We start from the raw sequence: 72,089 nt of genomic DNA, 5'->3' as shown, positions 1-72,089 counted from the left end.
TCTAGTAGAGTTAGTGTTCAACTTGAGTTTTATGGGTTCCATATTACTACTGAGGGAGATAGGTTTATTAGTGATAGTACACTAGTAAATTTGGATGAACCTAACAACTACAAGGAAGCCATGACAGGCCCGAAGTCTGCAAAATGGAAGGAGGCGATGGACAGCGAGATTCAGTCCATGTATGCCAATCAAGTTTGGAACTTGGTTGACAATGTACCAGGTCGTAAGACGGTCAGGTGCAAGTGGATCTTCAAGAAGAAGACCGACATGGATGGGAAAGTGCACACATATAAGGCGCGATTGGTCGCGAAGGGCTTTACTCAAACTCCTAGAGTTGACTATGATGAGACCTTCTCACCGGTTGCGAAGATAAAGTCTATTAGGGTAATGCTAGCCATAGCTGTGTTTCATGACTATGAAAGATGGCAGATTGATGTCAAAACCGCTTGACTTAATGGGAAGTTGGCTGAGGATGTTTACATGAGTCAGCCAGAGGGTTTTGTCAATGCGAAGCATCTTAATAGAGTGTGGAAGCTTGAGAAATCCATTTATGGATTGAAACAAGCATCTCGCAGATGGAATCTTTGTTTCGATGAGAAAGTCAAAGAGTTTGGCTTTACGAGGAGCGAGGATGAGTCCTGCGTATATGTCAAAGCTAGTGGGAGTATAGTTAGTTTTCTCGTTTTGTATGTCGATGACATACTGCTCATAGGAAACGACATCCCAACCTTGCAGGAGGTTAAGTCCTGGCTTGGGAAGTGCTTCGCTATGAAGGACCTCGGAGAAGCTGCCTATATTCTTGGTATAAGGATAATGAGAAACAGGAGTAAGAGACTAATAGGACTTAGTCAAAGTACTTACTTGGATAAAGTGCTGAAACGTTTCTGCATGGAGAATTCCAAGAAAGGGGAGTTGCCAATCCAAAGCAATACCAAACTGAGTAAGACTCAGAGCCCGAGTACAGAGACTGAGATAGCAGAAATGAGTCGAGTACCTTACGCTTCTGCAGTTGGCTCAATCATGTATGATATGACTTGTACTCGCCCTGATGTGGCCTTCTCTTTGAGCATGGTCAGCAGATATCAAGGGAACCCTGGTAGAGCCCATTGACCGCAGTCAAGAATATTCTTAAGTACCTACGAAGGACCAAGGAATGGTTTCTTATCCTCGGTGGGAGTGATGACTTGAGAGTACGAGGGTACAGTGACGTCAGTTTTCAAACAGACCGAGATAATTACCGATCTCAGTCAGGCTGGGTCTTTACTCTTAGTGGAGGGGCGGTGACTTGGAAAAGTTCCAAGCAGGAAACTGTGGTTGATTCAACGTGCGAATCAGAGTACATAGCGGCGAGTGAAGCGTCAAAGGGGGAAATATGGCTAAAGAACTTCATTGGAGACCTTGGAGTTGTACCTGCCATAAAGGAGGCTATGGAGATTTTATGTGATAACGAAGGTGTGGTTGCCTTGACCAAGGAACCAAGGGATCATGGCAGATCCAGGCATATCGACAGGAAATATCACTTTATTAGACATCGCGTAGAAGAGGGACTCCTCGTAGTGAAGAGGGTATCGTCAGAGGATAACCCAGCAGATCCCCTTACGAAGGGACTGAGTAGGGTTAAGCACTTGCAGCACGCTAGGAGCATTGGGCTGAAGGACGATATTAGTTTTAGCGATTAGATAGCTTTTAGAAACTTGTAATAGATAAATTGTAATTAACATTTGATGATTAAATAAAAGGTGTTTCATTTATAAGTAAAGTTACTGTCTTGTGTTAATTATTTACTATTGTTTCATTTTTGCATGTTTTGACTTCCTGAATAATAAGATTATTCGAACCATCCACAGTCGATCATACATTAGAAGTAGGTATGAAAGAAGACTGTCATGAATTGGCTTGTAGACTGTCTAAAGTGTTTGGACATAGCAAAAAGATTGCTACAACGTTCATGAGTGCTCCTGAAAAGAGAATTAAGTATTGGATTAGACCCGCGCTTACCTGAATCACTTCATGGAATTTAATCACGAGTGATTTTAAGACGATAATATCATATAGTCTTTGAACCTAGATATATGAGTTGTTGTTTGCGAGTTGGTTGTGCATTGATAATGCGTAAATGCATCAGTAACTTGATGTTATAAAACGTATTGTTGTGTACAATTTGATGAGAAAATAGTACAAGCATATAAGTCGAAGTTTATCTGTTCCTTTTGTCCCACAAGGATAAAAGCGATATCTTGGGCCCCTCGATGATTTGGTTTGACTTATGTGTCGGGCCCGGTTAGGACTAAGTTGATGTGTTCAATTAAGTTCTATGTCAGACATATCAGAGATCGAGAAACAAACTGTTGGACAATAAGTATGACTATGTTCCATGTGATTGTCCACACGATATCTTGAGAACGGAGGACTATACGATCCCTTATCTAAAGGACGTGTCAGAGTTCGATAGCGGCTTTTGAGAGCTATGATTGCTAATCGGATTTCGAAGTCGTAATTGCATCTATAGTTATTAGACTTATCCAAGTGGGAGACTGTTGGATTAGGTGTCTAAGCCCATAACTATATTTGGTATGTACTTGACCCGATAGTAGCATGGTCCTTTTGGGTTGCCTTCACCAAAGTAACTTGACTGGATGAATAATAGAGAAAGAGGTTATTATGGTTTTTAATATATTATATGAATAATATATTAAAGGAGAAATCATATTTGTTTAATTAATGTTGGTCAATAATTAATTAGGAATTAATTTTGTGATCAAAAGATATTAATTAAAGCTAAGAGACTATATTGTAATTATTGGATAGTTGCAAAGTAGGGTAAGGAAACCCTAGAGATAGGGGTGGACGAATTCTTGGGGATAAGGCCTTAGAATTCGTCCAAGGTAGGGATTCCAGAACTTTCTTATGGGCTGCTTAGAGCCTAAGCAACCGAATAAGTGTTTGACTGAAACCCTAACTCCTCACCTATATTAAGGGACCCTTGGCCACCTAAATTCGGCTACACCAACCCTAGAAGAGTTCTAAGAGCCGAATTTTAGCCTTCCCCTCTCTCTCCAATATTCTCCATTGCTTTGGTGTTTGTGATTCATCAGAGGCACAACATTTGGGGTGCTAAGATTCTCAAAAGCTCAAGTTCTTCAAGCATCAATCAAAAGTAATGTTCTAACTAGTTTATTATACATGATTTCAATTTTTATGATATGCTAGATTAAGGTTTTGCAAGTCTTGGACAATTATGCATGTACAATTAGAAAAACTAGATCCAAGCATTAGGGCTTGCATGTACACCATAGGATTGTTGTAATGCTCAAAACCCATCAGGGACATGGTTGCTTAAAGTGTTAAGAACTAATGGGTATTAACTTGACTTTATGCATGTAGATATAAGTCTTGAATTTTTGGTCTTGCACTTCTTAATGCAATTGCCGAAACCACCTCCTTATTTATTTCTTATTCTCTTTAGCAAAGTGTTGAAGAGTTAGAAGTTACGTGCATTCTGTCTTTAAGTCGTACCTTTGTTCCGACTTAAAGCTTAAGAATTGTAACTAGTATTGCATCAAGTTGATACATTATTGGTGATATTGTTGGTGTCTCTTTTGGTTCCACATTCTTCATCAAAACTCAAGCCTCCCAAGAGTACTCAAGGGACAACAAAGGTTGTTATCATCTTCCTTCTTCTATGGTTGTTTTTTTAATCTTTCCATTACTTGCAAGAAGATCCTTGGTGGGTTGTAAATTGTTGTTTTTTTCGAAATATAAAGACTTTCGTTTGCCATATTTATGAGTTTTATGAAACTAGTTTTGAACTTAAAACAACACAGATAGACCAATAAAACTTCCACTTCCGGAGAAAAGATCCAAAATTATGCAGAACATATGCTAAACCTTGATTGAATCAATCACAATACCAACCCAGTCGACACGACCTGACAAGACTGAACTTTGTGTAGCGACAATTATACCTGAATAACTGAGCAACGTTGCTACGATATCCGAACTTCCAATAACTAAGGTTGACTACCAACTCATACCCACTAGGAACAACAATTCAACAACCAAGAAATCGAGAGTACACAGAGACCAAGGTGTATATACTTTACAGTACGTGATGAAGGGTTGACGCTTCAGTTGTACCTTCAGCTGATATAGCATGGAGCCTTCAAATATCCTTGGTTGATGATGAATAACGAAATAAACAACGATCAGAAATGGATCGAAACCTAAACTCTTCGATCCCACACATACTGAACAAAGCCTACGCGAAGATACTCTTTCCGAACTCTAATGCCGATCAGCAATTTCCCCATCTTATCCAAACTTAATTAACTCATATCATGGGCTAACAATGATTCCTATATCTGATGCAAAATATGAGCGGCTCACCGCTTCTCAATCAAAATCCTTGGAGCTTCCAAAAGGAACTACTGACCACAACAGTTTCCTTACCCATCAACTTCCTATAGCGAGGACAACACATTCATCCTTGGAGACATAAACCTATCGGCAACTTGCTCTGCACCCAAATCAAACCTTAAATTCTCTGCAACCATGGAGAACTCCGACAGATCCTTGAGACACGCAACGAAAACTTCCTGAACCATGGATTCCTCTGATCCATTGAGTTGAAACCATAAAATCGGACCGACCAATGATCCTTCAAGCAGAATACCCATTTCTCCCGCACTTAGGGTTCGAACCATCATCGACTGACGTCTACAACATCAAAGCCTCAGATCGGCTTAACCAAATACATACTCAACTTGACTCTCAGAATGCATAACACAACACAAAATGATCATTCGAATAATCATAAGGAAATCTGAATCTCAGATGGAGACTTTCCCCAACATCACCTACTCAAAATTAGTGAAATTGATTAGAATATCATTGGATTGATGAGGCACCTTACGAACTGAACTTACGTGCATAAAACCTTACATTTGGAGAATTGATCCACAACCTCATCCTCCTCTTGAAACTTCAAGAACCCCTTGCAGATGCTCAAAACATAGCTCCGACAAACTCAACATATCTACAGAACTCTCCTACCCAAAACAGGAGCAACTTGATGTCTCCTCGGATACACCCGATCTCCTCAAATCTGGGTCGCGTATTCCACTTGCGACATGACCTTCACCCTGGCCATTGAACCACAAGAACAATTGAGTCTCGATCACTCCCTCAACACGCTTAAGGTGGATAAGTGTGTAAGAAGAAACATTTATTTATAATGAAAAACTTTTTCACCATTTTTCGTCTTGGAGTCGATGTAAGACTCTTTCATGCTATAAATATGATTTGTTTTCTATTTTCTATAGCTTATACTTTTTTTCATTCCATTTTTTTGTCAAAGATATTAACGTAGGTTCTTCAAAATATTTAAAGTATGTCCTAAATATTTTTTTATATAATTTATTTGTAAAAAAATTAAATTTAGGTAGATCAAGTGATCCACCTTCTTGTACCTTAGCCTTGCCCATAAATACAATTGTGAAATCATAATTTCTCAACTAATAAAATTAGAAATTGAATGTACTTTGAAAGTGACAACACTTTTTGTCAACAAATTTTCATGAAAAATATATTTCAAAATTTAAGGCTAGTTCACAACCGGGGTATTTAAGAATTGATAAAATCTGTCATCTAACACTTTTTTTTTAAATAAAATTCAAAATTCAAAGATTGCTACTTTCCAGTTTCAAAATAATTTTTTGTTAGAAAAGTTGTTGCGTAATTTGTATGATACGTTTGACAAAGATACCTGGTAGTTGATAGTTAAAAACTATAAAATTTATTTGTATATAAGTATCTGACAAAAATAACTAAAATGTATAAAATTATATAAACACAAAATCTATTTTTTTTTTTTTTTTCAAAAGCTACTTGATTTAATCTTTGTATTATTTTATTCAAAAATAAAATTTCTTTATCTTATACTTTTAAACAAAGTTTTTATTATTTACTTTGAGTTTTTTGAAATAAATAAAACAACAAGTTCGTAATATATTTAGATATTAGTACATTTCTAAGTTTCAAAATTGATAACCCGTTATTTTTCTAAAAGGTGATAAATCATTTAAATAAGATTTGAAGAAACGATATTTTTATGAATCTCACCTTCAAATTTGTATCACTTCCTTTCTACTCATTTCTTTCACTTGTCTTTGCGTAATTTCCACTTTGACTTCAAATTTGTCTCCTACTCACTTCCCTCATTGGTCATTCACTCATTCGGTCATTCCCCCATGCCCAGTTTCCGTATTTGACGCTTCCCTCTATACAATTCATCTCCCCAACTGTCCATTCCCAAATTCCCAGAAGAAAAATGGACAAAAATCAAGAACTCAAACTCACCCAGATGAAGAATTTCGTCCAAAAGCTTGGCTCTTCAACAGAGGCAAGCAACTGATCTTAATCTTAACTTCACCATGATCATGTATACTGTATACTGTATACAGATACTTTTAACTTTTTCTACCCAATGCTATTCAATTTCTTAATCTTTCATCGGTTTTCGGTGTTATGTAGAAATACGGCGACCCAACTCTCGAGCGATTCTTGATAGCAAGATCGATGGATCCCAATAAAGCAGCAAAGATGTTTGTTTCATGGCAGAAATGGAGGGCTTCGTTTGTCCCATCGGGGTTCATCCCTGATTCAGAAGTAATTGATCAATTAGAAGCTAAAAAGATTTATTTACAGGATTTATCGAAGGATGAGTTCCCTGTTATGATTATCAAAGCTAACAAACATTATCCTGCTAAAGATCAACCACAGTTTAAGAGTAATATATTTATTTACTTTCTTCTTTTTCACTATAGTTTGCCCTTTCATTGATTATCTGATTTCAGTACCATGTTCTAAAATTAGAAGCTGTGGCGTGTTTGGATGTGGGTATAGCGATTCTTCATAGTTATTTCAATAATCAATTTTGTTACAAGTCTTCAAATTTGACTGTGTTGATGTCAAATTAATCAGAAAATCAGAATTTTTTTTTCACCAAATACATCAAACATTGCAATACTTGGTTTCAGAGCACACAACCAAACACCTGAATTCTTTCGTTGAATAGGAAATTAACTAATATGTCAATTTACTTCTTTCATATATAATCAGAAAGCAAATCGAAAACCCACAAACATATGGAAACTAAATTAGATCGCTCCTGAAACTTTTGTCCAACTCATGCCATTTTTGGATATTGGAAATTACCTTTTTGCCCCCAAGGGTTTCTAGATTGGGAAAGGGTTTGAGTTATCTTACATCGTACTTTGTTCATTATTCATTAAGATTCTTGTCATTTCTAACAATGATGTATTGCCAACTCTTTGTCGTTTTAGGGGCAATTTTAAAAGTGTTAACTCATAATCACTTGATGTTATTAGTAATATTCGTTTTTTTGTTTGTTTGTTACATTTTTTTAATAAGTTATCACATTTGTTGCCGAATGGTAATGCTTTTTTAAGTTCAGAAGTCTTAGATAATATAAATTAAATGATTCTTGAAAAGATTCTAGTAACATGCCTTCTTCATTGCATATTCATCACCTAACATATAATTATAAATTAATATTTGTGGGCCTAATGGTGTGTCCCTTCTAACAGATTTGATTTAGGCTTAAAAACTTATAAGTTTATAATCCTGAGTTGACTTTAATTTGGTCAACTTCCACTTGTTTATCAGTTTAGAAACTTTTGAGCTACAAGTAAAGAATCTTTGATGTAAAAATTAATTTCTTTTTCTCTACTGAATGCAGAATTTGTAGTTCATCTGCTTGACAAAGTGATTGCAAGGTATGTTAGAGCATTCAAATGATTGTTTAAGTATTGCTAAATTGGTTAAAATTAGGAAGTTCATATGAGTATGTGCTTGATAAATCCTTTTTGTTCTGGTATATAATTCTAAAATTGGGATTTTTTTTCTAAAGATTCATCATTTCGTGTATCTGATTCAGATATGGGTCAACAAGTCAACCTTAATCTTGTGTTGCTTGTTTCAGTGGATATAAAGGAAAAGAAATAGGAAACGAGAAGCTAATTGGTGTTCTTGATTTACATCAAATTTGTTACAAAAACGTTGATGCTCGTGGATTAATCACCGGATTTCAGTTTTTACAGGTAATTTAATGCACCTCACTATGTAGAGATCGTGTTTTTTAGTGTTAAAAACAAGAAATAAAAATGTATTACATTGATTTCTTCCTATTACAACATTGTACATTTGAAAAATATACGAATTACAACAATAACATCCAAAAACAAAGCAATTTTTAGTTGATACATTTTTCAAAGTAGTCTTAAATCTTAATAAGAAAAAAACTAAAGTGCATTGCTTTAATTGGGTAGATTTCCAAAATTTGCTTTGATGAGTAAAAAAGAATTAAAGTACAATGTTGTAATAAAAAGAAATGAAAGTAAAATGCTAGAATACAAATCAATATTCACTACTATAGTGTCTTAATGAGAAAGAATTAGAAGTGCAATGCTATAATTTGGTAGATTTTTTTGAAGTTGCGTTACTGAGAAAAAAAAGTGAAAGTACAATGTTGTAATAAAAAGAAGTGAAAGTAAAATGCTAGAATGCACAAATAAACCAAAGAACATCTCTATTTCTTGCATTTAGCCATTTTATTTATTGGTTCTAAAGAAGCACTAAACTCAGGATCTTATTCATGTTATCTTGATTAAATTTCTTGTAGGCATACTACCCCGAGAGGTTAGCAAAATTGTACATATTAAATATGCCATGGTTTTTTGTGAGTATTTGGAAGATGGTTTCTCGATTCTTGGAGAAAGCAACTTTAGAGAAGGTATATTGTTTTTATTTTTATTTTCATTATTATTATTTTAAATTAAGTCTATCCATGTTGTAAAAATTGCAACAAATGAAGGTTATGCATTTGTACTTTGAAATTTTAATTTGGTTTTTGGTTGTTAAAATAGGTTGTAATAGTAAGCAATGAGGAAGAGAAAAAGCAATTTATAAGAGAAGTTGGAGAAGAGGTGTTGCCAGAAGAATTTGGGGGGAAAGCGAAGCTAATTGCAATTCAAGATGTTGTACTTCCTTCGTTGGAAGATTAATTGTAACTATAACCGTAACTGTAACTGCATTATTGTACTTCTACTGAGTTGACATCTATTGATATAATCTTACATCATGTAACAACTTCTCATAAGTCATTTATTTTATGAAATCAATAAGTTCTAGCATCCAAGTTTAATATTGAGTTTTTTATGAGGTAGCCGAATGTCAAAACCTCATTTGAAGAACAAAACTTTTACTTGGTGATTAAAGTTTGTATAAATGGTTAAAACTTGGCTTGATACATGTTTGAAAATGATGAGAAATTCGACAAATGTTAACATGGATACGGATTTTATATGATTAATAATGACAATAATAATCCAATCATAAAATGCGATAAGAAAGTCAATCATGTGAAAAATGTATAGCTAACAATTGTGATATCAGTTTTTAGTAACTGGAACTATATATTTCACAGAAAAATTATGATTTAGAATTGGGAGATGATGGAGTTCAAATGAATGAGAGAAGAGTAGAAGATGAAGTTTTAAGATCTAAAACCTCAAATTTTGAATTCCACTCCCTTACTTATGTATTCCTTTAAGAAACAAACAAGTAAGTTTTTAGAGCCAAGGGCATCTCTAACCCTACACTAAAAAAACCATTTTTACACTATAAGTTACACTATGATGCTCTAACCCTACACTATACCTAACACTATATATAGTGTTGGATTTTAGTGTAACACTAAATATAAATAGGTAAGTTTTCAGAGCCAAGGGCATCTCTAACCCTATATTAAAAAACCATTTTTACACTATAAGTTACACTATGATGCTCCAACCCTACACTATACCTAACATTATATATAGTGTTGGATTTTAGTGTAACACTAAATATAGTGTTGAAGTTTTATTTGTACAAATTGGTCCTTTAACTTTAAACTTAGTTATGTTTTGTTTATTTTATACAATTATAATGTTTATATAATAAGTTATTTGTGTTATCATATTTAATAATTTAAAATGCAATAGATATTGAAATAAAACATGCAATTATATATTACAATCTTATAAATTGTTTATAAGATTGTAATATATGTGAATATTTTCAATTTACGAAATGTTTTAATCGACCATTTGTGGGAAAACCATTTCAATACACAATTGTGTAGTATTTGTTTTAAAATGTATGTGTAATATTTTCAAAATGCATGTGTAATATTTATTTAGATTTATGTAAAATGAAACTTTGTTTTATTTAATAAAACCGTTTGCGGATGTTTAAATATTTGATAATATAATTTATCAAACATTTGTAATAAAAGTATATTAGTCAAGTTTATATAAACCTAATAAATATAATGGTTGTTTTTGTAAAATTATAAAAATTGGATAAAGAAAAATATACCTAAAATATTCTTTTTAGTGTTAAATATAGTGTGATGGGTTGGAGGACTTTAATGTTTACATTATCTTTTACACTATAAGTATATGTATAATGTAAAAAAAAAAAAAAAAAAAAAAAAAAAGTGTTAAGGGCCAATGGCCTAGCGGTAAGGAGTGACTCTCTCATATGAGAAATCATGGGTTCAAATCTCGGTGGAGACATAGGTGGTTATTTTAGAGTAGGCTAGTTACTTTGTCGTTTAAAAAAAAGTTGGAGATGGTCTAAGCGGAGATGAGTTCTTATTTCATAAGAAAAGGTAATTATATAATTTCAAAATGATATTTCTAGTGTCGCTAGAATTAGAAAAAATACTACAAAAATTATATAGCTTTTACAGTTTTATGTAAGGAAAATAACTTAAAAATGTAATAAAGTTTTAATAATGAATAAAAAAGACCATTGTTTTTTTAGTATATAAAATACCATTGAACCGGCTATTGTTAGTAACCATCAAATTACCCGATTTCTAAAATGTTTAAAAAATACCATTGTTGTTTTTTTCAGTACAAAAAAATACCATTAAAGTATACTATTTTGCGCATAATACCAACGAAATACACATGTGTTCAAAACAAACCTTGTGGTAACCAGGTACTTTAGGTAAATGGAAAAATGACTTAAAAACGTAATGAAGTTTCCAAAATGTTCAAAAAAATACCGCACTTTTTATTAACTTCATTGTTAACGGATTATATAGAACACAGTCACTGAAGATCATGCATTGTCATATCTATTCACAATAGTTGTGCAATCTCTTTTATTCCCCCACTCGATCGTTCTTGTGGTAACATGAGAAGTAAGTGGGTAATAACCTTAGTTAAACATTTTTGCTTCCCGATTGCATTATATGCTTCAAACCTAAGACATATATACGTCATATAGATAAACATATTATACATCAAGATTAGTCGTTCATTAGTGTTGCGGCACAAGAGACACACAAAAGAGAAATGAGTGTGACATTATGTCATGAGAATTCCTAAATATGGATGTAGAGAGTAAGAGTTGCGTTTAATTCTCCAAGATCAGTGAGAGACGAATGGTCATGAACACTCAGCGTCATGTGACTTATTTGATGACGATTTGTAGTCAAAGTAGAGAGAGAAGCATATGTGTTGGAACGCTTGAACGACTTGCATCCTAATTGATGGATTCTTAGTTATGTGTTTTTCTATGATTGTATTTAGATACAAACTGATCGATTGAGTGAATGAAAGAGAGTACACAATTGGTGTGAACTGGTACGACGTTAATAATCTTCGATGACCGTGTTCTACATAATCCGTAAACAACAAAGTTAACAAAATGTGCTATGAAAAAACAACAATTGTATTTTTTTTTAACATTTTGGAAACTTCAATGATATTTTTTATACTAAAATGTATACTTCGTTGGTATTCTGTGTACAAATGACATACCTTAATGATAATTTTTGTACTAAAAAACAATAGTATTTATTGAACATTTTAGAAAGTCATTTTTCCGTTTATCTGAGGTAACCGGTTATCACAAGGTTTTATTTGAACATATGTGTATTTCGTTGGTATTTTATATACAAAAAATATACTTTAATGGTAGTTTGTATATTAAAAAGAAGACAATAGTCTTTTTATACATTTTTAAAACTTTATTCTCTTTTTAAGTCATTTCTCTGCTTAATCCATGCATCTGACCTTCTTACGACAAACTTTATATTTTAAAATAGTGATATTCACTAAAATAATAATAAATAATAATAAGGGCTTTTAGTGACTATATCTTTTACAATTATCAAGAAATAATTATGTATTTATTCAGAAGAATCTTTTTTGCATTTTGAGTGTTTCATATGTAAAATGTCTCTAGCCTCTTGCTAGGACTTTTTTTTTAATATATATATTCTCGTTTCAATATATATATATATATATATATATATATATATATATATATATATATATATATATATATATATATTAAATGGCATGATGATTATGCAAATGAACTCCAATAAAATTTCATATTTTCTTTTTTAAGGAATTTCTTGAAATATCAATAAATGATTACGTATTTTATATAATGCTTTTTTAGATTTGATTTAATTTATTGCTGCATGTGATTCCTAATTCTATTTGGCTGATGTTTTATATAGCTTGATGATAATATGGGTTAATGTCACTATATATTCTATAACAATATTTTTCAAATTAGTTTAAAAGGTCATTGTAATTATTTTACGACTTTATAGAAACGTAAAGTGGATGTGGACTTGTTTCTTTGGTCACCCATACAATCATACTTGATATATCCGAATTTTTATGTCAGGTAAGTACTTGAAATATATGCTCAAATGTAGATGTGGAAATATGTGGCTTAAAAGTAAAACTCTAGGGCTAAAGTAGACATACACACATATGACTAGGTTATAAAGGTGTGACAACCCGGAAATTTTTGATCAAGCAAGGTCTAAACTGTAACAATGTGCAAGTAAATTCACAATGTAACATTGTTGCAATAAACTCTTGAAAGCCAAAATGGGACATTATTTGTATAAGTATATACATATATGTATTGCAAACCATGTACGAAATTAACATAGGCCAAGTTATAGCAAGCCAAAATAGATGGAAACCAATCATAGACCACATATTGCTTCATAGTTTTGGCCTAGAACCCCACTAAGGCCAAAATCTCAATCTGGAACACCCTAGGGCCGAAATCACCCCTTAATGAGTAAAGCCTAGACCGAAAACACCCTTAGTGGGTGATACCAAAACCGAAAACACCCCCATCGACCACAATAAGGCCGAAAACTACTTGTGTGAGGGAGTTAGGACCGAAATCTCAAAGGGAATGAGGAGATTTCGGTCATGCATGGCCGAAAACACCACCATATACCATCCTAAAGTGAATTCAGTGGGATTTAAGAGGATAAGGTTTGACTTTATGACATGATAGTGTAACCTTTTCCCATGCAAGTCCCAGTATCCCACACAATAAACCAACATACATCCATGTAATAACCAACAGTTATCAAAGTAAATATCACATCAAATTTTCTACTCCTTATATATTTGGATGAGTTATCTTCACAACCCCACCATTTCTCCATTTTTATTTCCTTTTAACTTTCACTTCCTCTCAAATAACCAAGTGCAAGCTTCCAAGTTCCAAAAATCTTCAAGCATTGTCCTTAGATTTTGGTAAGTATTTTCATAATACCCTAGTGCTTATGTATAATTTTATGTTGGTTTCATCCTCTTTGCACACATTAATATGTGTTAAACACTTAGGATAATACTCTTTCCAAGGAAGTTCAACAAACTCATTCAAGAGTTTAGGCTTGAAATCTTCATTCCATCCCTCCAAACAACCCACAAATCTATTCAAGGTGAGTTCACACCCCCACATTTTCAAGCTTTTTTTCATGTTTTTAGGGGGGGGGGGGGATACAAGCTAAAATTGATTTACTACATAAATACTTGTTGTTACTTCTTGATGTTGAAGTATAGACCATTATTTGCTCAAGTTAAAATTATCACTACTTTTATACAATATTTGTGATAAATTAGTTTTGATATGCAAAATTAACCAAAAACATAACTTATATTATGTTACAAATTTCATCAAGAAAATATGATTGTAAAACTACAAGGTTTTGGAGACTTTTTACTAAAAGATAGTTTTCTAGCAAAAATAGTTACATTTTAGTCATTTACTATTTTGGTGGGTTTCAACCCAAAGATATCAAGTTTTAATTTCATATTTTGACACTAGACAAAATAACAACTTTATATTTATATAAAAGATTATATAAATAGTCTCAACAAACATACAAGATAAACTATAATTGATATAGTTCGGGAGTCACAAAATCACATTTTCATTTTAGAAGAATCATATAATTTTTCAAAGGTATAATTATTTCATTTTACTAGAAAAAGGAGTCATAGTTCATGTAAATCTGTTGATGCTCTTGTGAGACGTTCCTTCACCGTACCTACCTAACGTACGCCTTAAGTCCTGCATTATAACCAGAGTCTCCTTAAGGGAGAGCGATATAGTTGTGTATAGATCTATACGGGATTGACAACCCCACACCTCAGTTGTTCGCTACAGTTAGACTGACAAGTCTAGGGTGACAAAAGTCTACCAATTCCGACGCCTGAAGAACGTCATTCAGGCATATCAGTCATATTAAGCATGGTTATAATAACTCACATAGGGATTAACAAAATGATTTGGTTTACGGAGTAACTTACACTTCATTAGTTTTATCAAAAGATATAACTACATGCTATTTTTCAGTACGACATTTCTTACATTTCTGGTCTTAGAGTTTAAGACTACAGTTCATATTTAGGAAAATATTGGATTTTTTGGAAAAGTACATTATCATTTTACAAGGAAAATATACAAATGAAATACATACATCTACAGTTCATATTTAAGAAAATATTGGATTTTCTGAAAACAAACATTATCATTTTACAAGGAAATATACAAAGGAAATACATATATCTACAGTTCATATTTAAGAAAATATTGGATTTTCTGAAAACATACATTATCATTTTACAAGGAAAAGATACAAAGGAAATATATACATTTGTAGTTCTTATTAAATAAAATATTGGATTTTCTAGAAGTATACAAAATCATTTTACACGAAAACGTTACAAATCCCTCTCACACAAAATGCTTATGAACTCACCAACTTAATTGTTGACACTTTTCAAAATTGCTTATATTCTCAGAAAATCAGTAAACAGGTATTCGAACCATTTTGAGGGCCGGCGTCACTGTTTCATGTTCTCCTACTTTTTAGTAATTTTTATTAACTTTTGAACAAGCAAAGTTTTGCAAACAATGCAAACTTAAATTCTCAATGTATGAATGTTTGTGATGCTATGTTTCATTCATATTCAATTGTTATGATACTGTGAAATAACATCATCCACGCTCGGACGTTTCCGCCGTTCCGGTTCGGGGGTGTGACAAAAGGGGTGCTTGACAAAAAAGCTTATTGATTATTAGCTTATTAGATTATTAGATTATAAGCTAATAAGTCAGAATGAAGTAACTTATGAAAAATGACTTATTAACGGTTAATTCCTAGTTCTAGTTCTCTTGTGTATCTTTATACATAACACATATACATTCTAGAGGGTGTATATTTAGGAATGGTGTTTCAATTTTATAACTTCATAATGGATAATTAATCGAGATTTCTACAGCAAGTGAAAAACAAGGTTGTTTTTGGATGCATATTTCACGAGATTTTCTATCTTGAATCAGGTAACAAATAAGGTCTAATTCATACCAATTTTATTGAGTTGTATTTCTTTTGGTGATTTGAATCGAAAATGGGGTCCTTTAACAACAAAAATTTTGTGTTGGGATGGAGTTTGTAACATCGCATGCCAAATGTTAGATAAAAGTTCTCAAAGAGGTCTAAGTCCAGTAGTGTTCTTGGGTTTCAAAAACAGGGGTTTGACTACCAACGAATACCACATGTAGTAAAGCAAGTAAAGAACTTCAATAACTATTAGCACCGATGAAAAACAATGATTAAGAAGAAGATGGAGGTGGCTTTGTTTTGTGGGTTGTTGATGTGGGAAAGAAGAAATTTGTCAAACATTGTGTTTCTTGTTCTCCTCAATTGCCCACAAAGAAGGTAAGGATAATGAATTTTTGGATAATCTAGCTTTTGATTCAAGTGGGTAGTGAGATATTAGCTGAATGAATTGCAGGCAAGGAGAATGATTTTTTAGGAAGGTGTAACACCCCGTTTATTTAATAAATAATTAGACAAATTAATAAATGAATAATAGCCCTAAAAGCAGAATAATGTGGCAAGGAGCTAGTTTTGGGGGTTAAAAGTTATAATTGAGAGTTTTAGGGGTTAAAATGTAATTTATGGATTAGTTTGTAAAGTATTTTGAAGGTTGAAGGATGTCTAGTAAATTATGGGCTTATTATGAAAGGATTTTCGAAGACATGGATTGTTTGGTGAATATTGGATAAAAGTTGAGAAGATTTTATGGGGTCAGGGGCTAAAGTGTAAGTTTTGGGCTTGATTTGAAAAGAATTTATGAGGGCAGGGTTGAAAAGGTAAATTATGGGCTATGATTGAAAGAAATATTATGGGGAGGGACTATAGTTGTCATTATGGCAAACTTTTAAATGGAAGCGGGTATTTAAGGGTTTCGTAACCCTAACCCTAGCGGCCTTTTATTCAGCCACCACCCTCTCTACCTCCAACCTCTAGCCGCCACCCTTATCCCTCCACCCTCCATTCCGATCAGCTTCCAGCCACCATGCGTGAAGACAGTCACCACCATCATTCGTTGTTCCGACCAGTCAGGGGCACGTTGTCGCCGCTCCTTCGCCGTCTAAACGACTCAACAGCCTCACTGTCGGAGACGTCGTGTGCATCGGAGGATCGTCGTGGCTACTGGAAACGATGTCAGGGAAGTGTTGCTGGCATTCTCGGACGTTCCTCTTCCTCCTTCTTCTTTTGGTTCGCGTTTGGGTGGCTGCACCAGCCCACGTCCGCCGCTGTAGCGCTGTGCAACCGCAGTGTTGCCGTCAAGCGCCACCACCTCCGCCTTTTCCCCGTGATGTTAGCTGTTGACGTTGCCGTTAATGAAGACCGAGCATGGGCCATCTTTGGTCGTTGCTGCTGCTGCCGTTCGCCAGTCGAGATCGCAAACCTATCCGCCACTCCCGCTGTCGGGGGCTATTGAAGACGATGAGCCGTTGCCGTCTCCATCCGCCGCCTTCCTGTCGCCACCAGCACCGTGGAAGGTGGTTGTGTGCGTGTTCTGCTATGTGTTTAGGTGTGTGTTGGCGTATTGTGTTTTGGTGGCTGCCACCACGTACCACCGCCGACCACCACTAGGGTGGCTATGTGTGTGTGTGTGTGTGTTTATGTTAGTTAGTGTGCGTGTTTAGTTTTGGATTAAAGCAATGTAATTGTAATTATCAAATAAATAATGAAAAGGACCATAACCACCACCGTAAGGTGGTGGCCGCCGTCGTAAGCCGCCATTGACCACCACTACCCGAGGTGGTAGTGGGTGGTGCCCGACTAGTGAAACCTTAATGGGCTTAAAGATTTAGTTTTGGGCTTATTGGGCTATGATTGGGTGGGAAACCCTAATTAGGGTTTAGAAAATCCTAATATTGGATTTATGGGCCTTGGACTTATTGGGACCCACATTTGGGCCATTGGAATTGGACTATGTATTAAGCCCGATTACACCATATGATTTATCTAGTAGAGTAGTGGACTTACTAAATTAAGTCCTTAATGGGTTAAGTGAGAAACACTTAACCCTAATTGTCATTTTCTGTGAAACCCTAATTTCACTTGGGCCTTGAGTTGGGCCTTTCTATTGGGTTTTAGTAATTAGGCCAATGTTGGGCCATCCAAAAATGATCATATGGACTAGAACATTTAGGTGGGCTTCAGGGTAAGACCCATATGAGGGGTTGGGCCCAATTTTTGGGCCATAGTTTGGGCCTTGATGGTTATATGATATTGGGCCATTAGAATGCCAAGTGTTGGACCAAGAATAAATGGTTGGGCCTTAAGGCAAGAACATGTAGAGGTTTGGGCCCAATTTGGAAAATTGGGCCATAGTTGGGCTTTAGTTGATTATCAGACTAGTGGGCCTTTGGATTGGGCCTTGGGCTTGAATCAAGCTACGTTAGGGGTAAAGTAGTCTTTTACCCAAGCAAGGACTTATGGATATGTAATTGGGATCCAATTATTAATTGGGTTTATTTGGATGTTGACAGCTTGATGATCTGTCAGCCATCAGCCAGAGATTTATTCGCGGGACTTCAGCAGTGTGAGATGAGTCCTCTTCCAGTAGGAACGGGTCTAAGGCACCAATGCCGACCCGTGTAGTTTATATGTTCTTGATAGGAACACGGAGTGTAGGCGGGGCCCGTATCTCATTATTACCAGAGTATAGATATCAGTCAGATTGTTAGATTGTTATACTTGTTGTCTGTGTGATACATATATGTAGTTGTTTATGTATGTGAGTGTGGGCGGGGCCCGTATCTCATTATTATTCGAGTGTGGGCGGGGCACAAATCTCATAGCAGTCGAGTGGGGGCGGGGCCCGAATCTTATAGTATTATTTGAGTATGGATATGTGACTACTTGATAGAATTAGATATACTTGTTGTAGGTGTGATACTTGTACGCATGTCAGTAGCGGAGTGTGGACGGGGCCCGAATCTCCTAGACAGCGGAGTGTGGGCGGGGCCCGAATCTCCGAGACAACAGAGTGTGGGTGGGGCCCGAATCTCCGAGAGAGCGGAGTGCGGGCGGTGCCCGAATCTCTTAGACAACGGAGTGTGGGCGGGGCCCGAATCTCCTAGACAGCGGAGTGTGGGCGGGGCCCGAACCTCCTAGACAACGGAGTGTGGGCGGGGCCCGAATCTCCATGAGAGTGGGCGAGGCCCGTATCTCCTAGTCGCATGTTATGTGTATGGTATGTGGTAGTTTGGGGAGACTCACTAAGCTTCGTGCTTACAGTTTTCAGTTTTGGTTTCAGGTACTTCGGTTTTCAAAAGAGGAGCTCAGGATGATTGCAGTGCACACACCATTTGTTCAGTCTGGGATGTTTATACTATGATATATTGACAGATGTTATGATATTCTTAAGATACACGATTTATGATTTTTTTTACATATTGAATGATAATTATGGTTTTATTAATGATCTTATAACGAAATTTTTAGACTGTATTTTTGGGATGTTTCAGAACGGATGAAGGAAAATGGAGTGAACATAGTAATGGATTTCATTAAAGTCAAAGCGATAACCGGTTTACCCCTTTAAAAACTTAAAACTGACATTTTAAACCCGTCAATCTCCACATTATTCCCCTAGAAAGTAAGAAAATAACTTCAACGACCTTTTAAACCAATTCAAAAAGCTTTGTTACCACCAGCCAGATTAACCCATGATCTATGTAGTTATCACGGTCCAAAATCTTATAATGGTCACCTGTCGTGATTTGAAACAACGGTTCTCACGGTGGGATAGCGGTGATATAACGGTTTTTAAAAATTATATATATATATATATATATATATATATATATATATATATATATATATATATATATATATATATATATATATATATACTAATTAGTACATAATGACGTAATTATAATTAATAATTTGTTTATATATTATTTCAGTAAATTTCGTAGGTGGCGTATTTTGATTGGTTCTTTTTGTTTTTACAAATCATTTATGTTTTCACAAGAACCCATCTCTCTATCTCTATCTCTATCTCTCTCTCTCTCTCTCTCTCTCTCTCTATATATATATATATATATATATATATATATATATATATATGCTAAATGGCATGATGATTATGCAAATTAACTCCAATAAAATTTCATATTTTTTTTTAGGGAATTTCTTGAAATATCAATAAATGATTATATATATATATATATATATATATATATATATATATAATCACAAAAAGTAACCTTTTGCACAAAAAGAGTTACAAATTAAATGCATAACTGAAGTTTGATTACAAATTAACTGAGTTTTTATATCATTTGTCCGTTCCAATTTGTTTCCGTACTGTTTCTTCTGAGTTCCCGTTATGTCACAATGTTAAAGAAAGGAGATTGAGCTTATAATATTACAAGTTGTGGGCTAATCCATATTAGCGAACTTATTTTTTTTTTAATAAATCTGTATAATAAGCCCAAATAATCAAATAGCGGGAAAAAACTGAGATATCGGTATTGAAATATCGATGAAATAGTTGTCGATATCGGCGATAATTTCGGCTCCGATATTTTGAACGCTATTTGAAACCGCGGTTTTGCAACCCCGATTTTGCAAACACCAACGAAACGCTATGTCACCGAGATCTCGACGCTATTAACTACTCATCCCATGATAATAAACACAATATGTTATTTTACGATTTACTTGATATTTTGTAAATGTTCATCAATCTTAATGATTAAGACATAAAAAAGGCTCAAAATTTCCAATGATCAAAGATGACTACATGCTACATTGATAATATCTATATATACCCAAGAAAATGTGCTAAAAGAGTATCACAACTTAGTAAACTAAGAAATGATTCAAGTGATAAAGTGAAAAAATCAATTATTACGAGATTAAAGTGAAGAATATTATCCCAATGTTCCAAAAATTTTGATCTCGTTCATTTGAGTGGAGATATTTTTAAAATTAAAAGTTCTAAAATGTTTTTTATAAAATAATTTGCAATGAATAAGAAAATTTACTGATTATGATATTATTGATATGATTATTGATGAAGAAATATATGTTTTAAAAATCTAATGAAGATTATCATTGATCAAATCAAATGAAAGTTAGAAATAAATTTGCAAACACAAAATGAAATTGTATTAATGTTAATTTTGAAGAAAAATCTAAGCTGTCATGACAACTAACTCTAGCTATTCATCCACAACAATCGTTTTGACGTCATGTAAATATATCAAAGTAGCTATTCACCCACAACAAACTTTTTGACCTCGTGTAAATAGATTCTTGATATGTATTTTGTCAATAAGAATAAGACATGACAATATTTATTCTTTGTCCAAAAACAATCTAATGTTTCCTTTAAAATTTAAGCCAAAACGAAAACAATTTGTCAAATATTAGGTTTTGTTTTTTAATTATCTTTTTTTCAAAACTAAATTACTAGTTATAGAAAGATTATCGATAAACTTACAGAGAAAATATATAAAGAATTTTGTTGAAGATAAAAAAAAATTAAGTTTAATGACCAGTTTTATTCGTACACCGTACACATTAGTATTAGTGTACTCATATTTAACTTTATATTTATATTTTTTATTTTTATTTTTATTTGAGTGAGGGATCATGTTAATTAAAAAAAATAGGAAAGCACCCTGTTTTTACCTGTGGCAACGCGTGTATAAAAACCTTGCGATTAGTCGGAACCCAGCCCTTTCTTCCCCGGCGGCGTTAATCTCTTTCAGTGCGGCGGCTTAAACCACTGCCATGGAAAACGGAAAGAACATGAAGAAATCATCGTCTTCTTCGAGCAGAATATCTGTCGATCAATTCGTCTCGAAAATGAACCCCCTTATCGACATGGAAAAGGTAATCGGCCTTCTACTTGTTCATTCTTTTTAAGAATTCATGTCCAAAATTTTCGAAGATCATAAATTTATCTTACTTTGAGAGGTTAATTTGATGACATTGACTCATTTTAGGCTAAATAGGGTTCTTAGGGTATCAACTTTTGAGCTCAAACTCATGACACTTAATTTAAAGCACAAGGAGAATCGTATGTTTTATGCTAGTTATACATTTATAAATTGATGACTACACTTGAATGTTTGATTTTATTGTTAGAGATTAATGATCGGCACTTTGTGTGTATATAATCATCATAGGAAGCCGAGATTTCTGCATCAATGAGCTCTGGTGCTAATAGAACTTTGGACTCTGCATCAAAGAAAGGATCTACCCTTCTTAATTTGAAATGCGTTGATGTTCAGGTTTGTAAACTCTCAATTCAGATCAACAGCTTCACTATTTTCTCCATTCTAAAGCAAACCAAGTACAATATTGTGTTTAGATCAAATCTTTTATATATTAAACTTTCTTCTTTATTGTAGAGTGGGTTGATGGGCAAAACTCTTATTGAACTTCAATCAAACAAAGGAGATGTGCTTCCAGCTCACAAGGTAAAAGATCTCTCTCTTCTTATATATATATTTTATTATCTTATTCACAAATTTCTTCAAAGGTTATTTTTTTTAATCTTGTTACAGTTTGGGACACATGATGTTGTTGTTATGAAACCAAACAAAGCTGATTTAAGCTCCCCTGCCCTTGGACAAGGTGTTGTGTATAGACTAAAGGATTCATCAATCACCATTGCTTTTGATGATATTCCAGAAGAGGGTTTAAACAGTCCTTTACGCATTGAGAAAGTAGCTAATGAGGTATTATTTTCACAATTCACAATTCACAATTCACAATTCACAATTCACATTTCCAATTTTCTTCACTTCATATTTTTCATAATCATTATTGTGTCTGTGTAGGTGACATATAGCAGAATGAAGGACACATTGGTCCAACTAAGTAAAGGTGTCCAAAAGGGCCCCGCTTCAGATTTAGTTCCTGTATTATTTGGAGAGAAACCTCCAACAAAAGTGAAAAAAGATGTCTCCTTCACTCCATTCAATAAAAACCTTGATCACTCTCAGGTGTTTATGTCATAAACATTCATAATTCATGAAATATATGCAAGACTAAGTAAATTCTTTTTTTTTTCTTCTAAGAAAGATGCCATTAAAAAGGCTCTATCATCAAAAGACATTTTTTTGCTTCATGGACCTCCTGGAACTGGAAAGACAACAACTGTAGTGGAAATCATATTACAAGAAGTCAAACGTGGGTCAAAGATTCTTGCTTGTGCTGCTTCTAATATTGCTGTTGACAACATTGTTGAACGCCTTGTTCCTCACAAGTAAAACAATTCTCATTTTGTATTACTTTTTTTTTTTTTTTAAATTTCTAATTTTGAATTCTGACCCAATTTTTAATTTCATGATTAGAGTAAAGTTAGTGAGAGTGGGTCATCCTGCAAGGTTACTACCTCAAGTATTAGATAGTGCTCTTGATGCACAGGTATGGAATATGAATTATAAGTATCACCATTAATTTAATAAAAAATATTTATTTGATATGATTTTAATTATTGTTAGGTGTTACGTGGGGATAACAGTTCTCTAGCCAATGACATCCGAAAAGAAATGAAGGCATTAAATAGTAAATTATTGAAAGCTAAAGATAAAAACACAAAGAGAGAAATCCGTAAAGAGCTTAGGATTCTTTCAAAAGAAGAACGCAAAAGGCAACAACTTGCTGTGACAGATGTAATTAAAAATTCATCTGTCGTTTTAGCAACTCTCACAGGTTCATCATCACGCAAATTAGATGGAATTTCATTTGATTTAGTCATTATTGATGAAGCTGCTCAAGCCCTAGAAATAGCTTGTTGGATTGCTCTCCTCAAAGTAACAAAACAAAACCTTTTTTTTTTTTTGTCAATCATTGAAATTCACAACATATTTGATGATTTAATTTTGTTTTTTTAGGGTTCAAGGTGTATACTTTCAGGGGACCATTTACAACTTCCTCCAACAATTCAAAGTGTTGAAGCTGAAAAAAAGGGATTAGGAAAGACTCTTTTTGAACGCCTTGCAGATTTATATGGAGATGATGTCATGTCTATGCTGACTGTGCAATATCGCATGCATGAACTTATAATGACTTGGTCTTCTAAAGAGCTTTACAACAATAAGGTAATTTAATTTTAACCTTATTTTATCTATTGATTATAATAATGAGTAATGAATTAATTAATAATGATAGATTAAAGCTCATGCAAGTGTTGCTGGACATACCCTACATGAGCTTGAAGGTGTTGAGAAGTCTTCTTCTTCCACAGAACCTACTCTTCTTCTCATAGACATTGCAGGGTATGCATATTTGATATTTTAACTAACTTTATAAAAAATATATGAATGATAAAAAAATAATAATTATATTTTTAGGTGTGATATGGAGGAAAAGAAGGATGAAGAAGAAAGCACATTGAATGAAGGTGAAGCTGAGATTGCTATAGCACATGCAAGAAGGTTGATTCAAAGTGGCGTACGTGCTTCTGATATTGGAATCATTACCCCTTACTCAGCACAGGTAAAGTAAGATTCCGTTTTGGTGTAATGGAATTGAGGAAAGGAATGGAATCGTTGATTCCATTGGAATGAGAATAACTTTGTAGGTTGTGTTGCTAAGAGTGTTGAGAACAAAGGATGACAAGTTAAAAGAATTGGAAATCTCAACTGTGGATGGCTTCCAAGGGAGGGAAAAAGAAGCAATTATTATTTCAATGGTCAGGTCAAATTCAAAGAAAGAGGTATTTATTTATTTTTTTTTATCCGTGTCATTTTATAATTGATTTAAAATTCAATGAACATGTTGACATTTTTTTTTTAAATATATATTTTTCAGGTGGGGTTTTTGAGTGATCGTAGACGTATGAATGTTGCTGTGACTCGGGCAAGGAGACAGTGTTGTGTTATATGTGACACTGAGACTGTGAGTAGTGACACATTTTTAAAAGGTTTGATTGAGTATTTTGAGGAGAATGGTGAGTATTTGAGTGGTTCGGACTATGGAAATTAAATGGAACATGTAATAAAAAGTTTAACTTGTGTTTTTCTAAGACTAGTATAATGCGTGAAATGTTGGGTATAATTTCTTTATAAAAAGTCTTATGTTCTGATAACGAGATATGATCATAATGTATAAAAAATTAAACGTATTGGTAGACAAATTGATGTACAAAATATACTAACAAATTAAAATAATAGGTAGTCATTTATTAAACACGTCACATTTTAATACGAAATATTGTAAATAAATATTTTATTCCTTAATTTCAAATTAATTTTAAGATTTTAACCTGATTTATCATTTAACTAACTAATTAAAAACTTATTTTAATAATTTAAATAAACTCACTTAAACTTCTTTTAATTATTATTATTTTTATATATTTTCTTTCTTTATTTATTATAATTATTATTTTTTTAATAAATTTTTTCTTAAGGATTAAAGCTTCTAGCCTCAAAATAAGAATGTTGCATATAGGGACCAAAATATATTAAAAAAAACAAAACCCCGAAAAATATATTAAAAAAACTAAAAACCGAAACCGAAATAAAAAACCAATGGTTTGGTATTTTCCAAAATAAAAAATCACAATTTTCCAATCTGATTTTGGTTTTACAAAAATTCAACTTTCGGATTTTCATATCTAAATCCCTCCCCCTTTTTATAATCGAAAAATGATTATAAAACCAAAAAAGGAATGAGAAAGCGCTCAATTCAGAATTTTCTATCCAAAACTCCCCATTTATGACATGAGAGATGGAGAGAGAGAGACATGTAAACACCTCTATATAAGGTGGGTTCATACCACATGTAAAGGTGTGCTTGAGAGATGTAATCAAGAGTGTTAGTGTGTGTTAATTATGTAGATTTAGATCTAGATCCTTTTTTGTAAACACCTTTCGTAATCGAATGCATCTCTTAAACACCCAAATCACCGTGTTCTTTGTGTGTTCTTTAATTCTGCAAGCCAAACCAATGGTCATAATTCACATCAGTGAGAATTGTTCATTTTTTTGTAAAACCAAAATCAGATTGGAAAATTGTGATTTTTTATTTTGGAAAATACCAAACCATTGGTTTTTTATTTCGGTTTCGGTATTTCGTTTTTTTAATATATTTTTCGGGGTTTTGTTTTTTTTATTTCATAGATTTCTTCATCAACAAATGTTGCTACAATTTAACAAAAATAAATAATTTGCTAAAACATAATACAAGAGGAAGTTTGTTCACATTTAGTCATTGAACTTTTTAGAGGGAAACGAACTTTCGATTTTGTTCACATTTAGTCATTAAACTTTTTTTCGTTATCTATTTGCCACTGAACTATTGAAACTGTTCACATTTTACCCTTATGACCGGTAACAGCCGGTCATAAGGGTAAAATGTGAACAGTTTCAATAGTTCAGTGACAAATAGATAACGAAAAAAAGTTTAGTGACTAAATTTGAACAAAATCGAAAGTTCGTTACCCTTTCAAGTCATTATCCCAATTATCAATCCCAAATATCAGAATGAAATAACAGTCCCAAATATTTGGCCTAAACATTTTAATACTGTTAGTCTCATCTCGTTAGAAATCGTACTATCATATGTTATCCCTTTATTATTATTATTATTATTATTATTATTTTATAAACAGCTTGGTCACCAATGGTTGACCTTAGTACTACTGTTCAGACTACTTTATCTTCTTCACATGTAAGCACATTTTCAAATGAAATATTCCTTTTGGATTTCCTTCGAAAAATAAGTTTCTAAAATAAATGTATTTGGTATTGTCTAATGACTCACGTTTAACTCGTAATTATTCACATTTATGTTTTACAATTTTGCCTCACGTGATTTTATGAAAGTCTTGGATAGAAGTTTCATTATGCGTAGTATTATTTTCCAATATGAATCCTTGAACGTCACAAATTAATTTATTATGAGTCGATTGTTAAAACACAAGGATGTATATTAGGAACTAGGTGTGAGACCCGTATGTTATACGGGTTTGATAAAACAAAAAATTAAATATGAAAGTTTAAACAAAAATTTATTTAAATTTGAAATTTTAGATTTGAAATTTAAAATTTAAAATTTGAATTTAAAAGGAAACATATTAAATAATATATTAGTATTAATATTGCAATTTATTGGTTAATTTCAATTAAGACAATAATTAATTGAGGTGTAAATATGATGTGTTAATTAAGAAAATATAAAAAAAAATAAGAAAATTACAAATGGAAAAAACATTTAATCAAAAATACCAAAAAATGACATGTGTCAAAGTTAATGAGAGGGTGACATGTGACAAAATTATTTTCATTTATTAGGGAGAATTTGAAGTAAAACCAAGACCGATTTATATTTACACCGATACATATGATTTTGCTTGGTACATTATCAAGGAATTTTGTGAAACAGGTTGTCACAGCTGGTCAAAGAGTTCGTAAATATCTTTAGTTTAGATAAGGTTTTCAAATAATGTTTATCTCTTAATTTGAATTGGGTAGATAGATGTTACTTCCGTTTCTTAAGGCTCTGAGTTGTATATGTACGAAACCTCAACTGAATGAATGATAAGCTTTTTGAACCATTAACTTTTCATGGTATCAGAGCAGGTTCAAAAACCCTAGAAGATGACCGGAGGTTCTGGAGCGATGCTTGTACAGAAGATTGAGGCGAACTCGCCATTTTACGTTGGTCCCCAAGATAAACCAGGAGACTTTATTACTCCGACAAAGCTTCGTGGAGACAACTATGACGATTGGGCCGGAGACATTAGAACTGCTTTAGAAGCACACAAGAAATTTGGATTTCTAGATGGGACAATTACCGAGCCAGTACCTCCTTGCACCAACTCTGATTGGGACACCATCAATGCAATGTTGGTTTCGTGGATAATGAACACCATAGATGCAGAGGTGAAGTGCTACCTGTCAAAATACCAAATACCGAGATGCAAAGCGTTTGTGGGATACGTTGAAATCCCGTTATGCGGTGGTGAATGGACCAAGAATACAACAACTAAAAGCAGCTATTGCCAAATGTGAACAGACAAAGAACATGACTGTGGCTGATTACTTTGGGAAGTTGACAGGTTTATGGGAAGAACTTCATAATCACGAACCAATTATTGGTTGTTCTTGCTGTTGGTGATTTTAGTGTCACTATGTCATTTTAAGTAACTAGAACTAATATGTGAGCTAAGGGGCTTCATGATTTGTACTCTAATATATGTACGGGGGTTGTACGGAGTGCACGCATGTATAAGATCGAGTCAGAAGCCGGTTCGACGACTAGTTGGGGGTCCGAGGGCAGCGCCCCCGGGTCCGGGGTTTCCAAAGGGGCAGCGCCCCTAGCGGGGTCCAAGGGGCAGAGCCCCTGGCAACTAATGACGAAACTCGTTTTGCATGTGGGAACATAAATGGAAAACTCAATTTCTTGAGGGTGATTATGGTAAAACTAACGAAACTCGTTAGTTTTGGTAACCCTAATCCGGATTAATATTACTTGCTTCCAAAGCAACTAATGACGGCCCAACCCTAATGAAACCCTAATCGCGTTTAATATATAAACAACTCTTCCTTTCCATAAGTGGGGGACGTTCTTTAGCTATCGTTTTTCATCACACATTCACAGAACCCTTGAGCATATTGACTTACGTTTTATGTGCCTAGAAACGTAAGTGTCCGCTTGGATTATCCTAGGCTGAATTTCTTGTAACCCAGGCATAGGGTAGAAATATCAGTTCGGAAAGTGATATCACGATCCAAGTCGGTATCCAGATCTCCACCACAAACCCTAAATTTCCCAACAATCGAACTGATATTCACTGTTTCTGGAGATGGGTGACTCAATCCGCGAGATGACCACTAAGTTCGCCAAGTTGGAGAAGTTTGAAGGCGTCGATTTCAGGCGCTGGAAGAAAAAGATGCACTTCATGCTGACCACTCTGAAAGCAGCATACGTGCTGACTACTCCAAGACCAGCAGAGCCTGCGGAAGGTGTTGTTGAGACGGCTAAAGAGACAAGAAAGAGACAGAAGTGGGACAATGATGACTACATCTGCAAAGGTCACATTCTGAACGGTATGTCTGATGCTTTATTTGATATCCATAGTGAAGCCTTGTGTGCCAAGGAGTTGTGGGATACCCTTGAACTGAAATACATTACTGAGGATGCTTCTAGCAAGAAGTTTCTAGTTAGTGACTTTAATAATTATAAGATGGAAGATTCAAGGTCTGTCACTGAACAGTACAATGAACTCCTTGGCATATACGAACAGTTTAAACTGCACAAAATGAATATGGATGAATCCATAGCTGTGTCCACTATCATTGACAAACTGCCTCCGTCCTGGAAAGACTTTAAACATAACTTGAAACATCAAAAGGAGGAACTGTCATTGGTTCAACTTGTTAGTCACATTCGTATTGAAGAATCTCTTCGTGCGAAGGAAAGTGACAAATCTGAAAAACCCAAAGGACAAGTTGAACCTGGACAGCCCTCAGTTCATATGGTTGAAAACAAACCAAGGAACCAGAACCACAAAGGACATGGCAAACGTAAGCTTGAACATGTCCCAGGCAACTCCAACAAAAAGAGAAAGGATTTGGTTTGTTGGAGGTGCAATCAAGTTGGGCATTGCAAGCGTGATTGTCGTGTGAATTTGGGCAACAATGGTGCTGGAAACAGTGCAGCCAATGGGAAAGTGAACGGGTCTTCGGCCCAAGTTAAAGGAGGTCAGTTTTTGACTAACTTTGATAATTCTAATCAGAATTATGTTTATTATGTTTCATTTATCCCTGAATCATTCTATGTGCAGGATGATGATGTTGCTTGGTGGATCGACTCCGGAGCAACGAACAATGTATGCAAGGATAAACGGATGTTTGAAACATTAACTCCGCTTGAAGATGGCTCGGTGCTGAAAATGGGAGACGATTCTTTTATTCCTATTTGTGGTTTAGGTGTCGTGTGTCTTGAATTTACTTCTGGAAAGACAATTAGGTTATTTGATGTTTTGTTTGTTCCCAAGATTCGCAAGAATCTTGTTAGCTCTAGTTGTTTGAATTCTGATGGTTTTAAACAAGTTATTGAGTCGGATAAGTTTGTTTTGTCTAAGGGTGGAATGTTTGTTGGCTTTGGATATTTAAATAATAGAATGTTTCGTTTGAATATTGTTGACAAATTATTACCTGTTCAGAATTCTGCATTTGTATCTTCTGCTTCTAATGTTGATAAATCTATGCTTTGGCATGTAAGATTAGGTCATGTCAACTTTAGAAGGATGCATGAGATGTCAAAAGATGGATTAATTCCAGCCTTTGATATGACATCTGATAAATGTAAAACATGCATGCTTACAAAAGTGACAAAACAGCCCTTTCCTAGTGTCACTAGAAATTCAGCTGTTTTGGAACTTGTACACAGTGACCTGTGTGATTTTCATTCCACTCCTTCTTTAGGGAATAAAAAGTATGTAGTCACTTTTATTGATGACTGCACTCGGTTTTGCTATGTGTATTTGTTGCACTCTAAGGATGAAGCCTTAGATAAATTCCAAATATACAAAACCGAGGTGGAATTGCAATTGGGCATTCCGGTTAAATGTCTCAGGACTGATAGGGGAGGTGAATATATGGATCCCATATACTTCCAATCAGTGGGTATCATTCATGAGACCACGACACCTTACACGCCTCAACAGAATGACATTGTTGAACGCAAAAATCGAGTTTTAAAGGAAATGGTAAACTCAACGCTGTCTTACTCGGGATTGAGTGAAGGATTCTGGGGAGAGGCCATGTTAACGGCCTGCTATTTGTTAAATAGGGTTCCAAATAAAAGGAACAAAACAGTCCCATATGAACTTTGGTTCAAGAAAAAGCCGAATTTGAGTTATTTTCGGGTTTGAGGATGTCGGGCAGTTGTAAAACTTACCGAGCCCAAAAAGAAAAATTTGGGAGAACGTGGAATTGATTGCATATTCATTGGATATGCTGAACATTCCAAGGCATATAGGTTTTATGTAATAGAACCTAATGATTCGGTTTCAATTAACACTGTTATCGAATCGCGGGACGCAATTTTTGATGAGATGAGGTTTTCATCAATTCAAAGGCCTAAGGATCTGACTTTTGATGCTAATAAAGAGCAAAATTCAGAAAGTCAAGATGGTGGTGTCGTGCAAGAACCACAAGATATTCGTAGAAGCAAAAGAGGTCAAGTTGCGAAAAATTTCGGATCCGACTTCCAACTGTACTTGGTGGAAGGTTCAAGGGATGAAATTAATCTTGAATACTCTTATTGCTATAGTATTGAAGATGATCCTAAGACTTATCAAGAGGCCATGAAGTCTCGTGATAGTGCCTTTTGGAAGGAAGCAATTGATGATGAAATGTCATCAATTCTTGAGAACAATACATGGGTGTTGTCTGATTTGCCTCCGGGTTCTAAACCTCTTGGTTGCAAATGGATTTTCAAAAAGAAAATGAATGTTAATGGGACTATTGACAAATTCAAAGCCCGGTTAGTCATTCAAGGTTTTAGACAAAAAGCCGGTATTGACTATTTTGATACGTATGCTCCAGTTGCACGTATTTCTACTATTAGATTGTTGGTTGCCTTGGCAAGTATCCACAATCTGGTTATTCACCAAATGGATGTGAAAACAGCCTTTTTAAATGGTGATCTTGACGAGGAAGTTTACATGAAACAACCAGAAGGTTTCATTATGCCCGGTAAAGAGCATATGGTTTGTAAACTTGTCAAATCTTTGTATGGGCTGAAACAAGCGCCTAAACAATGGCATCAAAAATTTGATGAGGTGATTTTGTCTTTTGGTTTCAAAACAAACCAATGTGACAAATGTGTTTATAGTAGATTTGATGATGCTACTAGAGCTGGAGTGATCATTTGCTTATATGTAGATGACATGTTGATTTTTGGTACCGACCAAAATCAAGTGGATGAAACAAAGAAATTGTTGTCATCCAAGTTTTCCATGAAAGATTTAGGAGAGGCTAATGTAATTCTTGGAATAAGAATTAAGAGGATGAACAAAGGATTGGTAATGACTCAAAGTCATTATATTGAGAAAATTCTCAAGCGGTTTAATTTTACCGAGTGTTCTCTTGTGAGTACTCCTATGGACCCAAGTGTGAAATTAATGCCAAATAATGGTATTCCCATTTCACAGTTGGAATACTCTAAGGCTATTGGTAGCTTGATGTATGCCATGACAAGTACCAGACCTGATATTGCGTTTGCTGTGGGTAAGTTGAGCAGGTACACTAGCAATCCTAGTGCTCAACATTGGCAAGCAGTGAATAGAGTGTTTAAGTATCTCAAGGGAACCATGAATTATGGTTTGAGTTACTTGGGGAGTCCTTCGGTTTTAGAAGGTCATTCAGATGCAAGTTGGATTACCAACATGGAGGACCATTCCTCAACTTCTGGTTGGGTATTCTTGCTTGGGGGAGGTGCCATTTCTTGGGCTTCCAAGAAGCAATCTTGCATTACAAACTCGACAATGGAATCTGAGTTTGTTGCGTTAGCAGCTGCTGGTAAAGAAGTAGAGTAGCTAAGGAATTTGGTCTGTGAGATTCCTTTGTGGTCTAAACCGATAGCACCTATTTCTATCCTTTGTGATAGTGCTGCCGCTTTGGCTAAGGCATATAGACAGGTTTATAATGGCAAGTCTAGACACCTAGGTGTTAGACATAGTATGATTAGAGAACTAATCATGAATGGTGTGATTTCGGTTGAGTTTGTGAAATCGTAACAAAATTTGGCAGATCACTTGACTAAAGGTCTGACAAGAGACTTAGTGCACAAGTCTGTAATCGGGATGGGATTAAAGTCCATTTAATTCTATAATGATGAGACACCCAATTCCCTCATAATATAATGTTAAGAGTTGAATTCAATGTGGAAAGCTCATACTTATAGATTGGAACACATGAAGTATTCATCCCATGTATGTGTTCGGTTCTGCAAGTTAGCCAGGTTGAAGTTTAACTTCTTAATAATTCCTTTGATAAATGTATGTGCAGATACATGGAACGGAGTTACCTACGTGATTGTAAAGTGTAGCCGCATTTCAAGAGGTTGTGGACTTGACCTTGATACGATCATGAGAGGATTGGGACGCACGGCTTTATAATAGTGTCAAGTTGTATTATGCTAGAAATTCAATGAACTAGTATGTATTTTACTTTCTGGTATTCAAATGGGTTGATGGGTTCAATTCTTAGAACACCCTGATTCTCGAGTATTTGCAAGTGTATGATACTAAGTGGAAATTCAATCGTTTCGATATTTTCATTATGTACTAGTTTGGTTTGTTGTTGATAAGGTTATGTTTGTTCAAGGGTTACACTAAAATGGGGGAGGATTGTTGGTGATTTTAATGTCACCATGTAATTTAAGTAACTGGAACTAACATGTGAGCTAAGGGGCTTCATGATTTGTACTCTAATATATGTACGGGGTTGTGCGGAGTGCACGCATGTATAAGATCGAGTCAGAAGCCGGTTCGACGACTAGTCAGGGGTCCGGGGGCAGCGCCCCCGGGTCCGGGGTTTCCAAAGGGGCAGCACCCCTTTGGCGGGGTCTAGGGGCAGCGCCCCTAGCGGGGTCCAACTCTGATTGGGAAGTTGACAGGTTTATGGGAAGAACTTCATAATCACGAACCAATTATTGGTTGTTCTTGCTGTTGGTGATTTTAGTGTCACCATGTCATTTTAAGTAACTGGAACTAACATGTGAGCTAAGGGGCTTCATGATTTGTACTCTAATATATATACGGGGGTTGTGCGGAGTGCACGCATGTATAAGATCGAGTCAGAAGCCGGTTCGACGACTAGTCGGGGGTCCGGGGGCAGCACCCCCGGGTCCGGGGTTTCCAAAGGGGCAGCGCCCCTAGCGGGGTCCAAGGGGCAGAGCCCCTGGCAACTAATGACGAAACTCGTTTTGCATGTGGGAACATAAATGGAAAACTCAATTTCTTGAGGGTGATTATGGTAAAACTAACGAAACTCGTTAGTTTTGGTAACCCTAATCCGGATTAATATTACTTGCTTCCAAAGCAACTAATGACGGCCCAACCCTAATGAAACCCTAATCGCGTTTAATATATAAACAACTCTTCCTTTCCATAAGTGGGGGACGTTCTTTAGCTATCGTTTTTCATCACACATTCACAGAACCCTTGAGCATATTGACTTACGTTTTCTGTGCCTAGAAACGTAAGTGTCCGCTTGGATTATCCTAGGCTGAATTTCTTGTAACCCAGGCATAGGGTAGAAATATCAGTTCGGAAAGTGATATCACGATCCAAGTCGGTATCCAGATCTCCACCACAAACCCTAAATTTCCCAACACTTGCTGTGCTAACTGTACTGCAGGAAAAGAACACGAGACGAGAAGGGACAAGGATATGCTGCACAAGTTCCTCATGGGACTAAATTCTGATTTCTTTGCAACTCTTCGCACAAGCATTTTGTCTCAAGATCCATTGCCCTCGTTGGACAAAGCCTTTCATTTGGTGATTCAAGACGAATGTGTTCGAATTGCTAATAGTGTACCTGATGAAAAAGCTTCTGAAGTGTTTGGTTTTTCGGTTCATACCCGCGAGAACAAGGGACGAAATCGAGAACGTGTTGATAAATCACATCCATCGTGTACACATTGCAAGAAGACCGGACATGAAGCCACAAGTTGTTTTAAACTTGTTGGCTATCCAAAATGGTGGGAAGACCGGAGCAAAACAGGTGGTAATCGTGGAGGAAGATCAAGTGGCTGAGGCAGAGGAGTCCGTACAAATGCTGTCACATCTCTCTCCAACAACAATGATTCTTCACCTTTGTTGTTCACAGCTGAACAATGGAAGGCCTCGACGGGTCTAATGGGTAATGTAAAAACTCCTGAGCAACGCCTGAATGGTGAGTTTCGTAAAATACTTTGGATAATTGACTCAAGTGCAACATATCTTGTTACTGGTGATGTGTCGTGGCTGAGGATTATTAGAAAAATCCCAGGTCGTCTCGTGGGTCTTCCGAATGGCAAAAAGGTTATTGGAACTCATGAAGGATCTGTTTGTCTATCGGACAAAATAATGCTTAAAAGTGTCCTTTTAGTTCCTAAATTGAGTTGCAATATTATATCTGTTTCTCAACTAAATGATGATATGAAATGTATTGCTGCGTTTGATTCACATATGTGTGGTATACAGGACCGGTCGAGGAAGCTGATTGGAGCGGGTGTTAGACGGGACGGACTTTACTACTTCAAGAAGAGTGATTCTATTCTTCATGTGCCAGTGAATGGCGCCATCTCTACACTGGAATTGTGGCATAAGAGAATGGGACATCCCTCTGAGAAGATTGTGAAGTTGCTTTCTCCGGTTAGTGATAGTAAGGGTAGTTTAAATAAGGCTTGTGAAGTGTGTTTTCGAGCCAAACAAACTAGAGAAAGTTTTCCGTTGAGTGATAGTAAAACAACTAGCATTTTTGAAAAAAAAATATTGTGACTTATGGGGTCCCTACAAGCATGCTTCGTCTTGTGGTGTTCGTTATTTCTTGACATTAGTAGATGATTTTTCTCGTGCTGTCTGGGTCTATTTACTAGTCGATAAGACCGAAGTTTTTAACATATTTATGTCCTTTGTTGCAATGATTGAAAGACAATTTTCTCAAAAGATCAAAATTGTTCAGAGTGATAAGGGAACGGAATTTAATTGTTTGCTTGGGTATTTTTCTACTAATGGGATAGTTTTTCAAACATCGTGTGTTGGTACTCCCCAACAAAATGGTAGAGTAGAAAGAAAACATAGACACATTTTAAACGTTGGGAGAGCACTTTTGATTCAAGCAAAGTTACCCGTTTACTTTTGGGGTGAAGCAATCCTCACGGCAGCCCATTTAATAAACCGAACCCCCTCATCCCTTTTCAATCATCAAACACCTTATGAACTACTTTTTAACAAACTGCCTTCTTATGATACTCTTAAAACTTTTGGATGCTTATGTTTTGCTCATAATCAGCGAGCGAAGGGAGACAAGTTTGTTAGTCGAAGTAGAAAGTCTGTTTTTGTGGGTTACCGTTTGGAAAGAAAGGGTGGAAATTGTCCGACTTAGATACTAAGGAATTCTTTGTGTCTTGTGATGTCAAGTTTTTTGAGGACATCTTTCCTTACGCGGACATGTGTGACATAACAAATAATGAAGATGCTACTATTGATGAGATATGTGCTGATTATATTGATCTCGTGATTGAAGATGAACCAAATATCACAACACAAAATGCAGATCAGGAGCCTCCAAATGTTGGTCACGAAACTCCTCCGATGGAGCAAACTGATCAACCGGTTCAAATGGGACGTGGCCAACGAGAAAAGTTCCCATCAATTCTCTTAAAAGACTTTGTCACCCACACTACTTCTAGCAGGGCCGTTCCAAGCCAATTTGAGGCCGGGGCAAAAACACAAAAGAGGCCCTTCAAATTTCAAAATTTAGTAACCGCATACGAAAACACAATGACATATATGGAGATTAGTACAATAACACTTATTATTAAATTATATATATATATATATATATATATATATATATATATATATATATATATATATATATATATATATATATATATAACGAAAATTTTGACTTTATTTAAGTGGTGTACGTTAAATATTAAAACCGATATAACAGCTAGGCTGTGCAAAAAAAAAAAAAATGAACAACCGAACCATTTTAAAAAACCGACGATTTGGTTTTAGTGTTTAAAGTCACTAGTTTTTTAGGTTCGAATTATTCTTTGTTTATATAAAAACCCAAAAAGCCGACTCGAGCCAGAATATTTAAACGACGATTTTTCATATATAAATTTAGTCGATTAAGTTTACTAAAAGTTAAACTAAATAATATACCTTACAATGTTTATTGACAACTATGATATTGAAAATGAGTTAATTTAATGTTTATTGAAAATAATATACCTTACGTTGTATATAAATTTAATATATGGCCTTGTGTAAGTTAATTTAACAAAATGTTAGATAAAAATTTATTAGTATATATATTAAAATAGATTTATTATTAAAAAGAAAAATTGATATTTTGAAATCAGGTGGGCATTATATTGTTTCAAGTGAAGAGCCGATACAATAAAATATTATATAGAAACTTATTAGTATAATATATAGTTTTTAAATTAGATTTGTTAAAAAAAGAAAAAATAAATAAACTAGATATTTTGAAACTAGCTGTGCACTTTGCAGGTCTATGGTTGGTTTGAAAGGAAAAGCCGATATAGGACCAGTACATATGAAAACCATAGAAAACTTTTGTATGTTAATATAAAAATGATTACAATGGGAGTCGAACTCAGAATAGCCGGCAATGTCAAAAAAACTCTTGATCAAACTCATCCAAAGAAATTATTTTTTTATCTCAATTGAAATTATATATATATATATATATATATATATATATATATATATATATATATATATATATATATATATATATAAAACGCACATATCACAGAAATAATTTTGGGGCCCCAAGCCAGGATGAGGTCCGGGGCCATCGCCCAGCTTGCCCAGCATATTGGGCCGGGCCTGACTTCTAGTAAAAGTTCGTCCCATGCTACACCATCTCCACAGTCTTCTGCAGGTACTCCTTACCCTATAGCACACTATAGAAATTGTGAAAATTTTTCTCGTGGCTATCAAACATTTATTGCAACTGTCACATCGGGAAAAGAACCACGCACCTTTAGAGAAGCCATGAAACATGATGGTTGGAAAAATTCTATGCGAGATGAAATACGTGCATTGGAAGATAGTGGTACTTGGACATTGGAACCACTACCTCCTGGCAAACGAGCATTAGGAAGTCAATGAGTCTACAAAATCAAGTATCTCTCTAATGGAGACATCGAAAGACTCAAATCTCGCTTAGTGGTCTATGACAATCACCAAGAGGAGGGAGTTGATTATACAGAAACATTTGCTCGTGTCGCCAAGATGACTACAGTTAGAGTCTTCTTAGTTGTAGCTGCCTCTAAAAATTGGGAACTTCATCAAATGGATGTGCACAATGCCTTTCTCCACGGAGATCTTCAAGAGGAAGTGTATATGAAACCTCCACCCGGATTTAAATGTTCCAGCCCAAATCTGGTGTGTCGTCTTCGCAAGTCCTTGTATGGCTTAAAACATGCGCCAAGATGCTGGTTTGCAAAGCTAGTCACAACACTCAAAAAATATGGTTTTCGTCAATCTTATTCTGACTATTCTTTGTTTACATATGTATGTGGCGATGTTCGTATCCACATGCTTGTGTATGTGGATGACTTGATAATTTCAGGAAATAATACAGAGGCCATAAGAGTTTTCAAAAATTATCTCAGTAGGTGTTTTAAAATGAAAGATTTTGGGCCTTTGAAGTACTTTCTTGGTATAGAAGTGGCTCGTAGCCTCTCTGGTATTTTATGTATCAACGAAAATACACTTTGGATATTGTGACGGAAACTGGTTTGTTGGGTGCTAAACCATCTGATTTTACCATTCAACAGAATCATAAATTGGGTCTTGCTACTGGTGCTAAGTTGACTGATCCAGAAACTTATTGTCGATTAGTTGGAAGATTAATTTATTTGGCTGTGACACGACCTGATCTGGCATACTCGGTTCATATTCTATCTCAATTCATGCAATGTCCTCCTGTTGAACATTGGGAGGCTGCATTGAGGGTGGTTCGTTACTTGAAAGGTACTCCAGGAAAAGGAATTTTGTTGAAGGCATCTAGCAATATGAATCTAACAGGATGGTGTGACTCAGATTGGGCTGCTTGCCCGAACACACGACGCTCTTTATCTGGCTGGATTGTGTATTTGGGCCATTCTCCAGTTGCATGGAAGACAAAGAAACAACCTACGGTGTCCAGATCCTCTGCTGCTGAAGCGGAGTATCGATCTATGGCTGCTATTACTTGTGAGGTCAAGTGGCTAAAAGGTTTGTTGAAATGTCTGGGAATTCAACATCAACATCCGGTTACTCTTTACTGTGATAGTCAATCTGCAATTCATCTTGCCAAAAATCCGGTCTTTCATGAACGCACAAAGCATATCGAAGTTGATTGTCATTTTGTTCGAGATGCCATTCTTGATGGTTTAATTGCACCCATTTATGTTCATACTAAACTTCAACTTGCTAATATTCTAACTAAAGCACTTGGTAAAGCAACCTTTGATGATTTGGTTCTCAAGTTGGGCATTTATGATCCTCATGCTCCAACTTGAGGGGGGGTGTGAAACAGGTTGTCACAGCTGGTCAAAGAGCTCGTAAATATATTTAGTTTAGATAAGGTTTTCAAATAATGTTTATCTCTTAGTTTGAATTGGGTAGATAGATGTTACTTCCGTTTCTTAAGGCTCTGAGTTGTATATGTACGAAACCTCAATTGAATGAATGATAAGCTTTTTGAACCATTAACTTTTCAAATTTAGAGGAAAGTTTGCAAAGAACAAAAAACATTAATATACATATGAAAGGCATAACAGCTTATGAACACTAAGTATGTGAGGGGCGTCTATTTTTATTTACATAAATGGTCCCTAAACTTTATTAAGGTTGTCAGTTTTGGCCCACTTTTTTAATTTTTATTCAGTTTTGGGCCATTTTGACCACTTCTGATTTTTTTAGTTAAAAAAAATGTTTTAGGCAAAGCCTGAATCGCCTACTAGTTAATACAATAGCACATAAACATCAGTTATTTCAAATTAGAACATCAAAGAAACAATACACTTACATAGAACTATAAATCTTTTTCTAAATCTTGAGATAATCAGCATTTAAGGGCTTGAACACTTGACTAGCATGTGCTTCGATGTAGTTCATGTGCTTGATTGGCATATGCATGTAAACAACCCAATCCTCATTGTTGGTCGGACTTGGCAATGTCATCACATAACAGTCTTTCCTTGCAGATGGGACATGGCATGATCCAAATGCCACCTTACCCCACCCGAAATCCATCTTGTCCATCATCTGAAACCTCTGTCCTGATGAAACCATCATCGACATCTCCCCATTAGCAAAAGCCTTTGCTTTTAGTGGCATTGACCTTCGTTCTTCCACCCAGTCGATGAGGTCAAGAAAATGGTCTTTTCCGGTTGCAGTCTGCAAGAAGTCATGAACCTCGGTAGCTACATTGCTCAATGACATCTCCATCAATTCCTATTCAACCATAGAAGTTGTCACTTTGTCAGAGTTTTCAATGTCTGGGTTTTGGGTTTTATAAAAACTGTAAGATATTTGGAAGACCGTGTCGCACCCAGTATGTTTCTCACGGGAATGTTTTATTTAAAACCATTCTCTGAATTTTGTTAAATTTGCTACGTTTTTACTATTTTCAAATTACTAACACATAAATAAATTCCTTACCTCTGATCTTTTACTTCCATATGGCATTGATAAAACATTGCCAAAGTGTGAAGCCGTTAGTTTTTCTTTCTCTTCTCCATCTCCCTCACTCAACCTTCGTCTTCCATCAACTGCAAGAGCCACGTTACACATTTGGTTGTGATTTCCCGAGTCTTCAAAACATAGTGCAATCATCTTCCACAAGAAAGAGGTAAATGCCTCTAGCTACGACCTTCTGCACCCATTTTCACTCGCTAACAACTGCAGCCTTTTAAGTTGGGCACCCTCAATGTAGTATACACAGTTAACTAATAAATCATCTCCATCCTCGTGGTTTTGGGCATTATTAGAAGGTTTCAGTGGTGGTGGTAGAAATGGAGCAAACACATCATCGATTGATGAGGAATAAGTGGTTGGGCATCTTGGATTAAGGATAGACCTCTGAAAGGAGGGAAACAATGCAGGGGTTTCGGAGGTCTGCCCATGAGGATATAAACATGTTAGCTGAGTAACCGTCTGCTGCCCGATGATCAAACATGCAACCTATGACAATGCCTCCACATTGTAATTCAGTAACCTGTATTTTATAGCATTCAATACTATTAAAATCAATTTAATTATTTTGTATCAACATAGTTCTTTATAACGCAATTGGAGACAAAGAAAAATATATGACACATTTGATATAGATATCGAGTTCTAACTAATTTACAGATGATTGATGTGAATATTACAAAAAATAAGTCACATATATATATATATATATATATATATATATATATATATATATATATATATATATATATATATATATATATATATATATATATATATATATAACGTACAAGACCTTATACTATATATGAGTTTACTTATGGAATACTTTTAACAAACTATACAATAATCTTGCTCACAATAATATATATATATATATATATATATATATATATATATATATATATATATATATATATATATATATTATTGTGAGCAAGATTATTGTATAGTTTGTTAAAAGTATTCCATAAGTAAACTCATATATAGTATAAGGTCTTGTACGTATCGAGCGAACTAGCATTATATGAGATTTAAAGACTGAGTTAGATATTGATTTCATTAAATGCCAGCCACTAGCATGTTCAAAAAAGAGTCACCGGTATTTCGCATAATCATGTATTTGATTTTTTCAAAAAGTAAAGAAAACAAAAGTCCAAAAAACGTTGCCAATTACAGTCAAATAGTTTTTTACTTACAACCCAATGAAATCTTAGAAAAAATCTCTAAAATAAGAAGCTAGTTATTTGTGATGATTTTAATCTAATCTACCCTAATAAAAGAAAATAACATTGCCACATGTCATCACCTTATTCACTATGCCACATGGCATTTTATCTATTTTTCCAATTACCTTTAATTCCACTTGGCAAATTCTAATTTTTTTGCTTTTAAATTAAAAAATCCGTAATGAAAATACAATATATCAATTTCCCTGAATTTAAAGAAAGTCAATAACTACTTAAAAGTTCACGTAATTTTTGCAAGGGAGGTATTAATTTCAAATAAACCTTCTTAATTATCATCAACAAAATTCTGTCAATCCCTTTAAAAATAACGTTAATTTGGAGAAACTTTTCAAACATTCATTCACTCACGTAATTTTTGCAAGGAATGTATCAAACTTTTACATCCTTTCCAAAAATCATTTTTATAAATTACTTTTTATGTATAACTCAATTCTATTCATCTGTTATCACTGTCTCTTGCAATATTGAGTTTACAGCATCGTCTTCTAAAGTTTTGCATCATCACAGTGGAAAATCTTCTTTTCAATCACAGAGTTCAATCCATTCGGTAAGTTTATAAAAAAAACTACTTTTAAATTGTTTGTTTATTTTTTGTTTCTTCTTGTGTTTTTTTTAATGTGTGTGTTGTTTTTTTAACATCTTCTAAATGTGTATGCGTGTGTGTGCGTTAACTGTTTATGTTCATGTGTGTTTGTGTTTAACTGTTTATGTTCCTAAATCAATCCAATATAAAACGCATGATTCTGACTTTTGAGTTTTCATTCCATGTATCAAAATGTGGTAGATGAAAACAGGGGCGTTAAAACGTATGATTAAATGTCTGTAACTCTCTATGTATAAGTTCTGGAGCAACATTGAAGCTGTAAATAAATAAGATGAACAAGGATTTTTTATGTAGACTTTTGTTAAACATGAGACTTAGAATGAAATAAATTGTCTTATAAAAGCCCCTGTTTTCCATCCTAAGTCCTTGCTTTCAACCTTGGGAATCAAAATTGAAACCATTTACAGCAATATAATTAAAAAAAATTAATTGTTATTCATGTTTTTGTTCAACTATGCTGTTTTAGGTGTTTTCCTACTTATTTGAAAGTTGTTATATTTGTTTCATGTGATGGAATGGAAACAGGAAAAGGAATGGAATACTCTATTATCACTGTTATTGTTTTTTTTGTTATAATGTAGATTAATTAAAGTGAAAAATACAAATATTTTTTTCTGTCCCCAACTGTTTACTATTTTTGTATGACCAAGGGTCAAAAACGTCATTTTTACATTTTTCTTGGTTGTTTACACATTTGGTACATATTAACCTAAATGTGAATTTGCATACATTCAATCTACTTACAATTCAAAAAAAACATATAAATATTCTTCATAACTCCAGTCGTTTCATTACCCATAGCAGATAACAAACTGAATACCTCTTAGAATCATGATAACATCAGTGCTGTTACAGGTGTTATTAGAAAAAAAAAACTACAAAAAAGGTATGCTTTAATTGGGATGGTTTTTCAAAACAAATATGCTTTTATTATAGCAAAAAAGGAAGTGGTTATATTTTTGTTTTACTATTCCATATTTTGTATTTTGGGCATTGCTGCAGAACTGACTTTGTTTTGCTATTTATTTAAAAGTGGTTATATTTTTTTGGTGTGATGGAATGGAAACAGAAAATATGGAATAGGATGGTCTATTATCACTATTATTGTTGATTTTTTTATGTTTTAATGTTGATTGATTAAAGTGAAAAATACTAATAATTTTTTTTGTCCCCAACTATTTATGATTTTTCTATGAGCAAGGGGCAAAAACGTCATTTTTACAAATCTGTTGGCTATTTAACACGTCTGGTCCATATTGACCTAAATGTCTATTTGCATATCTTCAATCTGCAGAACCGACTTTGTTTTACTGTTTTATGTAAAAAAAATGAAAATTCCATTTTATAACAACTTCAAATAAAGTAACTCTCCTCGGAAGATACCGAATACAATTTTTTCCCCTACAATATGGTGAGCCTGTTGAACATCGTATGTTTTGATTATAGTTGTGGGACACTTCTGGTATCTTCGGATTACTCATGTTATGTTTAATACCTTTGTAAACTAATATATTTGTAAATTAATAATTTTTAGTCATTATGATTTCTCTCTAACCTTATTTGACAGTTTTACACATTTGGTACATGATTGACCTAAATGTTTTGTCATTTATGCAATTAAAATGGTGTTTTCTTATGTTCATTACTACATTCTTCCATAGATTAATGGAAAACAGGAAGATTAGCATGATAAGTGAGTTGGCTCTCTCACAAGATGACTATACCATTAAGGTCCGTGTCATCCGTTTGTGGAGACAAACTTCATGGAATCAACAACTTCGTATGATTGGCATGATATTGATGGATGAAATGGTATGTTATAACTTACGTATGTTAACTTACAATTATATGTATGTGTATTATAACTTACATATTTTATATATCATTACATTTATTGTATGCTTATTAATTAATATTTGATTTTTTATCTTAAGGGCTCAAAAATTGAATGTAATGTGGACAAACCATATGCATCGCTTCAAGGAAAATCTTTTGAAGAATATGGTGATTACTACATTCATAAACCCACATTAGGGTTAAATGAAGGTGCTATAAAGTTTGTTGACGGTCCACACAAACTCTATTTCCAGTATAACACGAAGGTAACTAAATGCATAGATTTTTGCGGGACACATAATTCTTTTGATTTTGCAGACTTCCAACAACTTCATGATAATGCAATAAACCCAAAAATTTCATTTGGTTAGTGCATTTCCTTTCAACCCATTCCTAATGGATTAAAATATTTAAATTTCATTTTTTACACCACAAAAAAACATACTTACATTTTTCCTTTTGTATAATATAGATGTTATTGGAAACGTTTTCCGGTGTTTTCCATTGGAACCTGCAAAGGATAGACAGGAAAAGAAAATCACATTCAAAATGGAGGATTTAGAGTGGGTTTCATTTTTTATACCTATAATTACTCTTTTTATTATATATTTTTTTAGTAATTTTCATCATTTTTTACAGAGGACATGAAGTTTTTGTTACCCTATGGGGAAGGTATGCTGATGAAATTAATGCATATGTCTCTAAGCATACCGGTCATTTTGTATTGCTTATTCAATGTGCTAAGTTGAAGCTTGTCCGAGGTACTTACTTAGTAAATTGTTAATTTGTAATATTTATATTAATAACATATCTATGATATGAATTTGTTAACATGTGGAAAATTATTAAATTTCATTTTCAGATCGTCCTTATGTCAATAACACCTACTTGGCCACAAAACTTTATATTGAAGATGACATTGAGGAGATAACAACTTTCAAAAAAAGGTTATGTGAAATTTCTACATGATTTCTCATTACGTTTTAATGTTTCAATAATATAGAGTTATACTATCTAACATTAATTATCTTAATTAGTTTACAAGCAAAAAAAGGCTCTTTGACTTCCTCGGTTTCACGTACCTCGGGTTCATCCATCATGTATTCACTACATGATGACTTTCTTCAAAAAAACTCTTTTCACCAAATATCCGCTATTCACGAATTGAACGAGGTATATGAATTATTCTTTTTTTATTTAGTTAATTCAACACTTAAATATTTAATACACCTAAATACACCTAATATCATAGGGAGGTTGTGCGGTAATTCTTGGCACAATAAAGATGTTTGAAGATACACGGAACTGGTATTATAATGCTTGCAAACATTGCAAGTCAAAGGTTCAAATAGTTAAGGTTTCAGATGAGACGGTCAATGTCTTGGACCAGTTAGAAGAGAAAGAGATTATGGTTTGTACAAATGAAAAGTGCAAGGACAAACTTATTACTGTTGAACCAAGGTGTGTAATAAATATTAACTTAGTATATTATTCTTCAATATTATTATATTTAATTTAAACTTTTAAAATTTTTATGTGTTTTTTTAGTTTTATGATCAAAGTTCGAGTTCAAGGTTTAGTTGGTGTTGTGAGTCTTACGATCTTTGATCGTGAAGTCAGAAATATTCTGAAATTATCTGCTGCTGATTTATTATCAAAATATGAAAGGGTATATGTTTCTTATATGCAATACCATCTGGCTAAATACAACTTAATTTTCACACGTTGATTTAATTGTTATTATTTATTAATATATTTTTGTAGTTTGGCAATACAAGTCAGTTTCCTATTGAGTTGAATGCCATGATCGACAAAAAATTGGCTTTCAAGATTGTTGTCAAGACATTTAATGTTTCAAGATTTGGTCGTTCTTACAACATTTCCAAAATAACGGATAATGTTGACATTATGTCTGCTTTGGAGAAAATTGAGAAAAAGAGTAGGATTGAACAGGTAACTATACACCAATTTAATTAATTTAAAACATACATATTTTGAAAATACTATTTCCTAGATTCCTTAACCCAACATACTGTTTTATTTTATCATTAATTTTATAGGACATGGATACTGAATCTGTTAATATAATTGGCTCAGAATTTGCATCTCAAGAAACAGTGGGTTGTAAGGTAAACTACATTACTACATCATTTACTCTTATATATGTTATCCTTTATATTACTAAACAACATTATTTCTTTTTTTATTTAAGGATGATACTTCCCACACTGCTGATAATACTCTTGTGTCGAATATTCCCTTTGGCATATCATCAAGAACAGTCAACAACCTCAATTCACCGCCTACAAGTGCCAAACGTAAACTTGTAGATGTTTACGATCTTGATGATGACGTTTATGAATCAGCAACGAAACCTAATGCACCCCGTATTGGAGATGGAAAAGTTGGTGGAACAACAAAATTGTTGATTCCTAAAGTTGAAAAGTGATCATGTTTATGAAGACAATAACTTCGATCTTTCTTTGCTACTCTATGCTATTTTCTTAGACATTTTTTTTAATATTTGGCACTTTTACTTGCATTTTATTTGGGATTTTAATATTTAGTGTTTGGTACACTATGAATATTCATTCGTGTTAGGTTTTACTTTTTCTTTTATTATAAGCAACTTGGATTTGACTCTTTATGGGATCATTATATTGCACTTTATATTTGGACATTACATTCATATTTTCTTCATAATCGTCTTTTATATTTCGGTTAATAAAGGCATTTTTATTAGTAGTCTCTTTCACATCCTACAACAAAATTTAACCGGTCATCCAAATACAAAGAATTTTTTACTCTTATTATTGGATATATATTTAAATCTTCACAACTTTCTTTTACAGTCCATGATTCTTATACATAATTTGACTTGATGTATAAGTAATTTTATGCTACATTTTAAATCTCATAATTTGCATAGTCAATTTTGTTATTTATATCAAATACTAGCCTAAAGCTCGTGTTTTACACGGTTTGACAACTTAAAATATCAAAAGTAGAAATGTTGTATAATGTTATAAATAACAAAAATATAGTCACCACTATGGCCACTATAAGTGATAAAATAATAATTTTATAAATAACATTAGTATAGTCGTATATTACAATTTTCCAAAACTTTTAATTGTGATATGATGCAACAGATGTTTATTTTAAAAAAGTAAGATATTTGTTTTCATGAATTTTAATTTTTCTATCTTTATATAGTAGCTTAATTTATGGAATCCTCATTTACGTTTTTTTTAAATTGATTTTATAATGTAAGAAGTTAGTGCCTAATACTATTAGAATGACATAGAGCAATTATAATCATGAACAAATTTGGTCAATCCCTTTCAATATCACGCTAACTTGGGAAACGTTTCAAAGATTGATTCATGACAGCTAAAATTTTGGAATACTCTATAATTTCAAACCAAACTTTGATATCCTTTCCAAAAATAATTTTTATAAATTACTTATTATGTATAACTCATTCTAATTCATCTGTTATCACTGTCTCTTGAAATATTGAGTTTATTACAACATCGTGTTCCAAGTTTTTGCATCATCACAGTGGAAAATCGTGTTTTCAATCACAATCACAGAGTTCAATCATTTCTGTAAGTTTATAAAAAACTACTTTCAAATTTTTTGTTTATCTTTTGTTTCTTTTTGTGTTTTTTTTTAATGTGTGCGTTGTTTTTTTAACATCAGTTTATGTTTATCAATGTGTATGTGTGTGTACCTGCTTAACAGTTTTTATGTTCCTGTGTGTCCAACTTGATGATGAATTGCAGAACATTACAACTGACCATTCTTTGATAATGAACTACTATACCCTGTTTTCCATCCTAAGTCCTTGCTTTCAACATTGGGATTCAAACTTGAAACCATTTACAGCAATCTAATTAAAAAAATAATTAACTGTTATGCATGTTTCTTTTCAACTGTGTTGTTTTATGTGTTTTCCTACTTATTTGAAAGTGGTTATATTTGGTTTGTGTGATGGAATGGAAATAGGAAAAATAATGGAATGATCTATTATCACTATTATTGTGACTTTTTATTGTTTTGATGTTCATTAATTAAATTGAAAAATACTAATACTTTTTGTTGTCCCCAACTATTTATGATTGATGTATGACCAAGGGTCAAAAGCGTCATTTTTACAATAAAATGTTCACTATTTTGCACATTTGGTCCATATTGACCTAAATGTGTTTTTGCATAGATTCAATCTACTTCCAATTAAAAAAAAATACATATAAATATACTTGACAACTTCAGTGGTTTCATTAAGCATAGCATGTAAGAAGACAAAAGAATCTTGCTTAACTTTTTTAATGAACGTATATCCATTTTACATAAGGGTATTTTTGTCATTTTCAATGAATCTTTGCGTATCTTTGTCTTATTAATCTCTTAATCTCTTGTGCTGAATCTTATATTAAACCAGGTCAAAAATCGACATTCTGGCAACACATTTGACGGCCTCATCTAAAAAACGGGTTTTCCTTCTCTTTTCTTATTTTTATTATTTATGAAATCCTTCCTTTATTTGTTATATCAAAATGAATATAAATTTTTTTGATGCAAGTATTAACATATATGCTTATCTATATTTTCCTAAATCTTTTAAAATTAAGTTTTTTGATAAAAATCTTATTTTAGTTGTTATGTTAATATACACTTCTTTGTTGGAAGTCTTGATTTTTATTAATGTAAAGTATACAATTCTTAAATATTACCAAATTTTAACTACTATATATTAATCGTATTAATGTCTCCGTTTATTATAATTTTCAATTTTAAATTTTAATGAAATTATTGTCAATATACTTTTTATTACATAATTTTTTTTGTTCTTAAGCTACAAACACGATATGGATTCAAACGAACATAAACAAAGGCGCAAATATAGAAAATTATATTTGGATCAACGAAGATCCAATGTTATGTCCAACTTGTCATTTGGTAATTCTTTATCTACATCTCAATTTACTTTCATATTCAGTAATGTTTTATATGTAACGGCTGTTGAACAAATATTGTTTTATATCTTCTGACGTTTTATCTCATATAATCATTGCATTTTCTAATTAGTCATTCTTATTATTATATATTCAATGTAGGTTATTCTCGGCAACATTTATCATCTTCAAACAATTGTACACATATTCGCGATGACAATGAAAATTTGAATCCAAATATATCATCCGCATATCAACATACAAGTTTCCAATCTACTTCAACTTTTAATATTAGAAATGCATTGTCTGATGCTGCTAGAGAGAACAGAAAACTTAGAAAATTATATTTGGATAAGAAAAGATCATATGTCCACATCATCTAATGGTATATCGTTTTTTATCGGATAGACTAATTTTTATTTTATACTATATTTTTAATCTCACACAATCCTCTGGATCTTAAATATTATTATGTATTACCTATACTCTTTGCTACATTGCAATTAATTAAACATTATTATTTTATAAATCGCTTATATATATATATATATATATATATATATATATATATATATATCATTTCTAATTATATCATTAAATTTTTTATTTTTTATTTTTCTTATTATATGTAACTTACATTTATTTGTATCTGCATTATAACTTACATATTTTATATTATTTTACAGTGCTTTCTAATATAACTACCAACATTCAAACACCTTCATCAACCAAGTTTGTCAATATTGTTGGTAACAATGAAAATGTCAGCCCAACTTTGTCATGTGGATATCAGCAAACAAGGGTTCAGTCTATTTCGAATATTTATATCGACAGTCCATTGTCGAACAAGGCTAAAGATAAACGAAAAGAAAGGAAAATTTATTTGGATACAAGAAGATCCAATCACATGTCCACCGTACCAATCGGTATATGATATATATCATGCATCTTACTAATTTAATTGTATCCATATAAACTTATTCTAAATAGTGTAATAAGATACTATGTTATTTTACATGTTTCTTAATTGTTCCCTAATTAATACATATTTATATGAACTTATCTTTTATTGATAGGTAATGTTGGTCGTGATCAACAACATTTTCAATATGCTTCTGATTTTTTTACAAGAACTCCGTTGTCCAACATTTCGAATGGTACGACTACGTTTATATTCAACTTACTGTTTGTTACTATATATGGTACACATAAAATAATATGTATTCATTTTTTTATTATTTTTTATTTTTTATATATTTACTTTATAAGTTTAATACTAATTGTCATACTTTTATTGTTAGTAAATGCACAATATTCTACCTTGTCCGGTGACATGAGAGCTACGAATTCATCTTCAGTCACTCAAGCTTCTTCCAGCAATTTATCATGCAGAAAACTAAATAGAAAAAGAAAGATTCCAAATATATCTCAGATACCCATTTTGGACCTAACATCAGATGAAGATTTACGTGATCAACAAATCCGTCAACAGTTAATATCAGGTATTGCAAAAGGAAAATATTAATTTTTATTTATAATCCCCTTTTATATTTAAATTATTACTTGTTGCAACATTAAATTATTTCAAAGTTTTACAAATGTTTTTATTAAACAGATTACTTGGACCATGGTGACCAGACATTTGTGTGTACGATGTGTCATGCACAATTATGGACATATGAAGCTCTTAAAGGCAATACTTCCGGAAAGAAAATTCTTATTCCATGTGTTGTGGTAACGGAAAAGTCGAGCTTCCTCAATTAAAACAAGCTCCAACAAATTATCAAAATCTCTTTCGTAATGTTGATCCAAAAGGAAAAAATTTCATGAAGAATATTCGTCGATTCAATTCGATGTTTTCCTTTACTTCAATGGGTGGAAAAGTTGATTCTTCCATTAATAGGGGCAATGCTCCATATGTTTTCAGACTTAGCGGTCAAAATTACCATTGTATGGGAAGTCTTTTACCTATAGACGGATCCAAACCAAAGTTTTCACAACTATACATATATGATACTGAAAATGAAATAACAAATAGACAACGCGCTTTCAGGTATAACTTTATTAATTTTTTTATAAACCATTACTTTTATAATTTTGATATAATTATTTACTTGCTAAATTTTACATATAACCGTTGTTGTTAACAGTACACAGAACGAAGGTTGCACATCAACTTCTCATTCTCTTGATATTGAAATCATTAGATTTTTGAAAGACATGTTGGATTCGACCAATGAGTTGGTTAAGTGTTATAGAATGGCCAGAGACTGTTTTGACGAAAATCCTCATATAGATCTAAAGTTACGTCTTATAGGAAGAAGGCAACAAGATGGAAGGACATATAACTTACCTACTGCTTCTGAGGTTGCTGCTTTAATTGTTGGTGACATTGGCGATGCAATTGATAATAGAGATATCATCGTAACAACTAAATCAGGAAGTCTACAACGTATAAACGAATTACATCCGGCTTACCTTAGTCTTCAGTACCCACTACTCTTTCCATATGGAGATGATGGATATAGAGTTGATATACCTCACAGGGATGTTGATCCTTCAACTAATACCAAACGTCGTTTCTGTACAATGAGAGAATTCTTTGCTTATAGAATTCAAGACAGAGTTAATGTTTTTTCATTAATTCTTAATTCAAGAAGGCTTTTTCAACAATTTATGGTTGATGCTTATACGATGATTGAAACTGAGAGACTATATTACATACGCAACCAGCAAAAAGTTCTTAGATGCGAATCTTATGAAACTTTAAAAAGTGTACAAAGTCATGGTAATACTGATATTTCCAATGTTGGAAAACGTGTTATCTTGCCTTCTTCTTTTACGGGTGGTGCACGCTACATGATGCAAAACTATTTAGATGCCATGTCGCTTTGTAAGTTTTTTGGATACCCAGATTTTTTCATAACCGTAACATGCAATCCAAAATGGCCTGAAATTAAAAGGTTTCTAGCTGACACCACACTTAATCCCGAAGATAGGCCTGATATCCTTTCTAGATTATTCAAAATTAAGTTGGATTCTTTGATTAAAGACTTAAAGAAGAAGAGGTTATTGGGTTTGGTCAAAGCAGGTACCATATATTACAATAATAGTGTTATTAAAATGTTTTTTTTATGTTTTTTATTATCTTATAATATTATATTTATTTAAATATACAGTTGTTTATACGGTGGAGTTTCAAAAGCGCGGTCTGCCTCACGCACATATATGTTTATTCATGCACCCTGATTACAAACTCCCTACTTTTGAACATATTGATCGAGTTATTTCGGCAGAAATTCCAAACAAAGATGATGATCCAGAATTGTACTCACTTGTCAGTGAGTTCATGATGCATGGTCCATGTGGTTCTGATAATCCAAAATGCCCATGCATGAGTGAAAACAAGTGTTCGAAAAACTTCCCGAAGCCATTCTTGGAGAATACTTCCGTTGATTCAAATGGTTATCCTATGTATAGGAGACGTAATGATGGATCTTTTATAGAAAAGTCAGGTGTTAAGTTAGACAACAGAAGTGTTGTTCCATATCACAAAACCCTTTTGAAACGATATCAAGCTCATATTAATGTTGAGTGGTGCAATCAAGCGGCTTCCATCAAATATTTGTTTAAATATATTAACAAGGGTCCTGATCGGGCTACTGTTGAAGTTGCACAAAACAACAACGGAGGTGATAATGATGATGCTCCGGTTGATGAAATAAAGAACTACTATGATTGTAGGTATTTGTCTGCGTGTGAAGCTTCGTGGCGTATATATGGATTTGATGTTCATTACAGATATCCTTCAGTTGTAAGGCTTCCGTTCCATCTTCCTGGAAAACAAAATGTTGTATACGGAGCAGATGATGATATTGAAGATGTCCTCAACAAACAATCTGTTTCTTCTTCGATGTTCTTATCTTGGATGAGCTGTAATGAACATAATGAGGATGCACGAAAACTTTCTTATGTTGAGTTTCCTACAAAATTTGTATGGAAACAAGAAGATCGTTGTTGGGAGCCAAGAAAGAAAGGGTTTTCTATTGGGAGGATTCACACAGTTTCACCTAATCTCGGTGAAGCATATTTTTTGAGAATTCTTTTAAATAAAGTCAAAGGTCCAAAATCATTTCCAGATATTCGTACAGTTAACGGACAAGTATGTCCTACTTTTAGGGATGCATGTTATGCTCTTGGACTTTTAGAAGATGATAGAGAATATATTGATGCCATCGAGGAAGCAAGTCATTCAGGATCTGGTTATTATTTACGGTTTCTATTTGCAACTATGTTAAAGTCTAATAGTTTGTCTAAACCGTGTTATGTTTGGGAAAATACTTGTCAATACTTATCCGATGGAATTCTCTACAATCAACGAATAAGATTAAAGTCTCCAGGTATTATTATTTTTGTCATTCATTACATTTTGTACATTACTTATATAATTTTTAAATGCTAAATATACTATTATTTGAAATTTATATGTTTCTTATAAATATTTAAAAGTTTTTTTATACACATTATTTTTATTACGTGATAATTGTCTGTATTTAACTTTTAATAATTAACTCTGCAATTGTATAGGTTTATCCCTTAATGACGATCAACTTAAAAACTTGACGCTATATGAGATTGAAAAAATTCTACTCCAAAACAATTCAAGCCTTAAAGATTTTGTTGGGATGCCTTACCCTGATCATGATTCGATATCTTCTTCAAACAACCGTTTGATTACTGAGGAGTTAGATTTTGATATGAACAGTCTACAACAAGAATCTCATCAACTACTTGATTCATTAACAATTGAACAACGATCAGTTTTTGATGAAATCATGACAGCTGTTAAACAGAAAAAAGGAGGTGTGTTTTTTGTTTATGGCTATGGAGGTACCGGTAAAACTTTTCTTTGGAAGACTTTATCTGCATCTATAAGATCTAAAGGTGATATCGTTTTAAATGTTGCTTCAAGTGGTATTGCTTCATTGTTACTAACCGGAGGTAGAACAGCACACTCACGCTTTATAATTCCTCTAAATCTAACTGAGGATTCCTTTTGTTCTTTTGCACCGGATAGTGATGTAGCCGAATTGTTAAAAAAAACATCTTTGATTATATGGGATGAGGCACCTATGATTCATAAGCATGCATTTGAAGCCTTGGATCGTTCTTTGAAAGATATATTGAGTTGTGATTTTCGTGGAAACTCAAAATTGCCATTTGGAGGAAAAACAATTGTCTTTGGAGGCGATTTTAGACAAATTCTACCAGTTGTTCCTAATGGAAGCAGGCAAGACATTGTGAACGCTTCTTTAAGTTCCTCTTATATTTGGTCAAGTTGCAAAGTCTTAACATTAACAAAAAAACATGAGGTTAAGTGTTCTCACATCTGATATTCAAGAAACTGAATCTTTTGCAAAATGGATTTTGGATATAGGAGAAGGAAAAGTTGGTGGTTTGAATGATGGCGAGGCAATTATTGATGTTCCCACAGATCTTCTCATTGTTGATTCAGTTGATCCTATTGGTTCTTTAATTGGATTTGTTTATCCTTCTATTGTTGAAAATGCCAACAATCCGATTTATTTTCAAGAAAGAGCAATCCTCGCATCGAAGAATGAAGTCGTTGAAGAGATTAACGAGCGTTTGTTAAAATTATTTCCAGGAGATCCACAAGAGTATTTAAGTTCAGATACTCTTTCTCATGCTGATTTTGTTCATGATGAAGTTGATGAAACTTTATACTCTCCTGATGTTCTAAATGGTCTTAGACCTTCAGGTATGCCAATTCACAAGTTGGTTTTAAAAGTCGGTGTTCCGGTTATGTTACTAAGGAATATTGATCAGAAATGCGGATTGTGCAATGGCACGAGGTTACGGGTTATTGCATTGGGTAAACGTGTTATAGAAGCTGAAATAATATCTGGAAGTAATATCGGAAACCGTACGTTTATTCCAAGAATGTCTTTGACGCCTTCAGATAAAAGGATTCCTTTCATATTTCAAAGACGACAATTTCCACTGGCTGTATGTTTTGCAATGACAATAAATAAAAGTCAAGGACAGTCACTATCGAGGGTGGGGTTGTTTTTGAGACAACCAGTATTCACTCATGGACAGTTGTATGTTGCATTGTCGAGAGTTAAAAGTAAAGCTGGATTAAAGATATTAATTTTAGATAAAGATGGTAAACTTACCAACACGACATCTAATGTTGTATTTAAAGGAAGTTTTTGGAAATTTATAATTCATAAAAATAGGTGTCAATATTTTAATAGTTGTTTTTATTATTATACATTAACTTTACTTACTTATTCATCATTTTGTTTTTTTATATGTAGCAAATTTTAATTAATTTGTGTTTAATGTTTACATCATTATTGTCGTCATCATTTTACAAATATGTATCATTTTATTAGGGTCGATATATTGAAATAGTAACTTTATTCATTATAGGATTTTGTATTTATGTAAAATTATTACAAAAAAACATGTAATTCTTGACAATTTATATTAATTTTTTAATAAAAACCCGTATAATACACGGGTCTCACACCTAGTATATTAATATTCGTGATTCGTGAATCCAAAGGGATACCTTGGTCGGTGATCAAGCTAGGTTATAGAAGCTAATTAACGTGACAAAACGTTTTAGGTTTGAATATTCTTTCTCTATCGCAACTTCTTTTTTTTTTTTTTCCATTTATTGGTTAAAAGTTAAAATTTAATTTTTGTATATGTATATATCTAACTTAACAGAAAACGCATGATTATATGATTAGTTAATTAAGAAACTGTAATTGTATGTTCATATGCATGCATGCATAGTTAACATGAGTAATTTTTTCACGAGAGAATGCTATAGTACAAAAAGGACAACACTCTTTTGTTAACATAAAAAAAAATCTGTAACTATTAAATTTATACACTCATAAACTACTCATTGGAAGCCAAATGCCACAGTTATAGGTTAAAATTAGTGATATACCTGGATGGCAAGCACCCCATGTAGCCTCTTAGTTTATCCTCAATGCTCTCATCTGGATTGTACAGATTGAGTTCCTTCAGCTGCATAAAGTTGGTTCTCTCCCGCTACTCCATTCCATAGGATCTCACCAGCAAGTGGGTAGTAGAGTGCGAGAGCTTGAGATAGGGAAGCTTTGAGGGTGTTTATAATGGCGGAGAAACTCCCATGGGAGGGTTTCTTGTAGCAAAAGAAGGAGCCAACATCAAAAGGTGGCACAAGCAAGTCTAGGTTTGTGAAGGCTAACCACTGATCATTCCATGGTTCTTTTGCACCCACCACCACATTCTCAATTGCCTTCACTGAAACACTATTATCCCTAATGCCCATATCTTCAAGACTTCAAGAGAAAGATGTATATGGATATTTGTATACAGAGAGAGGTGCTTAATTGCTGTAGATTGACATTAGCAAATGATAGGTATTGTGATAACCCAAATTTAAAATATATAAATATATATGTAATTAGATTATATCATTAAAATAAAATGATTAGTTCAAGGATTAATGAGTTAATTAGTAGAGAGTTATGAGGTTTAATGTCCAAAATCGTCACCTTCATTGAGGCACTAAATTCGAGCAAATGAGAGGTCTTCATCGGTTATAAACTTAGGCATTATAAGTAGCACGAAAAAACGAGTGAAAACCCCATAGGAATTGCAAAAAAACGGTGAAGAATCGAGGAAGAAATCGGAAATAGAAGCTCTTGAAAATCCGGAGTTGGTTTGAGGAAGAAAGGTATGTTTTCCTAAATGAAGCTCAAATTAGTTGTACATATAGATATAGATTATGTGTTTCATGGTTTAGGTTGATCATATGTCTCTGATTCGACTAATAAAATGGTGAATTTGAAGGAAAATTAAATATGAAGTTTTTGGTATCACATGGTGAATTTAATCTATTAATCTAAAGTGTTGATCGTTTATTAAAAAAATATTTATGGGTTTATGTTAGTAGAAAGTGGAGAAATTCAGATGACTTTTATATATTTATTTAGTATATTCAGATAAAAATCGAGTTTATCTTAAAAAAAAATGGCAGAATGATCGTGCTTTTTCGGGTTAGGAAGATAACAAAATCGGGTATAAGGATATTTGACACGCGCCTTTTGTTATTTTATTTTTTATTTTTTCCATAAGTCAGTTTGTAATTTATAAAAATAGTCCCTATAAATTCGCCGCTTTATTTCTTGCCGCTTTATGAATGTTTGTTCTTTTTTTCAATAAAGAAACTTAGGGAAGCAGTTACATAAATGGCCCTTGTAGATAAGTTGATAGTTCTTTTTTAAAAAGATACAAACGTATATTTTGGAAACAATAATTATGTTAATACTTCGTGCTTGTGATAAGTTGCTAGTTTTTATTTTAATTTCTTTTGGAATTAAAATCACAAGTTACAGAACCACCCCTGTGGTTTGTTAATTTAAACTTCTGCCTATCTTTAAGTTTTATTATTTGGAAACGTTGACTTTTACTAAAGTTACGACGAAAAATATAATTAACGAAATCTTATAAAATTATCGGTTTGTCCGAACGAGACATATTGATAGTTTAAAACCATGAACACATATAATGTTTTTTTAGGATTGTAGCCTTAGAAAACATGTTGGTCAAATATAGGGTGCAAGTTAGCAACGAAGCTTCGGTTGGGACTTGTCGGTTGCAAGGTGAGTTTTCTTGTGTTCTGTGGTTGCTCGCACATAAATGTTTGTCATGCGTTTATTATGTGGTTTTTATTTATTTATTGACAGTATGTTTTATGATAAGTATGGTTGCATGTAAATGTTATTTTAGATTTGTTATCTACTGTGTGTGTTTCGGATGACATGTTTAGCGGGAACGGGTGAGTGTCTAATCGTCGTGAGCATGATGGATGTGTGTTATCGACGGGGATGGGAATTGAGGATCATACTCATTTCCTTGGATATTTAAAATACTTGAGTACAATGGATGATGAGTTGTCTCAAGGAGAAGGGAAACGAGCCTTTGGCTCTTTCTCTGGATAATTAATCGTTCCCCTAAATTATGTCATCAGGTGATATGTTTTGTTATATGATTTATTGAACGTAACGTATACGATAAAAATATTTGTTTTTTTAAGTGATGGACATGTATGTGCAACACGAACTCACTAGGCCCTAGACTTACCCATTTAGAATCTTTAAATGTGCGTAGCCCAGGAAACTATTTAGCTAGTGGCAGAGGAAAGGACAAGGAGGAGGATTAATCAAGAAGGCAACAAAGGAATTCCGCGAAGACGAAACACCCGAAACTCTTCGGTTGAAGACTTTATATTATTTTATTTTGCTTTCGATGTAGTTTAGTCTATAAGTAAATTCATAATTGACCTTGGGAGATGTTGGAACGACAATTTGTCATTTAATCGATGTTAGAAAATTGGGGTGTTACAAGTTGGTATCAGAGCGATGTTTAAGCAGATTAGGTGTTTGCATAAACACTTCAGCTTAGACGGATGGAACGAGAGGTAATCAAACGACTAAATTAGACCACATATCACTTGTAGGTATCATGTCTTCAAGGAGATTTGGAAGGTTAGCTAGGGTCACCCCAGAGGAAGAACGTATCCCAGTTGGAGCTTATGTTAGAGCACCTGGAGATGTATCAGAAGGTCTGCTGATCCCTAATGCGAGTCGTGGATGTGGCCAAGGAAGAGGAGGAGGCAGGGGTAGAGGAAGAGGCCGAGGAGCTATTACAACACCGATACCTACACAATCAGCCCATGACAGCTCCGGATCCCACCGCGGTCGAGGTCGAGGTCGCGGAAGGGGTCGTACGGCAAACACGATCACTAGAGAAGACTTAGCTAATGAGATGCTCGGGCAATTCGAGCCACCTTGCCCGATGTAGTTGCTCAGGAACGAGAAGCTATAATGGGTGAGTATGAAGGTAACTTGGGTGGAGGTGAAGAAGGCTATGAGTACAGTACACCAAATGTGAATCAGGAACCAAGTATTGCTCAACCTTCAAGGCATCATGTCAACCACGATCGGCGAGGTTGTAGTTATAATACATTCATAAGTTGCAAGCCACCCGTGTTTAACGGAGAAATTGATCTTGTTTTTTCATCAACATGGATCATGGAGATTGAGGGAACGTTTGAGACTAGCAAGTGTGCGGAGGAAGACAAGGTGATTTATGCTGCGACAATGCTAAAAGGGGAGGCAATACATTGGTGGGGCATGGTGAAGGAAGTTAGGGGGCGTGAGGCGGCCAAGAATATGTCATGGGATGAGTTTCTAAGAATCTTTAAAGAAAAGTTTTGTCCTCGAACAACGGTTAAACAGTTAGAGGAAGAGTTCTTGAGCTTGGAACAAGGGAATATGACAGTGAGAGAGTACACTACTAAGTTCACGGAGAAAGCTAGATTTGCAGAGTTCTGTGTGTCTACGGAGGAAAGGAGGGTTGATAGGTATATTTGGGGACTAAAAACCGCCATTCGTGAATTTGTAGAAATTCAGAAACCAGGTATCTTCCAGTCTGCTGTAGACGCCGCAGAAGGCCGAGAGCGGGAAAAGAATCGTCAGGGTGAGAATAAGGATTCAGGAAAAAGGAAGTTGGAAAGTTCAAATATAGACTCAAAGAAAGGAAAGAATTCTAGTTCAGATCATAATTATGAGAAACAGTCCGGGATAGAACAATGTACCATATGCAAAAGATTCCATAAAGGGGAGTGTAATATGAACCAAAGAACTTGCTACAAATATGGAAAGATAGGACACATCGCTTCAGATTGTAAAATAGGGAAAGTATGTTATGGGTGTGGGTCCCTGTATACCCCCAAACCGGAACAGCGGAAACGTTCGGGGGTGATTGACGTCATGCGTAGTATCACAACAATTGTATCATAGCAAGCATAGTAAACACAACCAGACATTGAATACATATATGAAAAAGGTTTACATTGTTTAATACATAGTTTTGTTCATATCAAAGGTAAAATGGAAAGACGCGACTCTAACACTTCGACTTCTCCGAACTCCTGGAAGTACCTGTCTACTAATTCCCTAAGAATACAAACAGTTTTGAAAGAATATCAGCATAAAGCTGGTGAGTTCATAAGCATTTAGTTTTGGTGGAAAAGAGTTCTTTGAATCCTTTTGAAAAGTGCTCCTCAAGAAAATCCTATATTTTCTTATGGAAAAACGTGTTTGAAAATCCATTCCTTCCATGACTTCCCGATTCATACAAGATATGTACAATCCAAGGAGTCGTGGAAGGAATATGAATATCCATTGATTACATGTCAAACAATCTGTTTTTGAATAGCCGGGGTATCCCGGGAAAATCCTATATTTTCCCTAAAGGTTGATGATTTGTTTATCTGTTCTAAACTGAGGTGTGCAAGTATCTACCATACTCGAAAAACAGTTTTCTTTTAAAAACCCTGGTTACACCCAGAGAGGTATATTAGCCTTATTACATAAATAAAACTAATAAAGGAAAACCGTGATGAACTAAGTCCTGAAGGTATTATTAGTAATACCCTCCAGTAATCTATCGGTTATTACTTTGAGGTTAGTTCATTTGATTCATTATTACAAAAGTAAATTCCTGTTATCTAGGTTGTGAGTTTCATGACCATAACTGACTGGATATGGCCCGCAACGGCCGATATCCTTAATGACTTTGTCACCCGCAGACCTGCCGGTCCGACTGTAGCTAGCAATGAGGTGCGGGATTGTCAGTCCCGTATAGATCTATACACAACAGTCACGCTCTCCCTACAAGAGACTCTGGTCACAAGTGCTAGTCCTACACTCTGATTATGTGGGAGTGTTACCAAGGACGTGTCTCAAACTTAGCCTAACAAATTTACAAGTAATAATACTGAAAATCCTGTTTATGATTTGCATGAATCCTTTATAAAATAATACATTTTACTACAAGATTCACAAGTTCATTATTCTAGTTTTAAAAACTATTCCTACGAGTTGATTTCTTAATCGTTTGGTAAAACTGTTTTTCGTGTTAAAAGCATGCTGAAAGTATAATTATCTTAAACAAAATAATATATTTTGAGTACAAGTTTCCTTGTACTTTTGCTTGTATCCCCCCCTGAAAACATGAAAAACTCGGAAAAACGTAGGGGTGTGAACTAACCTCGGGTGATTTGAATGAAGGATCGACATGAAATGTTGGATGTTCAAGTGAAGCCTTGAACACGCTTGGATCCTAATTAACATGTAATGACACATAACGGAGTCAAATGAAGGTATTTCACCACTAGATGTGACGAAGAACCACTCTAAGAACTTGGGACTACTCGCACTAAGTGTTAGAACCTTAAAGGATTGCATGAGGGGAGTCTATGGCCACCTTTAAGGTGTGTGCGGCCATGGGTGTGCGGTCGTACACCCATGATGGAAGGTGTTCTTGGGGTGTTTCAAGGTCCATACTTGCAATCCATGAAGTGTCCTAGGTCTATTCTCCGTTGTAGTGCAAGTTAGGGGTCCTAGAAGTGTGTTTGTGGTCCAAAGGTGAGTGTGTGGTCGCACACTTGGAGTGTGCTGCCGCACAAGTGTGTGTGCGGTCGTACACCCCACACAATATGTCCAAAAATGCCATTTCCAAGGTACAACAAGGCTAGGGGCATGTTTATCTCGAATATGGAAGTCAAACTCTCACTTTGGAGGTTGTTTTAGGAGTGTGCGGCCAACCTTATGAAGGTGTGCGGCCGCACTCCTTCAAGGGATGAAGAACATGATGAAACTTGACGAATCAAGGCTTAGATGAAGTGATTCTTCAAGTACAACAAGCTAAGGGATGGATTACTCACGTTTTTTAAGCCTTGGGAGGGTTTGCGGTTGAAGAGTCTTGAGAGAAAAGGTGTTGTGTGCTGCCAGGTTGTTAAAGGAATGAAAGGAAAGGGGTCTAACCTTTATATAGGGTGGGTGTGCTGCCTAGAAGGGAGTGTGCGGCCAAGAGATGAGTGTGCGGCCGCACACCCATGTGTACGGCCGTACACTCCCCCTAAGGGTGTGTATAGCCCGGTTTTGTCACCCTACGGCTTGTTGACTCATTCCTAACCTCAACCTTGGCTATACTCAAGCTTAGAATGCTTAAATGGACCCTTAAACAGTGCTAGAAGTTAACAGAAACGAGTTTAACTTTGATTAACTGACTAGATGTACCAGGTAGAAGTTTCGGGTTGTCACAGTCCCCAGATAACATCAGGTCAATCTGTCCCCAAAATAAGGGTAACAATAACCAACACATGATGGTAGAGAAAGGGAATCGGCCAGTGGATGAAAAGGCAGAAACGACAAGAACAAAAGGTAGGGCTTTCCTTATGACAGCCCAGGAAGCTCAGTATACGCCGGTATAGTGATAAGTATCTTCTTAGTAATCTCTATGCATATGTGAGTGATATTTAGTTCGAGTGCAAACATTTTTTTTCTTTACATTTTGTAAATGCCTAGATTGGAATGTATAAGTTTCTCTAGAAATAGAGAATGACGATAACCATTGGGTAATAATAAGAGAGGATTTTGATTATTGTTTGATTGAAATAGATAGTTGTTTGCGCCTCTAAAACTTATACTTGTAGCACTATGAGGTTTTGATATCGTGATAGGAATGGCTTAGTTGTCGAAAACCATGCTAACATAAATTGTAGTAGGAAAACTATTCAGGCGTGGGTACTAAATAGGGGGGACATGATATTGTATGTATACCAGTTGTAAGGGAGTTATCGAGAGTCCTATTGGTTAGCATCAACAAGGATGAAAGAATTTATGAAGCAGTTGTAGGACCTGTAAGGTTTTATTTGACACAGTACATCACCGTGGGGTGAACCGGTGTTGTTCGTCACGAAGAATGATGGGACGATGTAAATATGCATAGATTACCAAGAGTCAAAGAAGGTGTAAGATGTTTACTGATTACAAGAGTGTCAATTTCATGTTTGACCAGATATGATTGAACATGAGGCAACAAGATGAGTGGGAATTCTAAGAAACTGTAATTGTGAGGTGTTGTTACTTATACACTAAGTCATAAGCTAAGGAAGGAATCAAGTAAGAATCAAAATGATGAGAATTGATGTAACTGTCAGTTTATTGGGTGGACCGAAGATGAGTTAGAAAGAACCCACAGTAGAGGATAAGTGGAAAGTTTTTTTTTAGATTCGTTTAACTGGTGTATGATGACACATGTAATAGGGACGTGGGTGTATGATTGTTGGGAACATAACGGGTGTGTTGTGACCGACTGGGATAGGATTTGAGATGTTACTCATTTCCTTGGAAATTTTAATGCTTGAGCACAACAGACAACTTATGCCAAGTGGAAAGGGAAGTGAGCCATTGGTTCTTTCTCTGGATATCTAAAATGTTCCTTTAAATTGTGTCATTGAGTGAAATATACTTGATGAAAATTTGGTTAAGTTGTATGGTATGAAGTGTACCACAATGTTGGTATGATTTAAGAGAGAAACAAATGGTTGGACTCGAGCTTGTCCAACAAACTACCGGTAAAATTTAGTAAATTATGGATAACTGAAGGATGCACATGAACAACCAAAAGGTTAGGTGGTTAAACATAGGATGCCAATAATGGTTCAGGTGGAGATAAAATCATATTAAACGGATTCTCATGGAAAGACATGGTGCGGTTTTGTAAAGGTAGGTTAAGTATCCGACCTACTAAACCTTCTTGTGATTAAGGAATGAATTTAGAGGTGATTTATTGATTGGAGATACCAAGGGAGCAAATGCAACATTATAGAGCGAATGAGATATGAAGACCAAATATCAATATTTGTCACTTAATTCAAATTCCGAGGACGAAATTTTTCGAATGGGGGAAGTTTGTGATAACTCAAATTTAAAATATATAAATATATATGTAATTAGATTATATTATTAAAATAAAATGATTAGTTCAAGGATTAATGAATTAATTAGTAGAGAGTTATGAGGTTTAATGTCCAAAATCGTCACCTTCATTAAGGCATTAAATTCGAGCAAATGAGAGGTCTTCATCGGTTATACACTTAGGCATTATAAGTAGCACGAAAAATTGAGTGAAAACGCCATAGGAATTGCAAAAAGCGGTGAAGAATCGAGGAAGAAATCAGAAATAGAAGCTCTTGAAAATCCGGAGTTGGTTTGATGAAGAAAGGTATGTTTTCCTAAATGAAGCTCAAATTAGTTGTACATATAGATATAGATTATGTGTTTCATGGTTTAGGTTGATCATATGTCTCTGATTCGACTAATAAAATGGTGAATTTGAAGGAAAAATAAATATGAAGTTTTTGGTATCACATGATGAATTTAATCTATTAATCTAAAGTGTTGATCGTTTATTAAAAAAATATTTATGGGTTTATGTTAGTAGAAAGTGGAGAAATTCAGAGATGACTTTTATATATTTATTTAGTATATTCAGATAAAAATCGAGTTTATCTTAAAAAAAAATGGCAGAATGATCGTACCTTTTCAGGTTAGGAAGATAACAAAATCGGGTATAACCTTTTGTTATTTTATTTTTTATTTTTGGGAAATCTCCAATAAAGTCCCAATATTTTAGGTCAATTCATGGTTTAATCCCAAATTAAATTTTGTTTACAAAAAAAGACAAAATACCGACTAAAACTTCGAATTAACCATCCGTGGCCGGTTTCGCAGATTTAGCTAGTATTCTAGCTTTTTTCATTAATTCGTCAAAATATTAGGACTGTTTCGTTAATTCAGCTAAAACTTCGGAATAACCCTTTTATCAATATAGTAAATATGATTTGTTTTTCAATGAATGTATTTTTTTCATCTCTTTTTATATGACGTTATATATTCAGTTTTAGAGTCACGGAATTTAGAAAAAGTATCTATACAATGCAAAAAACTAACAAACTTCATAAATTGGTCTGAAAAACTTTACTGGAAGATAGAGTGCTCCATGATTGCAAAATGAAATTCATAAAAAATTATTGTGTGTGTGTATATATATATATATATATATATATATATATATATATATATATATATATTATTTCAAGATTAGTCGAAGTATTGAGATAACCACAAAACATATGTAATAATAATAATCAGGTATACTTAAATCTATGGGATAACCTTTCTCGTTAATACTCATTTTTTGTTGAATCATGCACTTCAACACGCTCATGTTAAACTTGTACCTCAATTTGCCAAGGACAGTAGCAACATCTTGGTAGCAACTAGTCTTGCCTTGTTAGACCACAAAACACAGATTCGCTTGAACTTTGATACCCTCATTTCACACACGCACACACATGTTCTAGATCAGAAACATTTATGTGTGTTTGCGCACATAAAAAGGAAAGACATAGATCTATCTAATGGGTGTGTGTATGTATCCCTTACCGCCTCCTTCTCAATTCTGCAATAGATAGAAAGGAACAGAGGGAGAAAGAGGGCATATGGATTAAGGTTTTAAACAACCAATAGAATGAAAAAGAAAATGAGTATACCTTATTAGTATTATTATGTATGTTTTGTGGTTATCCTACTACTTAGACCAATTTTGAAATCAAAAGAAAATATACAATAATTTTGTATGAATTTCATCTTGCAATCATGGAGCACTCTATCTTCAGTAAAGCTTTTCAGACAAATTTATAAAGTTTGTTAGTTTTTTGGATTCTATAGATACTTTTATTTTAAAAAAATTTGTGACTTTAAAACTAGATATATAACGTTGTAGAAAAAGAAATGAAAAAAATACATTCATTGAAAAAACAAACCATTTTTAATATAAAAGGGTTATTCCGAAGTTTTAGCCGAATTAACGAATAAGTCCCAATATTTCGACGAATTAACAAAAAAAGCCGGAATACCGGCTGAATTTGTGAAACCGGCCATGGAGGGTTATTCCAAAATTTTAGCCGGTATTCTGTCCTCTTTTGTAAACAAAATTTAATTTGGGATTAAACCGTAAATTGACATATCAGGACTGAAGATTCCCCTTTGTTTTTTCCATAAGTCGGTTTGTAATTTATAAAAATAGTCCCTATAAATTCGCCGCTTTATTTCTTGAGTAATATGAATGTTTGTTCTTTTTTTTTTTCAGTAAAGAAACTTAGGGACGCAGTTACATAAATGGTCCCTGTAGATAAGTTGATAGTTCTTTTTTAAAAAGATATAGACGTATATTTTGGAAACAATAATTATGTTAATACTTCGTGCTTGTGATAAGTTGCTAGTTTTTATTTTAATTTCTTTTGGAATTAAAATCACAAGTTACAGAACGACCCCTGTGGTTTGTTAATTTAAACTTCTGTCTATCTTTAAATTTTATTATTTGGAAACGTTGACTTTTACTAAAGTTACGACGAAAAATATAATTAACGAAATCTTATAAAATTATCGGTTTGTCCGAACGAGACATATTGATAGTTTAAAACCATGAACACATATAACGTTTTTTTAGGATTGTAGCCTTAGAAAACATGTTGGTTAAATATAGGGTGCAAGTTAGCAACAAAGCTTCGGTTAGGACTTGTCGGTTGCTAGGTGAGTTTTCTCGTGTTCTGTGGTTGCTCGCACATAAATGTTTGTCATGCGTTTATTATGTGGTTTTTATTTATTTATGACAATATGTTTTATGATAAGTATGGTTGCGTGTAAATGTTATTTTAGATTTGTTATCTACTGTGTGTGTTTTGGATGACATGTTTTAAAACTTTTGGAAGTCAGAGACGAAAATTATTTGATGCTTCTTTACAAAGAAATACAACCTTTAAATATGTACAGGTATACATAAATTACTCCTAATAATCAGGAGAGTAAAAGGAATGTACGAAGAGAATATCAAGGAGTAATATATGAATAATATACGGTTTCTATACTCCCCCTCAAGTTGGAGCGTGTAGATTTCGAATGCCCAACTTGTCAAGTAAAAAACGGAACTGTTGTACTCCTAATGCCTTTGTGAACAGATCGGCAACTTGTGATTTTGTGTGGACGCTTGCTGGTCGTATTTCCTTTGACTCGACCCTTTCACGAAGAAAATAACAATCCATCTCGACGTGTTTTGTTCTCTCGTGGAACACGGGATTGTTGGCAATGTGTCGGGCGGCTTGATTATCACAAAACAAAGGTGTTGGATCGTTTTGTACCATGTCCAATGTTTGTAGGAGCCATCTCATCCATAGTATCTCACTAACGGTTCCCGCCATCGCACGATATTCTGCTTCGGCAGATGATCTGGACACAACCGATTGTTTCTTTGATCTCCAAGAAACGGGTGCTCCGCCTAGAAGCAAAAGATAGCCCGTTCTTGATTTTCTGGTGAACGGACAACCCAACCAATCCGAGTCACAGTAGGCAACAAGAGTGTTTCACGTGGAAGAAGGATTCCTTGTCCGACAGTTGCTTTTAGGTAGCGTAGGACCCGAGTTGCTGCATCCATGTGAGATTGACGTGGGTCGGCAACAAATTGACTCAACACGTTAACTGAGTAAGTGATGTCGGGTCGGGTAGCTTGTAGGTAAAGTAGTCTCCCTATAAGTCTTCGATATTGACTTGCATCTATCTTTGGGTCTTCGCCTTCTTTGTGAAGTCTCAAGTTCTGCTCCATGGGAAGATTGCTTGGCCGACATCCTTGTAGTCCAGAATCATTTAGAATGTCTAAGATGTACTTTCTTTGACTAAGTATGATGCCATCCCGTGTACGTGAGACTTCAATCCCCAAAAAATATTTCAGGACCCCTATATCCTTTATGCTAAATTTTTCGTTGAGATAGTCTTTTGTTTGTTGGATCTTTTCAAGGTTGTTCCCTGCAATAATCACATCATCCACGTATATGAGGGCTGTAATGTATGTATTACCGTCTTTATAGATGAAAAGAGAATGGTCCATTTTTGCCTGCTTGAAACCGATCTTGATTAAGGCTAACGTGAATTTTTGGTACCAATTACGAGAGGCTTGTTTCAACCTGTACAATGATTTCTTTAGCTTGCATACCCTCGTCTCATCTTTCTTGCAAAAACCTTGAGGTATCTTCATGTACACATCTTCTTCCAACTCCCCATGTAAGAAGGCGTTATTAACGTCTAATTGATGTATTACCCAATCCTTCTTTACAACAACAGCAAGTAAGCTTCGAACGGTGACGAGCTTTGCAACTGGGGCAAAGGTTTCGTGGTAATCTATTCCTTCCATTTGGGTAAAACCCTTTGCGACCAATCTCGTCTTGTATTTCTCGATTTCACCGTTTGGCTTGTATTTGATCTTGTAGACCCATTTTGAATCTATGGCGCGTTTGTGTTTTGGTAGTTCTTCAAGACTCCACGTGCCATTATCTTCAAGTGCTTGAATCTCTTTCTTCATTGCTTCTCTCCATCGTTCGTCCTGTACGGCTTGAGCAAAAATTTTGGGCTCATTGTTTGAATCAATAGCCGTAAGGTAAGATTTATGAGATTCAGAAAAATTTTCGTAAGATACAAAGTTGGCTAAAGGATGTACCGTCGAGGGGTTTTGATTGGTGGCGGGTCGTGCATGGTCTACCGAAGGGGGGAGTTTAACATCGTAGTCTACAAAATGTCTCGGTTGTGTTCTACTTCTTCTTTCTCTGATTGGTTCTGTCACTTCATCTATGATTTCGGTTTCAATTCTCTGGTTCACATTTTCTTCATCATGAGCTGCAGTGGGATCATCATTGTGAGTCATGGGAGGCGAATTGACTTGGTCCCCTTGCTGGTCAGTTTCATTTGTTTGTTGATCCGAGGCAAAAAAAGGTTGTTCTTCAGCACTTTCTTCATTTTCCTCCACTGTTGGGTTGCTTGGGCCTGATTGTCACCTGCCTTAAAACATTCTTGAGATGTGGGCTCACCAGATTGAAAAATTTCCCAATGACTTGGGAATTTGAAGACCTCTTCTTTAATTTTGTCCCTATTTAATTTTGAAAAAGGGAACATTCCTTCAACAAACTTCACGTCTCTTGAAATAATTATTTTATCACCTTTTATATCATATATTTTGTACCCTTTTGTCCCCCTAGGATACCCAACAAAAACACCCGGTTTCCCTCTCACTTCAAATTTATCGCCTTTTGTTTCCGTGTTTCTATAGTATGCCAAGCATCCTAAAATCCTTAAAAGATTATAATCCGGTTTACGGTTGTATAAAATTTCAAATGGACTTTTATCGCCTATTACATCTGAAGGTAACCGGTTAATTAAATGTGTTGCAGTTAATATACATTCGTCCTAAAATTTCGTTGGTAAGTTGGCCTCAAACCTTAATGCTCGTGCCGTTTCAAGAAGATGCCTATGTTTCCGTTCCACAACCCCATTTTGTTGAGGGGTATGTGGACAAGTCGTTTCTAGAGCAATTCCTTGGTCGACATAGAAATCAAGCATTCGGTTTGATGTGAATTCTCCACCGTTGTCACATCTAACTCTCTTAATGTCCTTTTCAAATTGAGTTTTCACAAATTTGTGAAAGTCTATCAAGCACCCACTAGCATCACTTTTATGTTTAATCAAGAAAACCCAAATTGCCCTGCTAAAATCATCTACTATGGTGAGAAAGTATTTAGCACGTGAAATTGAAAGAGTACGATATGGACCCCAAATATCACAATGTAATAATTCAAAACAACCATGGGTTTTAATAGAAGTGATGGGAAAAGGTGATCTTGTGTGTTTGGCTTTGGAACACGAATTACAAAACCAATCCTTATTTTTAAATGAGACATTCCTAAGAAAATCAATATGTGAAAGTTTTGGACTTGAGGCATGACCTAAGCGTTTATGCCAAATGTCAACGGTTGTTATCATGGCTTGTCTTTTATCTTCAACCATCCCCATTTGGTATAGACCATCTCTGCACTCACCCGCTCCAATCAATGTCCTCGAGGTTAAGCCCTTCATAACAAAGAAGTTTGGAAAAAAGGTTACTGCACATTGAAGATCATTGCATATTTTGCTAACAGATAGCAAGTTACAGTTGAACTTTGGCACGTGCAGAATTCCCTTTATTTTCATTCCACTCTCCAAGGTGTGTTCTCCCCTACCTTCCACAGTTATCTTTTCTCCATTTGGAATGATAACCGGTGGTTCATAGACACTTTTAGTTCGATTTTGAAGGATAGAGGCTTTATGTGTGATATGATCCGTGGCACCTGAGTCTATGATCCACTTACAGTTTCTATGTGTGTTACCTGTTGTATGTGCAGTGGTGTTGGCAGAAACCATGTTAGCCACAGGTGCATCAAGTTTTGTTCCTTTTTCGCCACCTGAAAATAAGTTGAGAAATTGTTTGTATTGCTCTTCGGTTAGCATAGGAATGGTAGTGTTCTCAGCTTCTATGCAGGCTGCTCTAGGTCTCTGCCTTTCTCTCTTAGTCCCTTTTCCCGGCCACCGGTCTGGATACCCAATACGTTTAAAGCATCCATCCCAGCTATGGCCATCTTTGCCACAAAAGGTACAGTGTTCTACTTCTCCAAGATTTCTCTTAGCCTCCTTTTGATTGGATTTGTTAGATTGTTGTTTTGATGAGGTAAAAGCTTGAAAGGCAGTCGCATCAACAGAAGGCCTCTTCCCGATCGCCACGTTTCTCTGTTGCTCATCTTCTGATACTAAATGGTAAGCCGTGCTTAGTGTTGGTGTAGGGTTCATAGCTAGGATTTGTGTTCTGATCGTGGAGAAATCAGCATCCAATCCGAGCAGAAAATCATAAAGCTTTTCTTTGTCTTTTAAATTCATCATCTCCCTTCCCACTCCACAAGAACAGCCACTGCAAGAGCATCTTGGTGTGGGTAAGACAGACTACAATTCGTCCCACAGAACCCGAAGCTTTGTATAGTATGTCGAAACGGAGACCTCGTCTTGTCGTGTCGTGGTAAGAATCTGCTTTATTTCATATGCTCTCTGGGCACTTTGTTTTCCAAATCTTTCCTTCAGATCCTTCCAAATTTCTTCTGTCGTACCAGCATATTTCACACTGTTTCTTATCTCCTTTTCCATAGTTGTGTTCAACCAACCCTTGATCATGGCGTCGCACCTCATCCAGTTCATATATTCTGCAGCGGATGTGTCTGGTTTCTTGATGGTTCCATCAATGAAACCGGTTTTGTTCTTAGCAAACAAGAAATTAATCATCTCTTGAGACCAATCTAGATAGTTGCTATCAGTTAGGGTTTCGCTCACATGCATTTGTCGGGGATAATCTGAGGCATGGATGTAGTACGGCGAGTTATGGTTAAGGGTGGTGTCGGGTTGAGCATGGATATATTGATCGTTGGTTTTATCACCCATTGTGAAAATGACAAGAAAGGAGGAAGGATATTGTGTGTTTAGGTTTTGTTCTTGGCCTGCTCTGATACCATAAAACTTTTGGAAGTCAGAGACGAAAATTATTTGATGCTTCTTTACAAAGAAATAAAACCTTTAAATATGTACAGGTATACATAAATTACGCCTAATAATCAGGAGAGTAAAAGGAATGTACGAAGAGAATATCAAGGAGTAATATATGAATAATATACGGTTTCTATATGTTTAGCGGGAACGGGTGAGTGTCTAATCGCCGTGAGCATGATGGATGTGTGTTATCGGCGGGGATGAGAATTGAGGATCATACTCATTTCCTTGGATATTTAAAATACTTGAGTACAATGGATGATGAGTTGTCTCAAGGAGAAGGGAAACGAGTCTTTGGTTCTTTCTCTGGATAATTAATCGTTCCCCTAAATTATGTCATCAGGTGATATGTTTTGTTATATGATTTATTGAACGTAACGTATACGATAAAAATATTTGTTTTTTTAAGTGATGGACATGTATGTGCAACACGAACTCACTAGGCCCTAGGCTTACCCATTTAGAATCTTTAAATGGGGGCAACCCAGGAAAATATTTAGCTAGTGGCAGAAAAGGCAACAAAGGAATTCTGCGAAGACGTAACACCCGAAACTCTTCGGTTGAAGACTTTATATTATTTTATTTTGCTTCCGCTGTAGTTTAGTCTATAAGTAAATTCATAATTGATCTTGGGAGATGTTGGAACGACAATTTTTCATTTAATCGATGTTAGAAAATTGGGGTGTTAGAGGTATATATATAAGGAGTGTAAACATGTCAGATGTCACATGGCAAGCTTAATCTTGAAATTCCACTTGTTTTCGTTTTACATGTCACATAACTTTTTAGGTTCGTGACTTTATATGTATTCATTTGGATCTATATTAAAAATAAGTTTCTACATACACGTATGA

The 72,089-nt window shown here is 34.4% G+C and overlaps 3 protein-coding genes and 1 pseudogene across 3 annotated transcripts; 2 read left to right on the top strand and 2 right to left on the bottom strand.

Annotated features, from left to right (window-relative positions):
• The first annotated feature begins 6,195 nt into the window (after positions 1-6,195).
• Positions 6,196-9,212, top strand: LOC145103983 (sec14 cytosolic factor-like). The gene is made up of 6 exons (XM_079041263.1): positions 6,196-6,400; positions 6,532-6,787; positions 7,760-7,796; positions 8,003-8,120; positions 8,702-8,812; positions 8,946-9,212. The coding sequence occupies exons 1-6, from the start codon at positions 6,329-6,331 to the stop codon at positions 9,081-9,083; spliced, it is 732 nt and encodes a 243-aa protein (XP_078897389.1). The 5' UTR covers positions 6,196-6,328; the 3' UTR covers positions 9,084-9,212.
• Positions 9,213-21,411: 12,199 nt separating this feature from the next.
• Positions 21,412-24,830, top strand: LOC145103981 (DNA-binding protein). The gene is made up of 13 exons (XM_079041262.1): positions 21,412-21,622; positions 21,919-22,023; positions 22,144-22,212; positions 22,300-22,473; positions 22,576-22,740; positions 22,816-23,003; positions 23,092-23,164; positions 23,242-23,553; positions 23,635-23,841; positions 23,912-24,018; positions 24,094-24,238; positions 24,324-24,458; positions 24,554-24,830. The coding sequence occupies exons 1-13, from the start codon at positions 21,521-21,523 to the stop codon at positions 24,725-24,727; spliced, it is 1,956 nt and encodes a 651-aa protein (XP_078897388.1). The 5' UTR covers positions 21,412-21,520; the 3' UTR covers positions 24,728-24,830.
• Positions 24,831-39,545: 14,715 nt separating this feature from the next.
• LOC145104396 (coniferyl alcohol acyltransferase pseudogene) lies at positions 39,546-56,198 on the bottom strand (annotated as a pseudogene).
• A 14,443-nt stretch (positions 56,199-70,641) lies between these two features.
• Positions 70,642-71,130, bottom strand: LOC145104395 (uncharacterized). Its single transcript, XM_079041652.1, has one exon. The coding sequence runs from the start codon at positions 71,128-71,130 to the stop codon at positions 70,642-70,644; it is 489 nt and encodes a 162-aa protein (XP_078897778.1).
• Between the last annotated feature and the right edge of the window lie 959 nt (positions 71,131-72,089).

The sequence above is a fragment of the Lactuca virosa genome, chromosome 4 (genome assembly GCF_052849685.1).
Source record: "Lactuca virosa cultivar CGN04683 chromosome 4, Lactuca_virosa_CGN04683_v6, whole genome shotgun sequence".
NCBI classification, from domain to species: Eukaryota; Viridiplantae; Streptophyta; class Magnoliopsida; order Asterales; family Asteraceae; genus Lactuca; species Lactuca virosa.
The sequence above is the reverse complement of the archived record's forward strand: the minus strand, read 5'-3'. Positions and strand labels throughout refer to the sequence as shown.

What these genes read in the sequence shown, in the direction of transcription:
- LOC145104395 (XM_079041652.1), bottom strand. Translation starts at nt 71,130, where the DNA reads ATGGGTGATAAAACCAACGATCAATATATCCATGCTCAACCCGACACC.
- LOC145103981 (XM_079041262.1), top strand. Translation starts at nt 21,521, where the DNA reads ATGGAAAACGGAAAGAACATGAAGAAATCATCGTCTTCTTCGAGCAGA. An exon ending in TGAAATGCGTTGATGTTCAG is followed by an intron (nt 22,024 to 22,143) that starts GTTTGTAAACTC and finishes TCTTTATTGTAG; the next exon opens with AGTGGGTTGATGGGCAAAAC. An exon ending in AAAACCTTGATCACTCTCAG is followed by an intron (nt 22,741 to 22,815) that starts GTGTTTATGTCA and finishes TTTTCTTCTAAG; the next exon opens with AAAGATGCCATTAAAAAGGC.
- LOC145103983 (XM_079041263.1), top strand. Translation starts at nt 6,329, where the DNA reads ATGGACAAAAATCAAGAACTCAAACTCACCCAGATGAAGAATTTCGTC. An exon ending in CCGGATTTCAGTTTTTACAG is followed by an intron (nt 8,121 to 8,701) that starts GTAATTTAATGC and finishes AATTTCTTGTAG; the next exon opens with GCATACTACCCCGAGAGGTT. An exon ending in AGAAAGCAACTTTAGAGAAG is followed by an intron (nt 8,813 to 8,945) that starts GTATATTGTTTT and finishes TTGTTAAAATAG; the next exon opens with GTTGTAATAGTAAGCAATGA.